General features: G+C 41.4%; 2 protein-coding genes across 3 annotated transcripts; both read right to left on the bottom strand.

The window, feature by feature from the left end:
• Nucleotides 1–15,707: 15,707 nt before the first annotated feature.
• Nucleotides 15,708–22,851, bottom strand: LOC144425253 (uncharacterized). 2 transcript variants are annotated; one of them, XM_078114800.1, is made up of 2 exons: nucleotides 21,073–22,851; nucleotides 15,708–19,335 (listed from the first exon to the last, which is right to left on the bottom strand). In XM_078114800.1, the coding sequence occupies exons 1-2, from the start codon at nucleotides 21,278–21,280 to the stop codon at nucleotides 17,831–17,833; spliced, it is 1,713 nt and encodes a 570-aa protein (XP_077970926.1). In that variant the 5' UTR covers nucleotides 21,281–22,851; the 3' UTR covers nucleotides 15,708–17,830. The 2 variants fall into 2 exon arrangements, with proteins under 2 accessions (XP_077970926.1, XP_077970925.1); XM_078114799.1 differs by having other exon boundaries at nucleotides 20,284–22,845.
• Nucleotides 22,852–28,651: 5,800 nt separating this feature from the next.
• LOC144425141 (uncharacterized) lies at nucleotides 28,652–34,223 on the bottom strand. Its single transcript, XM_078114516.1, has 2 exons — nucleotides 33,364–34,223; nucleotides 28,652–32,414 (listed from the first exon to the last, which is right to left on the bottom strand). Exons 1-2 carry the CDS (start codon nucleotides 33,674–33,676, stop codon nucleotides 30,910–30,912), a joined length of 1,818 nt encoding a protein of 605 aa, XP_077970642.1. The 5' UTR covers nucleotides 33,677–34,223; the 3' UTR covers nucleotides 28,652–30,909.
• Nucleotides 34,224–72,089: the final 37,866 nt, after the last annotated feature.

Here is a 72,089-nt window from a genome sequence, read left to right as displayed (position 1 = left end):
ACGTACAAGAAAGCAAAAATGGGAACACACGCGAGTCACATAGGTTCCAATTAAAATTTTGGCCATTCATTCGCCAAACCAATAAAACAAAATTTATATATATAATCAAGACACAAATACCTTCGGTATATTACTGAGTGGCGACGATGCGAACTTTTTGGGTCATTGGAGTATGTTGCCACCCAACCCAATCAAATGAGGTATAAAATATAAAACCGGCTCAGTACCAATTCCATCAACACATCCACTCTTGTTCGTTCATTATATATATATCATATCTTGTCTGGTTTCTTCTTTTTTTTCAATTTGGGATATTTGAAATTACTGTTTCATGGTGAAAGGTGCTATTCTGAGTTATGCTATCTAATTCATTCACTTTCTGTATTTGTATTGCATACAATTATGCAGATCATAGAAAGGTTCGGGACCAAATGGGTTAGCATGCAGATACATATTATTCTAAAAATTTGCATATCTGGGAATGCAACAAGTGAAAGTGCACAAGTAAAAACATGTAATTCAAGGCGGTTATCACATTCCAGTTTAGTATCGATAACGCAAAATATTTTGCAAAGTCATAAATCTTCTTCAATTTGGGACCATTCATTGTTAAATTGATGGTGGGTGAATATTTGTTTTTGTTATCACGGTGATAATTAAATATCATAGTGTGAGAATTTTTCTGGATTTGTCGGTAATTTGTAGGATTTCATTCTTTCTCTGGTATTTTGGAAATTACGTATATCTTTGCTGGAAAAGTTGAGTAAGTACATCAGAAGGTATTGAGTTTTTTTTATATGTATCATCGGCGAAGAGTTTTACAAAAAGCCGAGGTACAATTTGCCACGTCATTGCTTTACACTAGAAACGGGGTTCGGGCCGAAAACCCGTTGAGGATCTGATGTTTTGGAAGGAAAGTAGATAAATAACTCGACTTTGACCATCCCGATAGCAGAAATGGGTTCAAGTTTGCTGATGAATAATATTTTTGGCAGCCCACCAATCAAATATCTAAGACTTCAAAATAAAATCTCTTGAGTTTGCGTGCTTTGCGATACCATGAACATGATGAGAGCTGTTACGCCTCCAAGTAGAATTTTGTCGACCCGGCTTTCAAATTCTTGTAAAGCCTGAATGATCCGACTCGCAGAATTGAATGGACGTGTACTCTTCTGTTAATTTCATAATTCTCTACATAATACTATCGTGAAATATAAAAGTGATAAGATCGCATACGGTTCACGAACCAACTGCCGACCGTCACACACAAAGGCAGATGGATAGATGCGCGAACCAACCTAATATGTTCGACAGGGCTGTGACAAAACATTAAACTCGACAGTGTTTGAGTTGGTGGCACTGAAAAGTGCCGTTTATGTGATTTAATGTGGCGATCCGACTTAAGAACTCTTCGACGTCTTTTTTGGCAAAAGCACGGCCTGGATGTTGGGTAACACACCACCTTGGGCGATTGTGACTCCGCCCAGTAGCTTGTTCAGTTCTTCGTCGTTCCTAATAGCCAATTGCAGATGGCGAGGAATGATCCTGCTTTTCTTGTTGTCACGGGCAGCATTGCCTGCCAACTCGAGAACTTCAGCGCTCAAATATTCCAGAACTGCAGCGAGGTACACGGGTGCCCCTGCTCCAACACGCTGTGCGTAGTTTCCTTTGCGGAGCAGTCGGTGTACTCTGCCGACTGGAAATTGCAGCCCAGCGCGGGACGACCGGGTCTTAGACTTCGCCTTCGATTTGCCGCCTTTACCTCTTCCAGACATGTCTTTCGTTTTTTGTGCGTACGGTATTGAATGACGAGAGATCGCGCTCAAAGCGATATTTATACCTCGACAACGGTTCAGCGGTGAACAAAAAACAAACTAACATCGATCTTCTTCTCGAAACGCGACTCTCTCGCAGCCTCATTTACATACGCGCTTGTATATATAATTTTGTGAGACTCGATCACCTCATTCCGACAAAAAAGCAACATGCCGGCCACTAAAGGTAGCAAGAAAATGTCAAGCAAGAAACAGACGCCGAAGGGCGACAAAAAGAAGCGCAGAGCGAAGAGAAAAGAAAGCTTCAGCATCTACATTTACAAAGTACTGAAGCAGGTACACCCCGACACTGGAATTTCCAGCAAGGCAATGAGCATCATGAACTCGTTCGTCAACGATGTATTCGAAAGAATTGCCAGCGAATCGTCTCGATTGGCACACTACAACAAACGCTCAACCATCAGCAGTAGGGAAATCCAGACTGCTGTCCGTTTGCTTCTGCCAGGCGAACTCGCGAAACACGCTGTTTCCGAGGGAACAAAAGCCGTCACCAAATACACCAGCTCCAAGTAAGTCGTTTTCGCGGCTAACGAAACAAAAAACGGTCCTTATCAGGACCACCCACACTATATTGTACGAGAGTTATATAATATAAATAATGCGTCGCAAATTTTCACCCCTATGCGAACGAAGTATGTTCGCATACGACAGACATCGGGACTTTTGAGACCGGTACGCGTTTCACAGTCTTCCGGGAGAAAGACGTCGCGAACGGCGGCGTTTCTTGTGTAAAGAAGAAGTAATTTCGAGTCGACACAGTAGCCAGTATTGGAAACGCAAACTCACTATTATTATCTGTTGGTATTAGCGCGAGTACAAACTCAAACTTCCAAAAAAACGTGGTGGCTCTAAAAAGAACCGCTGTCAGCAACACGCCCCTGATGCGTCGCAGTTTCGAGGCAACGACTCATATCTTCGTCTTAACTCAAATTAGTTCAATAATGTGGTGGCTCTGAAAAGAGCCGTTTGGTAATTAGTCGGTGACGCCTAAGCACGTTCGCCTCTGATGCGTCGTGCCAGTTGAATGTCCTTGGGCATGATGGTGACACGCTTTGCGTGGATTGCGCACAGGTTAGTGTCTTCGAAGAGACCGACCAAGTAAGCTTCGCTCGCCTCTTGCAGCGCCATTACGGAGCTGCTTTGGAAGCGCAAGTCCGTTTTGAAGTCCTGAGCAATTTCCCGAACCAATCTCTGGAAAGGAAGCTTACGTATGAGCAACTCGGTCGATTTTTGGTATCGGCGAATTTCTCTCAAAGCGACTGTGCCTGGCCTGTATCGGTGAGGCTTCTTGACGCCGCCGGTCGCAGGTGCGCTCTTTCTCGCAGCCTTTGTGGCAAGCTGCTTGCGGGGAGCCTTACCCCCGGTGCTCTTTCGTGCGGTCTGCTTGATTTTTATTTTATTTCGATAATGCATATACAGGCACAGTTAAATCAAATATTGAACAAAAAATAATATTGACCATCGTGCTCTACGTTAGAGTGCAATTAGTCAGATAACCCTAGTGGGACAACACTACGGGTCTGCCTTGGATTTTAACACGTATTTATTGCTCAATGTTCAAGTATTAGGGGAATGGATGGTGCCAGGTAAGTGGAAGCTGGGTTCGTACTTTCCAACTACCATACGGTGGTTGCGAAGATGGGTGCCAGGTATATTGGAGCGGGGTCGGTATTTCAACTACTATATAGTGTTCGAGAGGATTGGGTCAGATAGGTTGTAGCGGGGTCGGTATTTTTACTTATTAAGTGGGATCATTTAGTTGACCGATGGAATCAACTAGAGGGAATTATTTATTGCTTATGGTATATTACGATGTCAGTGACTTATTTGGAACCTTATTTTACTTATGGTATATAACTCATATTTACTATAGCTAACGGGGGTCATTAACTTATTGTTATATTACAATATTAGTAGCATAGGCCTTTATACTATTATCTGATATTTATACTATTAGCAGGATGGGTTCCATTATATACTATCCAAAATGGCCTAAACTACCACTTGGGGTGGCTGAGAATATCGGATCAGGTAAGTTGAATTTGCCTAACAAAGGTAATATAGCACAATTTTTGAATCTACATACACAACAAAAAATAACACTAAAAAATTTTACACATAATATGCCTAAGAAAAGTAATATAGCATATTTATATACATCTATACACGCAAAAGAAGTTAACCCTATCTATCTTAAAACATAACGTGCTTGGCAGGGTGCTTCAATCAAAACTTTATGGGTTTCTATACATGTGCATGCATTACAAGCGCAATGTATCACAATTTTGGAATAAAGGCGGGGATAGTTCAGTTAAAGTCGGCTTAGGTTGCGTCTACGTGGGCTATTTCCGTAATAGGGTTGTGCAACGTTTAAGGGATTCATAGCTGGTTTCGTATAAGTGGTTTCTTTATATGCTTGTTGGGGATCTTATAATCTCCATATTTAGTTACTCAGCATACTTAATATAGTACACTGTTGGGGACCTCCATATTTAGCTGCTCAGTATACTTAATATAGTGAACTATCATACCGGTGTTGGATAGAGAGGATGGTGCCAGGTAAGTATAATCAAGGAGAATGATTTATAGCGTATAGTATATTACGATATTAGTAAGTTATTAGGAACACTATTTCACTTATGTTGTATAAGAACATAAGATTCATCTTATACGAGTGTTGGGAAGAGAGGATGGTGCCAGGTAAGTATAATCAAGGCGAATAATTTATAGCGTATAGTATATTACAATATTAGTAAGTTATTAAGAACACTATTTCACTCATGGTGTATAAGATTCATATTTAGTATATATAACGGGAATCATTCATAACTTACTGTTATGTTACAACATTAGTAGCTGTATTCGTATAGGTGGCTTATTGGGCATTTGTATCATAATCCTACAGACACATTGGCCTTTATACAATCATGTGATATTCATATTAGTATTAGGGTAGGTTCCATTATATACTATCCATAATGTCCTAAACTACCATTTGTGGTGGTTTGGCATATTGGGCGAGGTAGGTTGGATTTACCATAAGCAAAAGTGATATAGCACAATTTTCTACATCTATCCATACAGAAAACAAAAATAAAATTTACACTAGATACATTAAAACATAACATGCCTTATAAAGGCAATATATCACAATTAACATGACATGCTTGATGGATGAAGTGTGGGGTGCTTCAGTCAGAACTGCATGGGGTTCTATATATGTGCATGTATTATAATCGCTAGCATTTTGAATAAGGCAATTAGTTGGGATATTTCAGTTTAATACAGCGTAAATCTTGTCTATGGGGGTTATTTCCGAAATAGGGTTATGCGGCGTTTAAGTGATTTAAAAAGAGAAATACGTAAATACGTAAATTAAAGTCGAAAGACATAGTTACAATTGGGTTTTGACATGAGCGGTGGCTTTTTCAATGTCGCCAATGCGTAAGGTTAACTTAAATTTTATAGTTACGAATAGGCGAATAAAGTTACTACAGGGATTTCACGTTATTCCCACATCATTTTGATATTTTTCAACCATATTGTTGGCTATTTGTCTTAGAGTTAGGAGCTCTTTGTTGTGCTCAGAGCTTTTTGCATAATTCATCAATTTGATTTTGTAGTTTATTCCAGCAGTTATTTTTGCTAACATTGTTTTAATTGACGGCGGTTGTTTCGTTTGGATTATTTTATTTCTTTCAGTCCAGATGCTCCTTTTAATAGCTGTTGTGAGGTAGATTAAAGTTGTTTTGGCCGGAATGTTTGTCTCTATGTTATCGTGAAATTTTAAGTGTATCATCACTGCCTCTGTCGGCTTTATCCGGCCTTGACTAAATTCTCTTGCCCAGATATTAAGGGCTTCAGACGATATTTTACACGTGATTTTGCATTTCGTGAATAGGTGCATTTCTGTTTCAATCTCAGATTTACAAAATGTACATCTCTTTGATTTACTGGTGAAGTATATCCTTGGTTTATTGTTGGATGGTAAGATCTTGTGGGCAATCTTCCAATTTAGGGTTCTGTCGTTTTCATCTAATATATTGCTGTGTATATTATTCCAATTGTGATTGGCGAAATATGTTGTTTTCCATTTGTTTCTGTTGTTAACTATTCGTTGATATATTTCCTTATTTGAGCAGGTCTGTATTTCTTGTTTTGTCATACTGTTTTCCTTTATAATTTGCACTACTATTGCCCAATGTTGTTCCGGATTCCATGTATGTGGTCGATTTAATGTTAGCTTTATGTCGGCGAATTTTTTCAGTTGGTATCCCAATTGGAAATTTATCGTTTTGTTGATTGGGTGACATTGATGGTCTTCTGGATTTCTGCAGTATTTCAGTACTGTTGCTATGTACATGATATCAACGAATGTTGGAATATCTATTATATTATAACCACCATTGTTCTTTTGGCGCACTAGGAGTTCGTAGTCAATATTTTCTTTGCCTTCAAAGCAGAATTTCATTATTTGTTTCTTTATTTCCGACTTTACCGTTTTTGTCATATGTCGGAGAGTGCTTTTGTACAAGAATATTGGCAGCATTTTACTGTTTACTATTATCCTTTTTTGTTCCATTGTTAGGCGTCGAGGTTGATATTTTAAGGTGGTTTGCCGCAGTAGTTTTATTTCGTTTATCCATTGGTCTTTCGCGTTAATATATCCATGCTGGTGGCCAAGTATGTTTATGGATTGTTTCCATATAATTTCGGGGATTTTTTTCATCTTTCCGAATTGTATGCCTTGAGTTTTTTGAGGGTTTATTTGTAGACCTGATATCCTTCCAAAATTTTCAATTGTCTGGATCGCTTTGTATATGGAGTATTCCGTTTTTACTGTGAGCGTCAGGTCGTCAGCATAAGATGGTGTTTTGAATTCTTGCGCTGTCGCTTTGAGTTTTATTGGTACTATGTCCGTGTCTTTTGTTATTTGCTGCAGTAGAGGGTCAATCGCAATTGTAAATAGTATCATCGATAGATTGTCTCCTTGTCTGACGCCTCTTTCTAAAGAAAAATCATGTGTTAAATTTCCATTAACAAGGATTACTGCGTTAGCTGATTTATATACCCTTTTTATATAAGATATAAACGTATTATCAAAACATTTAGCCGTCAAGACTTCAATTAGGTATTCGTGGTCTATTGAGTCGAAGGCCTTTTTAAAATCGATTGATATTATTGCTCCCGTTCTGGATCTTTTCATCTGGTTTGTAATTTCTCTCAGAATCAGGTTGAGATCAGCTATTTTATTTGGCGGGTTAAGGAATTGATGTCGATGGGTTATTTTTGGAAGTATTAATTTGATTCTATTTGCCAGTACTTTGTTCAAGATTTTGAAGTCCACGTTTAATAAGGTGATTGGTCTGTAATTGTCTATGTTTTCTTTGGGCCCTTTTTTATGTATTATATTAATTATTCCTTTCGATAAGATTTGGGGTATTCTGGGGGTTGTAAATAGTTCGTTTATTATAGTACTGAGTTCAAACTTAATAGTGTTCCAAAATATTTGATAAAATTCGATGCTAATGCCATCTATTCCGGGAGTCTTATTTCTCTTCATATCAAAGACTGCCTTTTTGAGCTCATCTTCTGTTATGAAGTTGCTTTTTCCTTTGCGTGTTCCATTAGGGTGTTTTTTATCTTGGATTTTATCAGGATCCACCATTCTAAGTGAGTGGTTGCGTATAGTTCTTTAAGAGTAATCCATTTAATCCATTTTTGTTTGAAACAGGTCGAAAACTCCATGTTATTGTATATTGATGAGTTATTTTTCCATGTGCCGCGGCCAATTAAATCAGATTTGTTAAGTTTTATTTCCGTTTGAACAGCCTCGTGGTCGGTCATCAGGCAGGGTATTTGAGTTACTTTAGTTACTGGTATGTCTAGTGATACATAAATTCGGTCTAATCGTGAGCCTCCGTTAAGATAAATATGGGTATAGTCTCTTTTAGTTGGAAATAATTTTCGAAAGGAATCAGTTAAATTTAACTTTTTTGTGGCAGAAATTAGAGCTTCAGCTACTGGTTTACTCGGGTTGTACTGTTGTACGGGTGTCCTGTCTAAATTTGGATTTTCTACCACGTTGAAGTCACCTCCCAATACTACAGTCAGATTGTTTTTTATCAGATTTGGCAGGGATTCGAAAAGTCCTATCCGTTTTTTATTTTCATGCCCGGATTTGACATATCCATATATATTAATTAAGTTTATAAATTGTCCTTTTATTTTGGTTTTTGTTGCGATAATGCGCCCGTTTGAGCCCATGTAAGTGTCGGATAATTCTACATCCTTCAATTTGGGATTAAATAGTATTGCCGTACCTGATGATTTTGAATTAAGCAAGTTCCAGATTGATAGCCCTTTCCATTTGCTTTGCCATTTAATTTCTTCTTTTATCGAGGTATGCGTTTCCTGTAGAAATATGATGTCACTATTGATCTTTTCCAAAAAGTTGTATATGTATAATCCACGGTTTTTTGTGCTTATTCCGTTTATGTTTAATGTAGTTATTCTAATTATTTGCTCCATAATTTAGCTGAAAAGAAAGAAGGTTATTCGGGATAGGGTGGGGGGGGGGCATTTTTTCAATGAAGGTCTTGCATTGTCGAATGGGTTTCCTGTATAGGCCGTTTGATTTAATTGAAAATATTTTGAGGTTTTTCAATTTATCCATTTTGGTTAGTAAATTGAAGAGGCCTAGTTTGTCTTATATATTGGTTTCGGATATGGCTCTTTGCAGCGGGGACAAGCCCGTTTATGTGACTTTATGTCCGTTTTGGCAATTAGGGAGTAGCAACACTTTACTGGGACTGCCTCTTTGCTACATTGAGGGCATTCCGTCTCCTCCCAGAATGCCATTTGATCTTTTTCGGGCATTACCAGGGTTTTTGGGGCACAGCAGGATTGCAGGAGGTGGAAATCCGTGTCGCAGTTCACACAATAAGCATCTCGTTGGTCGCTTACCAGGGCGATCGTTTCCGCGCACCTGGGGCACATTAGGATGTGTGTGGGCTCAGTTACGCTTGCGTACTTTCTACCACGACCTTGTAGCTCTGCGGTACTTCCTGTCGACTCCCTTTCTCTTTTTAGGTCGTTTATATTGTCATCTGTGACATTAATTTCAATTGAATCTTCGTAACTACTTCTTTCTTGGCTGCTCGTTGTAGTTTCGGTTTGTTTTGGTTTGGTTTTGTTTATGTCTAGGCTAGTTTCTTGATTGTGTGAACTGTCGCTCTGATTAGTGTTGTTTTGGTTATTCTCGGGTGGTGTCTGGCGGCCTGATGTTGCTTCCTTATAAGGCGTTGTAGCCGTTTCAGGGTTGGTTGCGTTTAGCTCTGTGTCTTTGGGCGTTTTCGCAATTTGCTGTCTTCGGGTCGGGCACGTTGATCTTTGATGGCCCGCCTCACCGCAATGGAAGCATGTATGTGTAATTCCATGATGTTTTACATATATTGTGCAGTTTTGAATTCTGATATAACTTTTGGTGGGGTTTTGTTGCATATCCTTTTTATTTATTATTACTCTCCTGGTTCCGGTTTTAATCCCATCATCAAGTATGTAGTTCACCGATGTAACGATCCCATGATTTCTTTCAAAATATTCTTGAATAACTTCATTTTTCATTTTAACTGGAACGTAATTTAAGTATACCGGTATTTTATCTGAGACATAGAGCCTATGCGCGGGCAATCTCTTGCCCTTGCTTTTTAATTCCCATATTTTTCGGTCAGTTTGAATTGCTTTGAGCCTATTAATACAGCTGATATCAACTGCTCCGTTCGGGTAGATGACATAGCCGTCTAAATCTTCCCTTGTCACTGTAATTTCCTGAAGAAAAATTTTCAATTCCTCTTTGGTTATGACGCTTTGAAATTTAAAGCTTATGTCGCAGCTTCTGTCTGGTCCATCATTTCTATTTTGGACAACTACATTTGAGTATGATCTCTGAGGGGTGGCTGAAGTGTCTGCCTTGGCGTCCATTTTTCGTTACACGGGGTGGCGATAGACTCAATCTGGAAAGTCACTAAAACTGAGTGCTCTTTCGTGCGGTCTGCTTGGTTCTGGCCATTTTTTTTGTTCAACGATAGATACTCTCGCGTAACTGATTTAGAGCTCGAGCCTCAAGCGACTATATGTACCGACCGGGTAACGTCTTCTAATTGGCTAGACATCTTTTGCGCGCCATTTTTTCTCTCCTTTTCGACGACGGCCGCCCCGCGAGAGGTTATAGCTCGATAGCGCGTTTGGCAATTATCATTGTCAAAAAACGCAACTCGTAAACAATGTCTGGACGAGGTAAAGGAGGAAAAGGTTTGGGAAAGGGGGGAGCAAAGCGTCATCGCAAAGTGTTGCGTGACAACATCCAGGGAATCACAAAGCCCGCAATCAGACGTTTGGCACGCAGAGGAGGTGTCAAACGTATATCGGGACTCATCTACGAGGAAACTAGAGGAGTTCTCAAAGTATTCTTGGAAAATGTTATCCGTGACGCCGTGACATACACCGAGCATGCCAAGAGAAAGACTGTTACAGCCTTGGACGTCGTGTACGCTCTGAAAAGACAAGGACGAACTCTCTACGGGTTCGGCGGTTAGATAGCTCATCCAACGAACGTTTCAACAACGGCTCTTTTTAGAGCCACCCATGCCATTGTCAGAACTGGGGTTGTTTCATTAATTTTGAAGTTTCACACTTGACCATTATATTTAGATATATATCGCCTACTTTTGTCGACTTGCTCGTGGACAATTTTACGCCTTGCTTGCTATCGCTTCGAGAGCGTCCGCCCCACATTTCCCGCTCTTTCGTAACGCGCGTTTTCTTGCTCGTGGACTAGAGGCATTTTGACGCCTTGCTTGCTATCGCTTCGAGAGCGTCCGCTCACATTTCTTTATCGTGGACCGGCGCAATTTTACGCTTTGCTATCGCTTCGAGAGCGTCCGCTCACATTTTTCCCGCCCTTTGACTCATTTATTGTTCGTTCGTTAATCGGTCCGCGCGAAATATATTTCCCGCCATTTTGTTAATGCACGTGGCAGAGGGATCGAGGGCGTGTAGTTAGTCAATTGAATCTCGTAAAAGATCAGAGGTTTCGAGTGACGAACTCTTTGTGTATGATATGTTCGGGTGGCTCTAAAAAGAGCCGTTTTATATCTCTGGCGATCCCACCTATGTCTGACTACTTCTTTTTGGCGGCGGTCTTTTTCACAGTCTTCTTTTTGGGGGCCGACTTTTTGGGAGTCTTTTTTGTCGCCTTCTTTGCGGCGGGCTTCTTCGCAACCTTTTTTACGGTGGCCTTTTTGGTTCCCGTAGCGGTTTTCTTAGCCTTGGGCTTCTTTGCGGCTGCCTTCTTCACGGGTGCAGTCTTCGGCTTCTTGGCTGCTGGCTTTTTCTTCTGTGCCGACGCAGTCTTATTTTTCTTTGGCGGTTCCTTTTTGGTAAGTCTGTAGCTTCTGGGTGCTTTTGGCAAATCCGTTTTAAGCGCGCCTTCGTCGACCAGACTTTTGAGGGCCCTCTTAAGGTGGATTTTCGCCTGATCTGATTTCACGCTGTAATTTGCTTCGACGTATTTCTTTATGGCGGCTCGCGAGGATCCATTTTTAGTGTGAGTAGCTTTCACGGCGGCCATTGCCATTTCCTTGTAGGATGGATGCGCTGCAGGCGCCCGCTTCTGAACGGTTTTCTTTGCGGCAGTAGACATGTTGCGATACGATTGTTCTGACCAGGTTATGTCGATTAAAATGTAACTCGTCGCCACCAGACGCTCTATGTTTAAGGACCTCGCGAGTCCAAGAGCGGACGCGCTCGAAACGCTATGCAACGTCGCGTCACCGAATAGCGTAACTTTTGAACAAATTTGTGCTTGTCTACTCGCACCAAAAGTAGTTTTGAGATCGAAGCTCGATGTTTTCCAGCAATACAATGGTGATGGAGTAAAGAACGCATATATACGCTTTATCCAGCACTTGTTCCTCGAATTCGGAAAGCGTCACAAACGTGATAACCGCTAAATAAAGTGAATTACGACACATCTTCGATTTCCTCGTTTTTGGCAATTGTACATACAACAAGACGGATTTTGTACTATTACCTGGCGATATCGCTTCAACTATTAAATATATTGTTGGCAACTGAAAGATACATGACAACAACATTATTGGGGCATTCCATGGACGCAAATTCACGAAAGCAAGAGCTTTTATCAGACATCTACTTCGCGGGAAAAAAAACTGACGCATTTTTTTTATACAATTTCTTCGGTATCTTTCCCCAAATCGAATATCGGTTATAGGTTCCTGACTTTTTATCCGCTCTACATATATACATATATAGAGAGAGAACAGTTGTAAGTATTTGGCATGCTCGTGAAGATTTCAAGTACGAGTGTTATTTACGCTCGGATTATAAGTCACACACAAACAATATAGCAAGAGTTTAATTTTATTTCCACAAAAATAGAAACTAAGCCAGAAGATTAACAAAATAATGGTTTTTCGTGACATCAGAAAGGCTAAAATAACAAAACAATGATATTTTTGGCAGCGTTTGTTGCCAGAAGCGCAACCATTGCAGAAAGTTTTTCCGCACTTTATCATATGGCAACATTCACAAAGCTCGGCAGAGAAATTCAATCGAATACCTGGAATTTCCACGATGCCACGTACAAGAAAGCAAAAATGGGAACACACGCGAGTCACATAGGTTCCAATTAAAATTTTGGCCATTCATTCGCCAAACCAATAAAACAAAATTTATATATATAATCAAGACACAAATACCTTCGGTATATTACTGAGTGGCGACGATGCGAACTTTTTGGGTCATTGGAGTATGTTGCCACCCAACCCAATCAAATGAGGTATAAAATATAAAACCGGCTCAGTACCAATTCCATCAACACATCCACTCTTGTTCGTTCATTATATATATATCATATCTTGTCTGGTTTCTTCTTTTTTTTCAATTTGGGATATTTGAAATTACTGTTTCATGGTGAAAGGTGCTATTCTGAGTTATGCTATCTAATTCATTCACTTTCTGTATTTGTATTGCATACAATTATGCAGATCATAGAAAGGTTCGGGACCAAATGGGTTAGCATGCAGATACATATTATTCTAAAAATTTGCATATCTGGGAATGCAACAAGTGAAAGTGCACAAGTAAAAACATGTAATTCAAGGCGGTTATCACATTCCAGTTTAGTATCGATAACGCAAAATATTTTGCAAAGTCATAAATCTTCTTCAATTTGGGACCATTCATTGTTAAATTGATGGTGGGTGAATATTTGTTTTTGTTATCACGGTGATAATTAAATATCATAGTGTGAGAATTTTTCTGGATTTGTCGGTAATTTGTAGGATTTCATTCTTTCTCTGGTATTTTGGAAATTACGTATATCTTTGCTGGAAAAGTTGAGTAAGTACATCAGAAGGTATTGAGTTTTTTTTATATGTATCATCGGCGAAGAGTTTTACAAAAAGCCGAGGTACAATTTGCCACGTCATTGCTTTACACTAGAAACGGGGTTCGGGCCGAAAACCCGTTGAGGATCTGATGTTTTGGAAGGAAAGTAGATAAATAACTCGACTTTGACCATCCCGATAGCAGAAATGGGTTCAAGTTTGCTGATGAATAATATTTTTGGCAGCCCACCAATCAAATATCTAAGACTTCAAAATAAAATCTCTTGAGTTTGCGTGCTTTGCGATACCATGAACATGAGAGCTGTTACGCCTCCAAGTAGAATTTTGTCGACCCGGCTTTCAAATTCTTGTAAAGCCTGAATGATCCGACTCGCAGAATTGAATGGACGTGTACTCTTCTGTTAATTTCATAATTCTCTACATAATACTATCGTGAAATATAAAAGTGATAAGATCGCATACGGTTCACGAACCAACTGCCGACCGTCACACACAAAGGCAGATGGATAGATGCGCGAACCAACCTAATATGTTCGACAGGGCTGTGACAAAACATTAAACTCGACAGTGTTTGAGTTGGTGGCACTGAAAAGTGCCGTTTATGTGATTTAATGTGGCGATCCGACTTAAGAACTCTTCGACGTCTTTTTTGGCAAAAGCACGGCCTGGATGTTGGGTAACACACCACCTTGGGCGATTGTGACTCCGCCCAGTAGCTTGTTCAGTTCTTCGTCGTTCCTAATAGCCAATTGCAGATGGCGAGGAATGATCCTGCTTTTCTTGTTGTCACGGGCAGCATTGCCTGCCAACTCGAGAACTTCAGCGCTCAAATATTCCAGAACTGCAGCGAGGTACACGGGTGCCCCTGCTCCAACACGCTGTGCGTAGTTTCCTTTGCGGAGCAGTCGGTGTACTCTGCCGACTGGAAATTGCAGCCCAGCGCGGGACGACCGGGTCTTAGACTTCGCCTTCGATTTGCCGCCTTTACCTCTTCCAGACATGTCTTTCGTTTTTTGTGCGTACGGTATTGAATGACGAGAGATCGCGCTCAAAGCGATATTTATACCTCGACAACGGTTCAGCGGTGAACAAAAAACAAACTAACATCGATCTTCTTCTCGAAACGCGACTCTCTCGCAGCCTCATTTACATACGCGCTTGTATATATAATTTTGTGAGACTCGATCACCTCATTCCGACAAAAAAGCAACATGCCGGCCACTAAAGGTAGCAAGAAAATGTCAAGCAAGAAACAGACGCCGAAGGGCGACAAAAAGAAGCGCAGAGCGAAGAGAAAAGAAAGCTTCAGCATCTACATTTACAAAGTACTGAAGCAGGTACACCCCGACACTGGAATTTCCAGCAAGGCAATGAGCATCATGAACTCGTTCGTCAACGATGTATTCGAAAGAATTGCCAGCGAATCGTCTCGATTGGCACACTACAACAAACGCTCAACCATCAGCAGTAGGGAAATCCAGACTGCTGTCCGTTTGCTTCTGCCAGGCGAACTCGCGAAACACGCTGTTTCCGAGGGAACAAAAGCCGTCACCAAATACACCAGCTCCAAGTAAGTCGTTTTCGCGGCTAACGAAACAAAAAACGGTCCTTATCAGGACCACCCACACTATATTGTACGAGAGTTATATAATATAAATAATGCGTCGCAAATTTTCACCCCTATGCGAACGAAGTATGTTCGCATACGACAGACATCGGGACTTTTGAGACCGGTACGCGTTTCACAGTCTTCCGGGAGAAAGACGTCGCGAACGGCGGCGTTTCTTGTGTAAAGAAGAAGTAATTTCGAGTCGACACAGTAGCCAGTATTGGAAACGCAAACTCACTATTATTATCTGTTGGTATTAGCGCGAGTACAAACTCAAACTTCCAAAAAAACGTGGTGGCTCTAAAAAGAACCGCTGTCAGCAACACGCCCCTGATGCGTCGCAGTTTCGAGGCAACGACTCATATCTTCGTCTTAACTCAAATTAGTTCAATAATGTGGTGGCTCTGAAAAGAGCCGTTTGGTAATTAGTCGGTGACGCCTAAGCACGTTCGCCTCTGATGCGTCGTGCCAGTTGAATGTCCTTGGGCATGATGGTGACACGCTTTGCGTGGATTGCGCACAGGTTAGTGTCTTCGAAGAGACCGACCAAGTAAGCTTCGCTCGCCTCTTGCAGCGCCATTACGGAGCTGCTTTGGAAGCGCAAGTCCGTTTTGAAGTCCTGAGCAATTTCCCGAACCAATCTCTGGAAAGGAAGCTTACGTATGAGCAACTCGGTCGATTTTTGGTATCGGCGAATTTCTCTCAAAGCGACTGTGCCTGGCCTGTATCGGTGAGGCTTCTTGACGCCGCCGGTCGCAGGTGCGCTCTTTCTCGCAGCCTTTGTGGCAAGCTGCTTGCGGGGAGCCTTACCCCCGGTGCTCTTTCGTGCGGTCTGCTTGATTTTTATTTTATTTCGATAATGCATATACAGGCACAGTTAAATCAAATATTGAACAAAAAATAATATTGACCATCGTGCTCTACGTTAGAGTGCAATTAGTCAGATAACCCTAGTGGGACAACACTACGGGTCTGCCTTGGATTTTAACACGTATTTATTGCTCAATGTTCAAGTATTAGGGGAATGGATGGTGCCAGGTAAGTGGAAGCTGGGTTCGTACTTTCCAACTACCATACGGTGGTTGCGAAGATGGGTGCCAGGTATATTGGAGCGGGGTCGGTATTTCAACTACTATATAGTGTTCGAGAGGATTGGGTCAGATAGGTTGTAGCGGGGTCGGTATTTTTACTTATTAAGTGGGATCATTTAGTTGACCGATGGAATCAACTAGAGGGAATTATTTATTGCTTATGGTATATTACGATGTCAGTGACTTATTTGGAACCTTATTTTACTTATGGTATATAACTCATATTTACTATAGCTAACGGGGGTCATTAACTTATTGTTATATTACAATATTAGTAGCATAGGCCTTTATACTATTATCTGATATTTATACTATTAGCAGGATGGGTTCCATTATATACTATCCAAAATGGCCTAAACTACCACTTGGGGTGGCTGAGAATATCGGATCAGGTAAGTTGAATTTGCCTAACAAAGGTAATATAGCACAATTTTTGAATCTACATACACAACAAAAAATAACACTAAAAAATTTTACACATAATATGCCTAAGAAAAGTAATATAGCATATTTATATACATCTATACACGCAAAAGAAGTTAACCCTATCTATCTTAAAACATAACGTGCTTGGCAGGGTGCTTCAATCAAAACTTTATGGGTTTCTATACATGTGCATGCATTACAAGCGCAATGTATCACAATTTTGGAATAAAGGCGGGGATAGTTCAGTTAAAGTCGGCTTAGGTTGCGTCTACGTGGGCTATTTCCGTAATAGGGTTGTGCAACGTTTAAGGGATTCATAGCTGGTTTCGTATAAGTGGTTTCTTTATATGCTTGTTGGGGATCTTATAATCTCCATATTTAGTTACTCAGCATACTTAATATAGTACACTGTTGGGGACCTCCATATTTAGCTGCTCAGTATACTTAATATAGTGAACTATCATACCGGTGTTGGATAGAGAGGATGGTGCCAGGTAAGTATAATCAAGGAGAATGATTTATAGCGTATAGTATATTACGATATTAGTAAGTTATTAGGAACACTATTTCACTTATGTTGTATAAGAACATAAGATTCATCTTATACGAGTGTTGGGGAGAGAGGATGGTGCCAGGTAAGTATAATCAAGGCGAATAATTTATAGCGTATAGTATATTACAATATTAGTAAGTTATTAAGAACACTATTTCACTCATGGTGTATAAGATTCATATTTAGTATATATAACGGGAATCATTCATAACTTACTGTTATGTTACAACATTAGTAGCTGTATTCGTATAGGTGGCTTATTGGGCATTTGTATCATAATCCTACAGACACATTGGCCTTTATTCAATCATGTGATATTCATATTAGTATTAGGGTAGGTTCCATTATATACTATCCATAATGTCCTAAACTACCATTTGTGGTGGTTTGGCATATTGGGCGAGGTAGGTTGGATTTACCATAAGCAAAAGTGATATAGCACAATTTTCTACATCTATCCATACAGAAAACAAAAATAAAATTTACACTAGATACATTAAAACATAACATGCCTTATAAAGGCAATATATCACAATTAACATGACATGCTTGATGGATGAAGTGTGGGGTGCTTCAGTCAGAACTGCATGGGGTTCTATATATGTGCATGTATTATAATCGCTAGCATTTTGAATAAGGCAATTAGTTGGGATATTTCAGTTTAATACAGCGTAAATCTTGTCTATGGGGGTTATTTCCGAAATAGGGTTATGCGGCGTTTAAGTGATTTAAAAAGAGAAATACGTAAATACGTAAATTAAAGTCGAAAGACATAGTTACAATTGGGTTTTGACATGAGCGGTGGCTTTTTCAATGTCGCCAATGCGTAAGGTTAACTTAAATTTTATAGTTACGAATAGGCGAATAAAGTTACTACAGGGATTTCACGTTATTCCCACATCATTTTGATATTTTTCAACCATATTGTTGGCTATTTGTCTTAGAGTTAGGAGCTCTTTGTTGTGCTCAGAGCTTTTTGCATAATTCATCAATTTGATTTTGTAGTTTATTCCAGCAGTTATTTTTGCTAACATTGTTTTAATTGACGGCGGTTGTTTCGTTTGGATTATTTTATTTCTTTCAGTCCAGATGCTCCTTTTAATAGCTGTTGTGAGGTAGATTAAAGTTGTTTTGGCCGGAATGTTTGTCTCTATGTTATCGTGAAATTTTAAGTGTATCATCACTGCCTCTGTCGGCTTTATCCGGCCTTGACTAAATTCTCTTGCCCAGATATTAAGGGCTTCAGACGATATTTTACACGTGATTTTGCATTTCGTGAATAGGTGCATTTCTGTTTCAATCTCAGATTTACAAAATGTACATCTCTTTGATTTACTGGTGAAGTATATCCTTGGTTTATTGTTGGATGGTAAGATCTTGTGGGCAATCTTCCAATTTAGGGTTCTGTCGTTTTCATCTAATATATTGCTGTGTATATTATTCCAATTGTGATTGGCGAAATATGTTGTTTTCCATTTGTTTCTGTTGTTAACTATTCGTTGATATATTTCCTTATTTGAGCAGGTCTGTATTTCTTGTTTTGTCATACTGTTTTCCTTTATAATTTGCACTACTATTGCCCAATGTTGTTCCGGATTCCATGTATGTGGTCGATTTAATGTTAGCTTTATGTCGGCGAATTTTTTCAGTTGGTATCCCAATTGGAAATTTATCGTTTTGTTGATTGGGTGACATTGATGGTCTTCTGGATTTCTGCAGTATTTCAGTACTGTTGCTATGTACATGATATCAACGAATGTTGGAATATCTATTATATTATAACCACCATTGTTCTTTTGGCGCACTAGGAGTTCGTAGTCAATATTTTCTTTGCCTTCAAAGCAGAATTTCATTATTTGTTTCTTTATTTCCGACTTTACCGTTTTTGTCATATGTCGGAGAGTGCTTTTGTACAAGAATATTGGCAGCATTTTACTGTTTACTATTATCCTTTTTTGTTCCATTGTTAGGCGTCGAGGTTGATATTTTAAGGTGGTTTGCCGCAGTAGTTTTATTTCGTTTATCCATTGGTCTTTCGCGTTAATATATCCATGCTGGTGGCCAAGTATGTTTATGGATTGTTTCCATATAATTTCGGGGATTTTTTTCATCTTTCCGAATTGTATGCCTTGAGTTTTTTGAGGGTTTATTTGTAGACCTGATATCCTTCCAAAATTTTCAATTGTCTGGATCGCTTTGTATATGGAGTATTCCGTTTTTACTGTGAGCGTCAGGTCGTCAGCATAAGATGGTGTTTTGAATTCTTGCGCTGTCGCTTTGAGTTTTATTGGTACTATGTCCGTGTCTTTTGTTATTTGCTGCAGTAGAGGGTCAATCGCAATTGTAAATAGTATCATCGATAGATTGTCTCCTTGTCTGACGCCTCTTTCTAAAGAAAAATCATGTGTTAAATTTCCATTAACAAGGATTACTGCGTTAGCTGATTTATATACCCTTTTTATATAAGATATAAACGTATTATCAAAACATTTAGCCGTCAAGACTTCAATTAGGTATTCGTGGTCTATTGAGTCGAAGGCCTTTTTAAAATCGATTGATATTATTGCTCCCGTTCTGGATCTTTTCATCTGGTTTGTAATTTCTCTCAGAATCAGGTTGAGATCAGCTATTTTATTTGGCGGGTTAAGGAATTGATGTCGATGGGTTATTTTTGGAAGTATTAATTTGATTCTATTTGCCAGTACTTTGTTCAAGATTTTGAAGTCCACGTTTAATAAGGTGATTGGTCTGTAATTGTCTATGTTTTCTTTGGGCCCTTTTTTATGTATTATATTAATTATTCCTTTCGATAAGATTTGGGGTATTCTGGGGGTTGTAAATAGTTCGTTTATTATAGTACTGAGTTCAAACTTAATAGTGTTCCAAAATATTTGATAAAATTCGATGCTAATGCCATCTATTCCGGGAGTCTTATTTCTCTTCATATCAAAGACTGCCTTTTTGAGCTCATCTTCTGTTATGAAGTTGCTCACTTCACAGGCGTCCCATGGTGGACAAGACGCAAATTTCTGTAGAAAATTTTGCATAATATTTTGGTGGACCGAGACATCTTTTGAGAATAGTTTTTTATAATATTGGTATACAATTTCTTGTTTTTCTGATTCCTTTTCTCTAATTTGGCCTTGTTTATCTACTAATTTTTCGATTCTTGATTTTACACTTCGTTCCCGAATTTCTTGCAAAAAATATTTTGAGTTACCGTTATTTATTTCGAATTCTTCAAGTCTTGATTCCATTTTTATGGTTTCCAGGCTTGTTTGGTTATTTTTCAATATTCTTTTCTTTACACGCAGATATAATTGAAAAATTTTCTCACCTTTTGTAATCCGTTTCCTAATTACCTCCAATTGGTGCCTTAGGTCTTTTTCCTTGATTTTTTCTTTTCTACGTTTTTCCTTTGCGTGTTCCATTAGGGTGTTTTTTATCTTGGATTTTATCAGGATCCACCATTCTAAGTGAGTGGTTGCGTATAGTTCTTTAAGAGTAATCCATTTAATCCATTTTTGTTTGAAACAGGTCGAAAACTCCATGTTATTGTATATTGATGAGTTATTTTTCCATGTGCCGCGGCCAATTAAATCAGATTTGTTAAGTTTTATTTCCGTTTGAACAGCCTCGTGGTCGGTCATCAGGCAGGGTATTTGAGTTACTTTAGTTACTGGTATGTCTAGTGATACATAAATTCGGTCTAATCGTGAGCCTCCGTTAAGATAAATATGGGTATAGTCTCTTTTAGTTGGAAATAATTTTCGAAAGGAATCAGTTAAATTTAACTTTTTTGTGGCAGAAATTAGAGCTTCAGCTACTGGTTTACTCGGGTTGTACTGTTGTACGGGTGTCCTGTCTAAATTTGGATTTTCTACCACGTTGAAGTCACCTCCCAATACTACAGTCAGATTGTTTTTTATCAGATTTGGCAGGGATTCGAAAAGTCCTATCCGTTTTTTATTTTCATGCCCGGATTTGACATATCCATATATATTAATTAAGTTTATAAATTGTCCTTTTATTTTGGTTTTTGTTGCGATAATGCGCCCGTTTGAGCCCATGTAAGTGTCGGATAATTCTACATCCTTCAATTTGGGATTAAATAGTATTGCCGTACCTGATGATTTTGAATTAAGCGAGTTCCAGATTGATAGCCCTTTCCATTTGCTTTGCCATTTAATTTCTTCTTTTATCGAGGTATGCGTTTCCTGTAGAAATATGATGTCACTATTGATCTTTTCCAAAAAGTTGTATATGTATAATCCACGGTTTTTTGTGCTTATTCCGTTTATGTTTAATGTAGTTATTCTAATTATTTGCTCCATAATTTAGCTGAAAAGAAAGAAGGTTATTCGGGATAGGGTGGGGGGGGGGGCATTTTTTCAATGAAGGTCTTGCATTGTCGAATGGGTTTCCTGTATAGGCCGTTTGATTTAATTGAAAATATTTTGAGGTTTTTCAATTTATCCATTTTGGTTAGTAAATTAAAGAGGCCTAGTTTGTCTTATATATTGGTTTCGGATATGGCTCTTTGCAGCGGGGACAAGCCCGTTTATGTGACTTTATGTCCGTTTTGGCAATTAGGGAGTAGCAACACTTTACTGGGACTGCCTCTTTGCTACATTGAGGGCATTCCGTCTCCTCCCAGAATGCCATTTGATCTTTTTCGGGCATTACCAGGGTTTTTGGGGCACAGCAGGATTGCAGGAGGTGGAAATCCGTGTCGCAGTTCACACAATAAGCATCTCGTTGGTCGCTTACCAGGGCGATCGTTTCCGCGCACCTGGGGCACATTAGGATGTGTGTGGGCTCAGTTACGCTTGCGTACTTTCTACCACGACCTTGTAGCTCTGCGGTACTTCCTGTCGACTCCCTTTCTCTTTTTAGGTCGTTTATATTGTCATCTGTGACATTAATTTCAATTGAATCTTCGTAACTACTTCTTTCTTGGCTGCTCGTTGTAGTTTCGGTTTGTTTTGGTTTGGTTTTGTTTATGTCTAGGCTAGTTTCTTGATTGTGTGAACTGTCGCTCTGATTAGTGTTGTTTTGGTTATTCTCGGGTGGTGTCTGGCGGCCTGATGTTGCTTCCTTATAAGGCGTTGTTGCCGTTTCAGGGTTGGTTGCGTTTAGCTCTGTGTCTTTGGGCGTTTTCGCAATTTGCTGTCTTCGGGTCGGGCACGTTGATCTTTGATGGCCCGCCTCACCGCAATGGAAGCATGTATGTGTAATTCCATGATGTTTTACATATATTGTGCAGTTTTGAATTCTGATATAACTTTTGGTGGGGTTTTGTTGCATATCCTTTTTATTTATTATTACTCTCCTGGTTCCGGTTTTAATCCCATCATCAAGTATGTAGTTCACCGATGTAACGATCCCATGATTTCTTTCAAAATATTCTTGAATAACTTCATTTTTCATTTTAACTGGAACGTAATTTAAGTATACCGGTATTTTATCTGAGACATAGAGCCTATGCGCGGGCAATCTCTTGCCCTTGCTTTTTAATTCCCATATTTTTCGGTCAGTTTGAATTGCTTTGAGCCTATTAATACAGCTGATATCAACTGCTCCGTTCGGGTAGATGACATAGCCGTCTAAATCTTCCCTTGTCACTGTAATTTCCTGAAGAAAAATTTTCAATTCCTCTTTGGTTATGACGCTTTGAAATTTAAAGCTTATGTCGCAGCTTCTGTCTGGTCCATCATTTCTATTTTGGACAACTACATTTGAGTATGATCTCTGCGGGGTGGCTGAAGTGTCTGCCTTGGCGTCCATTTTTCGTTACACGGGGTGGCGATAGACTCAATCTGGAAAGTCACTAAAACTGAGTGCTCTTTCGTGCGGTCTGCTTGGTTCTGGCCATTTTTTTTGTTCAACGATAGATACTCTCGCGTAACTGATTTAGAGCTCGAGCCTCAAGCGACTATATGTACCGACCGGGTAACGTCTTCTAATTGGCTAGACATCTTTTGCGCGCCATTTTTTCTCTCCTTTTCGACGACGGCCGCCCCGCGAGAGGTTATAGCTCGATAGCGCGTTTGGCAATTATCATTGTCAAAAAACGCAACTCGTAAACAATGTCTGGACGAGGTAAAGGAGGAAAAGGTTTGGGAAAGGGGGGAGCAAAGCGTCATCGCAAAGTGTTGCGTGACAACATCCAGGGAATCACAAAGCCCGCAATCAGACGTTTGGCACGCAGAGGAGGTGTCAAACGTATATCGGGACTCATCTACGAGGAAACTAGAGGAGTTCTCAAAGTATTCTTGGAAAATGTTATCCGTGACGCCGTGACATACACCGAGCATGCCAAGAGAAAGACTGTTACAGCCTTGGACGTCGTGTACGCTCTGAAAAGACAAGGACGAACTCTCTACGGGTTCGGCGGTTAGATAGCTCATCCAACGAACGTTTCAACAACGGCTCTTTTTAGAGCCACCCATGCCATTGTCAGAACTGGGGTTGTTTCATTAATTTTGAAGTTTCACACTTGACCATTATATTTAGATATATATCGCCTACTTTTGTCGACTTGCTCGTGGACAATTTTACGCCTTGCTTGCTATCGCTTCGAGAGCGTCCGCCCCACATTTCCCGCTCTTTCGTAACGCGCGTTTTCTTGCTCGTGGACTAGAGGCATTTTGACGCCTTGCTTGCTATCGCTTCGAGAGCGTCCGCTCACATTTCTTTATCGTGGACCGGCGCAATTTTACGCTTTGCTATCGCTTCGAGAGCGTCCGCTCACATTTTTCCCGCCCTTTGACTCATTTATTGTTCGTTCGTTAATCGGTCCGCGCGAAATATATTTCCCGCCATTTTGTTAATGCACGTGGCAGAGGGATCGAGGGCGTGTAGTTAGTCAATTGAATCTCGTAAAAGATCAGAGGTTTCGAGTGACGAACTCTTTGTGTATGATATGTTCGGGTGGCTCTAAAAAGAGCCGTTTTATATCTCTGGCGATCCCACCTATGTCTGACTACTTCTTTTTGGCGGCGGTCTTTTTCACAGTCTTCTTTTTGGGGGCCGACTTTTTGGGAGTCTTTTTTGTCGCCTTCTTTGCGGCGGGCTTCTTCGCAACCTTTTTTACGGTGGCCTTTTTGGTTCCCGTAGCGGTTTTCTTAGCCTTGGGCTTCTTTGCGGCTGCCTTCTTCACGGGTGCAGTCTTCGGCTTCTTGGCTGCTGGCTTTTTCTTCTGTGCCGACGCAGTCTTATTTTTCTTTGGCGGTTCCTTTTTGGTAAGTCTGTAGCTTCTGGGTGCTTTTGGCAAATCCGTTTTAAGCGCGCCTTCGTCGACCAGACTTTTGAGGGCCCTCTTAAGGTGGATTTTCGCCTGATCTGATTTCACGCTGTAATTTGCTTCGACGTATTTCTTTATGGCGGCTCGCGAGGATCCATTTTTAGTGTGAGTAGCTTTCACGGCGGCCATTGCCATTTCCTTGTAGGATGGATGCGCTGCAGGCGCCCGCTTCTGAACGGTTTTCTTTGCGGCAGTAGACATGTTGCGATACGATTGTTCTGACCAGGTTATGTCGATTAAAATGTAACTCGTCGCCACCAGACGCTCTATGTTTAAGGACCTCGCGAGTCCAAGAGCGGACGCGCTCGAAACGCTATGCAACGTCGCGTCACCGAATAGCGTAACTTTTGAACAAATTTGTGCTTGTCTACTCGCACCAAAAGTAGTTTTGAGATCGAAGCTCGATGTTTTCCAGCAATACAATGGTGATGGAGTAAAGAACGCATATATACGCTTTATCCAGCACTTGTTCCTCGAATTCGGAAAGCGTCACAAACGTGATAACCGCTAAATAAAGTGAATTACGACACATCTTCGATTTCCTCGTTTTTGGCAATTGTACATACAACAAGACGGATTTTGTACTATTACCTGGCGATATCGCTTCAACTATTAAATATATTGTTGGCAACTGAAAGATACATGACAACAACATTATTGGGGCATTCCATGGACGCAAATTCACGAAAGCAAGAGCTTTTATCAGACATCTACTTCGCGGGAAAAAAAACTGACGCATTTTTTTTATACAATTTCTTCGGTATCTTTCCCCAAATCGAATATCGGTTATAGGTTCCTGACTTTTTATCCGCTCTACATATATACATATATAGAGAGAGAACAGTTGTAAGTATTTGGCATGCTCGTGAAGATTTCAAGTACGAGTGTTATTTACGCTCGGATTATAAGTCACACACAAACAATATAGCAAGAGTTTAATTTTATTTCCACAAAAATAGAAACTAAGCCAGAAGATTAACAAAATAATGGTTTTTCGTGACATCAGAAAGGCTAAAATAACAAAACAATGATATTTTTGGCAGCGTTTGTTGCCAGAAGCGCAACCATTGCAGAAAGTTTTTCCGCACTTTATCATATGGCAACATTCACAAAGCTCGGCAGAGAAATTCAATCGAATACCTGGAATTTCCACGATGCCACGTACAAGAAAGCAAAAATGGGAACACACGCGAGTCACATAGGTTCCAATTAAAATTTTGGCCATTCATTCGCCAAACCAATAAAACAAAATTTATATATATAATCAAGACACAAATACCTTCGGTATATTACTGAGTGGCGACGATGCGAACTTTTTGGGTCATTGGAGTATGTTGCCACCCAACCCAATCAAATGAGGTATAAAATATAAAACCGGCTCAGTACCAATTCCATCAACACATCCACTCTTGTTCGTTCATTATATATATATCATATCTTGTCTGGTTTCTTCTTTTTTTTCAATTTGGGATATTTGAAATTACTGTTTCATGGTGAAAGGTGCTATTCTGAGTTATGCTATCTAATTCATTCACTTTCTGTATTTGTATTGCATACAATTATGCAGATCATAGAAAGGTTCGGGACCAAATGGGTTAGCATGCAGATACATATTATTCTAAAAATTTGCATATCTGGGAATGCAACAAGTGAAAGTGCACAAGTAAAAACATGTAATTCAAGGCGGTTATCACATTCCAGTTTAGTATCGATAACGCAAAATATTTTGCAAAGTCATAAATCTTCTTCAATTTGGGACCATTCATTGTTAAATTGATGGTGGGTGAATATTTGTTTTTGTTATCACGGTGATAATTAAATATCATAGTGTGAGAATTTTTCTGGATTTGTCGGTAATTTGTAGGATTTCATTCTTTCTCTGGTATTTTGGAAATTACGTATATCTTTGCTGGAAAAGTTGAGTAAGTACATCAGAAGGTATTGAGTTTTTTTTATATGTATCATCGGCGAAGAGTTTTACAAAAAGCCGAGGTACAATTTGCCACGTCATTGCTTTACACTAGAAACGGGGTTCGGGCCGAAAACCCGTTGAGGATCTGATGTTTTGGAAGGAAAGTAGATAAATAACTCGACTTTGACCATCCCGATAGCAGAAATGGGTTCAAGTTTGCTGATGAATAATATTTTTGGCAGCCCACCAATCAAATATCTAAGACTTCAAAATAAAATCTCTTGAGTTTGCGTGCTTTGCGATACCATGAACATGAGAGCTGTTACGCCTCCAAGTAGAATTTTGTCGACCCGGCTTTCAAATTCTTGTAAAGCCTGAATGATCCGACTCGCAGAATTGAATGGACGTGTACTCTTCTGTTAATTTCATAATTCTCTACATAATACTATCGTGAAATATAAAAGTGATAAGATCGCATACGGTTCACGAACCAACTGCCGACCGTCACACACAAAGGCAGATGGATAGATGCGCGAACCAACCTAATATGTTCGACAGGGCTGTGACAAAACATTAAACTCGACAGTGTTTGAGTTGGTGGCACTGAAAAGTGCCGTTTATGTGATTTAATGTGGCGATCCGACTTAAGAACTCTTCGACGTCTTTTTTGGCAAAAGCACGGCCTGGATGTTGGGTAACACACCACCTTGGGCGATTGTGACTCCGCCCAGTAGCTTGTTCAGTTCTTCGTCGTTCCTAATAGCCAATTGCAGATGGCGAGGAATGATCCTGCTTTTCTTGTTGTCACGGGCAGCATTGCCTGCCAACTCGAGAACTTCAGCGCTCAAATATTCCAGAACTGCAGCGAGGTACACGGGTGCCCCTGCTCCAACACGCTGTGCGTAGTTTCCTTTGCGGAGCAGTCGGTGTACTCTGCCGACTGGAAATTGCAGCCCAGCGCGGGACGACCGGGTCTTAGACTTCGCCTTCGATTTGCCGCCTTTACCTCTTCCAGACATGTCTTTCGTTTTTTGTGCGTACGGTATTGAATGACGAGAGATCGCGCTCAAAGCGATATTTATACCTCGACAACGGTTCAGCGGTGAACAAAAAACAAACTAACATCGATCTTCTTCTCGAAACGCGACTCTCTCGCAGCCTCATTTACATACGCGCTTGTATATATAATTTTGTGAGACTCGATCACCTCATTCCGACAAAAAAGCAACATGCCGGCCACTAAAGGTAGCAAGAAAATGTCAAGCAAGAAACAGACGCCGAAGGGCGACAAAAAGAAGCGCAGAGCGAAGAGAAAAGAAAGCTTCAGCATCTACATTTACAAAGTACTGAAGCAGGTACACCCCGACACTGGAATTTCCAGCAAGGCAATGAGCATCATGAACTCGTTCGTCAACGATGTATTCGAAAGAATTGCCAGCGAATCGTCTCGATTGGCACACTACAACAAACGCTCAACCATCAGCAGTAGGGAAATCCAGACTGCTGTCCGTTTGCTTCTGCCAGGCGAACTCGCGAAACACGCTGTTTCCGAGGGAACAAAAGCCGTCACCAAATACACCAGCTCCAAGTAAGTCGTTTTCGCGGCTAACGAAACAAAAAACGGTCCTTATCAGGACCACCCACACTATATTGTACGAGAGTTATATAATATAAATAATGCGTCGCAAATTTTCACCCCTATGCGAACGAAGTATGTTCGCATACGACAGACATCGGGACTTTTGAGACCGGTACGCGTTTCACAGTCTTCCGGGAGAAAGACGTCGCGAACGGCGGCGTTTCTTGTGTAAAGAAGAAGTAATTTCGAGTCGACACAGTAGCCAGTATTGGAAACGCAAACTCACTATTATTATCTGTTGGTATTAGCGCGAGTACAAACTCAAACTTCCAAAAAAACGTGGTGGCTCTAAAAAGAACCGCTGTCAGCAACACGCCCCTGATGCGTCGCAGTTTCGAGGCAACGACTCATATCTTCGTCTTAACTCAAATTAGTTCAATAATGTGGTGGCTCTGAAAAGAGCCGTTTGGTAATTAGTCGGTGACGCCTAAGCACGTTCGCCTCTGATGCGTCGTGCCAGTTGAATGTCCTTGGGCATGATGGTGACACGCTTTGCGTGGATTGCGCACAGGTTAGTGTCTTCGAAGAGACCGACCAAGTAAGCTTCGCTCGCCTCTTGCAGCGCCATTACGGAGCTGCTTTGGAAGCGCAAGTCCGTTTTGAAGTCCTGAGCAATTTCCCGAACCAATCTCTGGAAAGGAAGCTTACGTATGAGCAACTCGGTCGATTTTTGGTATCGGCGAATTTCTCTCAAAGCGACTGTGCCTGGCCTGTATCGGTGAGGCTTCTTGACGCCGCCGGTCGCAGGTGCGCTCTTTCTCGCAGCCTTTGTGGCAAGCTGCTTGCGGGGAGCCTTACCCCCGGTGCTCTTTCGTGCGGTCTGCTTGATTTTTATTTTATTTCGATAATGCATATACAGGCACAGTTAAATCAAATATTGAACAAAAAAAATAATATTGACCATCGTGCTCTACGTTAGAGTGCAATTAGTCAGATAACCCTAGTGGGACAACACTACGGGTCTGCCTTGGATTTTAACACGTATTTATTGCTCAATGTTCAAGTATTTGGGGAATGGATGGTGCCAGGTAAGTGGAAGCTGGGTTCGTACTTTCCAACTACCATACGGTGTTTGCGAAGATGGGTGCCAGGTATATTGGAGCGGGGTCGGTATTTCAACTACTATATAGTGTTCGAGAGGATTGGGTCAGATAGGTTGTAGCGGGGTCGGTATTTTTACTTATTAAGTGGGATCATTTAGTTGACCGATGGAATCAACTAGAGGGAATTATTTATTGCTTATGTTATATTACGATGTCAGTGACTTATTTGGAACCTTATTTCACTTATGGTATATAACTCATATTTACTATAGCTAACGGGGGTCATTAACTTATTGTTATATTACAATATTAGTAGCATAGGCCTTTATACTATTATCTGATATTTATACTATTAGCAGGATGGGTTCCATTATATACTATCCAAAATGGCCTAAACTACCACTTGGGGTGGCTGAGCATATCGGATCAGGTAAGTTGAATTTGCCTAACAAAGGTAATATAGCACAATTTTTAATCTACATACACAACAAAAAATAACACTAAAAAATTTTACACATAATATGCCTAAGAAAAGTAATATAGCATATTTATATACATCTATTCACGCAAGAGAAGTTAACCCTATCTATCTTAAAACATAACGTGCTTGGCAGGGTGCTTCAATCAAAACTTTATGGGTTTCTATACATGTGCATGCATTACAAGCGCAATGTGTCACAATTTTGGGATAAAGGCGGCGATAGTTCAGTTAAAGTCGGCAGGGTTGCGTCTACGTGGGCTATTTCCGTAATAGGGTTGTGCAACGTTTAAGGGATTCATAGCTGGTTTCGTATAAGTGGTTTCTTTATATGCTTGTTGGGGATCTTATAATCTCCATATTTAGTTACTCAGCATACTTAATATAGTACACTGTTGGGGACCTCCATATTTAGCTGCTCAGTATACTTAATATAGTGAACTAATAGGGTTGTGCAACGTTTAAGGGATTCATAGCTGGTTTCGTATAAGTGGTTTCTTTATATGCTTGTTGGGGATCTTATAATCTCCATATTTAGTTACTCAGCATACTTAATATAGTACACTGTTGGGGACCTCCATATTTAGCTGCTCAGTATACTTAATATAGTGAACTATCATACCGGTGTTGGATAGAGAGGATGGTGCCAGGTAAGTATAATCAAGGAGAATGATTTATAGCGTATAGTATATTACGATATTAGTAAGTTATTAGGAACACTATTTCACTTATGTTGTATAAGATTCATCTTATACGAGTGTTGGGGAGAGAGGATGGTGCCAGGTAAGTATAATCAAGGAGAATAATTTATAGCGTATAGTATATTACAATATTAGTAAGTTATTAAGAACACTATTTCACTCATGGTGTATAAGATTCATATTTAGTATATATAACGGGAATCATTCATAACTTACTGTTATGTTACAACATTAGTAGATGTATTCGTATAGGTGGCTTATTGGGCATTTGTATCTTAATCCTACAGACACATGGGCCTTTATACTATCATGTGATATTCATATTAGTATTAGGGTAGGTTCCATTATATACTATCCATAATGTCCTAAACTACCATTTGTGGTGGTTTGGCATATTGGGCGAGGTAGGTTGGATTTACCATAAGCAAAAGTAATATAGCACAATTTTCTACATCTATCCATACAGAAAACAAAAATAAAATTTACACTAGATACATTAAAACATAACATGCCTTATAAAGGCAATATATCACAATTAACATGACATGCTTGATGGATGAAGTGTGGGGTGCTTCAGTCAGAACTGCATGGGGTTCTATATATGTGCATGTATTATAATCGCTAGCATTTTGAATAAGGCAATTAGTTGGGATATTTCAGTTTAATACAGCGTAAATCTTGTCTATGGGGGTTATTTCCGAAATAGGGTTATGCGGCGTTTAAGTGATTTAAAAGGAGAAATACGTAAATACGTAAATTAAAGTCGAAAGACATAGTTACAATTGGGTTTTGACATGAGCGGTGGCTTTTGCAATGTCGCCAATGCGTAAGGTTAACTTAAATTTTATAGTTACGAATAGGCGAATAAAGTTACTACAGGGATTTCACGTTATTCCCACATCATTTTGATATTTTTCAACCATATTGTTGGCTATTTGTCTTAGAGTTAAGAGCTCTTTGTTGTGCTCAGATCTTTTTGCATAACTCATCAATTTGGTTTTGTAGTTTATTCCAGCAGTTATTTTTGCTAACATTGTTTTAATTGACGGCGGTTGTTTCGTTTGGATTATTTTATTTCTTTCAGTCCAGATGCTCCTTTTAATAGCTGTTGTGAGGTAGATTAAAGTTGTTTTGGCCGGAATGTTTGTCTCTATGTTATCGTGAAATTTTAGGTGTATCATCACTGCCTCTGTCGGCTTTATCCGGCCTTGACTATATTCTCTTGCCCAGATATTAAGGGCTTCAGACGATATTTTACACGTGATTTTGCATTTCGTGAATAAGTGCATTTCTGTTTCAATCTCAGATTTACAAAATGTACATCTCTTTGATTTACTGGTGAAGTATATCCTTGGTTTATTGTTGGATGGTAAGATCTTGTGGGCAATCTTCCAATTTAGGGTTCTGTCGTTTTCATCTAATATATTGCTGTGTATATTATTCCAATTGTGATTGGCGAAATATGTTGTTTTCCATTTGTTTCTGTTTTTAACTATTCGTTGATATATTTCCTTATTTGAGCAGGTCTGTATTTCTTGTTTTGTCATACTGTTTTCCTTTATAATTTGCACTACTATTGCCCAATGTTGTTCCGGATTCCATGTATGTGGTCGATTTAATGTTAGCTTTATGTCGGCGAATTTTTTCAGTTGGTATCCCAATTGGAAATTTATCGTTTTGTTGATTGGGTGACATTGATGGTCTTCTGGATTTCTGCAGTATTTCAGTACTGTTGCTATGTACATGATATCAACGAATGTTGGAATATCTATTATATTATAACCACCATTGTTCTTTTGGCGCACTAGGAGTTCGTAGTCAATATTTTCTTTGCCTTCAAAGCAGAATTTCATTATTTGCTTCTTTATTTCCGACTTTACCGTTTTTGTCATATGTCGGAGAGTGCTTTTGTACAAGAATATTGGCAGCATTTTACTGTTTACTATTATCCTTTTTTGTTCCATTGTTAGGCGTCGAGGTTGATATTTTAAGGTGGTTTGCCGCAGTAGTTTTATTTCGTTTATCCATTGGTCTTTCGCGTTAATATATCCATGCTGGTGGCCAAGTATGTTTATGGATTGTTTCCATATAATTTCGGGGATTTTTTTCATCTTTCCGAATTGTATGCCTTGAGTTTTTTGAGGGTTTATTTGTAGACCTGATATCCTTCCAAAATTTTCAATTGTCTGGATCGCTTTGTATATGGAATATTCCGTTTTTACTGTGAGCGTCAGGTCGTCAGCATAAGATGGTGTTTTGAATTCTTGCGCTGTCGCTTTGAGTTTTATTGGTACTATGTCCGTGTCTTTTGTTATTTGCTGCAGTAGAGGGTCAATCGCAATTGTAAATAGTATCATCGATAGATTGTCTCCTTGTCTGACGCCTCTTTCTAAAGAAAAATCATGTGTTAAATTTCCATTAACAAGGATTACTGCGTTAGCTGATTTATATACCCTTTTTATATAAGATATGAACGTATTATCAAAACATTTAGCCGTCAAGACTTCAATTAGGTATTCGTGGTCTATTGAGTCGAAGGCCTTTTTAAAATCGATTGATATTATTGCTCCCGTTCTTGATCTTTTCATCTGGTTTGTAATTTCTCTCAGAATCAGGTTGAGATCAGCTATTTTATTTGGCGGGTTAAGGAATTGCTGTCGATGGGTTATTTTTGGAAGTATTAATTTGATTCTATTTGCCAGTACTTTGTTCAAGATTTTGAAGTCCACGTTTAATAAGGTGATTGGTCTGTAATTGTCTATGTTTTCTTTGGGCCCTTTTTTATGTATTATATTAATTATTCCTTTCGATAAGATTTGGGGTATTCTGGGGGTTGTAAATAGTTCGTTTATTATAGTAGTGAGTTCAAACTTAATAGTGTTCCAAAATATTTGATAAAATTCGATGCTAATGCCATCTATTCCGGGAGTCTTATTTCTCTTCATATCAAAGACTGCCTTTTTGAGCTCATCTTCTGTTATGAAGTTGCTCACTTCACAGGCGTCCCATGGTGGACAAGACGCAAATTTCTGTAGAAAATTTTGCATAATATTTTGGTGGACCGAGACATCTTTTGAGAATAATTTTTTTATAATATTGGTATACAATTTCTTGTTTTTCTGATTCCTTTTCTCTAATTTGGCCTTGTTTATCTACTAATTTTTCGATTCTTGATTTTACACTTCGTTCCCGAATTTCTTGCAAAAAATATTTTGAGTTACCGTTATTTATTTCGAATTCTTCAAGTCTTGATTCCATTTTTATGGTTTCCAGGCTTGTTTGGTTATTTTTCAATATTCTTTTCTTTACACGCAGATATAATTGAAAAATTTTCTCACCTTTTGTAATCCGTTTCCTAATTACCTCCAATTGGTGCCTTAGGTCTTTTTCCTTGATTTTTTCTTTTCTACGTTTTTCCTTTGCGTGTTCCATTAGGGTGTTTTTTATCTTGGATTTTATCAGGATCCACCATTCTAAGTGAGTGGTTGCGTACAGTTCTTTAAGAGTAATCCATTTAATCCATTTTTGTTTGAAACAGGTCGAAAACTCCATGTTATTGTATATTGATGAGTTATTTTTCCATGTGCCGCGGCCAATTAAATCAGATTTGTTAAGTTTTATTTCCGTTTGAACAGCCTCGTGGTCGGTCATCAGGCAGGGTATTTGAGTTACTTTAGTTACTGGTATGTCTAGTGATACATAAATTCGGTCTAATCGTGAGCCTCCGTTAAGATAAATATGGGTATAGTCTCTTTTAGTTGGAAATAATTTTCGAAAGGAATCAGTTAAATTTAACTTTTTTTGTGGCAGAAATTAGAGCTTCAGCTACTGGTTTACTCGGGTTGTACTGTTGTACGGGTGTCCTGTCTAAATTTGGATTTTCTACCACGTTGAAGTCACCTCCCAATACTACAGTCAGATTGTTTTTTATCAGATTTGGCAGGGATTCGAAAAGTCCTATCCGTTTTTTATTTTCATGCCCGGATTTGACATATCCATATATATTAATTAAGTTTATGAATTGTCCTTTTATTTTGGTTTTTGTTGCGATAATGCGCCCGTTTGAGCCCATGTAAGTGTCGGATAATTCTACATCCTTCAATTTGGAATTAAATAGTATTGCCGTACCTGATGATTTTGAATTAAGCGAGTTCCAGATTGATAGCCCTTTCCATTTGCCTTGCCATTTAATTTCTTCTTTTATCGAGGTATGCGTTTCCTGTAGAAATATGATGTCACTATTGATCTTTTCCAAAAAGTTGTATATGTATAATCCACGGTTTTTTGTGCTTATTCCGTTTATGTTTAATGTAGTTATTCTAATTATTTGCTCCATAATTTAGCTGAAAAGAAAGAGGGTTATTCGGGATAGGGTGGGGGGGGGGGGGGGGTGAGGGTGGTGGGGAGGGGGGGGATATAGTTTTTTGGGGGGGGGCATTTTTTCGATGAAGGTCTTGCATTGTCGAATGGGTTTCCTGTATAGGCCGTTTGATTTAATTGAAAATATTTTGAGGTTTTTCAATTTATCCATTTTGGTTAGTAAATTAAAGAGGCCTAGTTCGTCTTATATATTGGTTTCGGATATGGCTCTTTGCAGCGGGGACAAGCCCGTTTATGTGACTTTATGTCCGTTTTGGCAATTAGGGAGTAGCAACACTTTACTGGGACTGCCTCTTTGCTACATTGAGGGCATTCCGTCTCCTCCCAGAATGCCATTTGATCTTTTTCGGGCATTACCAGGGTTTTTGGGGCACAGCAGGATTGCAGGAGGTGGAAATCCGTGTCGCAGTTCACACAATAAGCATCTCGTTGGTCGCTTACCAGGGCGATCGTTTCCGCGCACCTGGGGCACATTAGGATGTGTGTGGGCTCAGTTACGCTTGCGTACTTTCTACCACGACCTTGTAGCTCTGCGGTGCTTCCTGTCGACTCCCTTTCTCTTTTTAGGTCGTTTATATTGTCATCTGTGACATTAATTTCAATCGAATCTTCGTAACTACTTCTTTCTTGGCTGCTCGTTGTAGTTTCGGTTTGTTTTGGTTTGGTTTTGTTTATGTCTAGGCTAGTTTCTTGATTGTGTGAACTGTCGCTCTGATTAGTGTTGTTTTGGTTATTCTCGGGTGGTGTCTGGCGGCCTGATGTTGCTTCCTTATAAGGCGTTGTTGCCGTTTCAGGGTTGGTTGCGTTTAGCTCTGTGTCTTTGGGCGTTTTCGCAATTTGCTGTCTTCGGGTCGGGCACGTTGATCTTTGATGGCCCGCCTCACCGCAATGGAAGCATGTATGTGTAATTCCATGATGTTTTACATATATTGTGCAGTTTTGAATTCTGATATAACTTTTGGTGGGGTTTTGTTGCATATCCTTTTTATTTATTATTACTCTCCTGGTTCCGGTTTTAATCCCATCATCAAGTATGTAGTTCACCGATGTAACGATCCCATGATTTCTTTCAAAATATTCTTGAATAACTTCATTTTTCATTTTAACTGGAACGTAATTTAAGTATACCGGTATTTTATCTGAGACATAGAGCCTATGCGCGGGCAATCTCTTGCCCTTGCTTTTTAATTCCCATATTTTTCGGTCAGTTTGAATTGCTTTGAGCCTATTAATACAGCTGATATCAACTGCTCCGTTCGGGTAGATGACATAGCCGTCTAAATCTTCCCTTGTCACTGTAATTTCCTGAAGAAAAATTTTCAATTCCTCTTTGGTTATGACGCTTTGAAATTTAAAGCTTATGTCGCAGCTTCTGTCTGGTCCATCATTTCTATTTTGGACAACTACATTTGAGTATGATCTCTGAGGGGTGGCTGAAGTGTCTGCCTTGGCGTCCATTTTTTGTTACACGAGGTGGCGATAGACTCAATCTGGAAAGTCACTAAAACTGAGTGCTCTTTCGTGCGGTCTGCTTGGTTCTGGCCATTTTTTTTCGTTCAACAGATAGATACTCTCGCGTAACTGATTTAGAGCTCGAGCCTCAAGCGACTATATGTACCGACCGGGTAACGTCTTCTAATTGGCTAGACATCTTTTGCGCGCCATTTTTTCTCTCCTTTTCGACGACGGCCGCCCCGCGAGAGGTTATAGCTCGATAGCGCGTTTGGCAATTATCATTGTCAAAAAACGCAACTCGTAAACAATGTCTGGACGAGGTAAAGGAGGAAAAGGTTTGGGAAAGGGGGGAGCAAAGCGTCATCGCAAAGTGTTGCGTGACAACATCCAGGGAATCACAAAGCCCGCAATCAGACGTTTGGCACGCAGAGGAGGTGTCAAACGTATATCGGGACTCATCTACGAGGAAACTAGAGGAGTTCTCAAAGTATTCTTGGAAAATGTTATCCGTGACGCCGTGACATACACCGAGCATGCCAAGAGAAAGACTGTTACAGCCTTGGACGTCGTGTACGCTCTGAAAAGACAAGGACGAACTCTCTACGGGTTCGGCGGTTAGATAGCTCATCCAACGAACGTTTCAACAACGGCTCTTTTTAGAGCCACCCATGCCATTGTCAGAACTGGGGTTGTTTCATTAATTTTGAAGTTTCACACTTGACCATTATATTTAGATATATATCGCCTACTTTTGTCGACTTGCTCGTGGACAATTTTACGCCTTGCTTGCTATCGCTTCGAGAGCGTCCGCCCCACATTTCCCGCTCTTTCGTAACGCGCGTTTTCTTGCTCGTGGACTAGAGGCATTTTGACGCCTTGCTTGCTATCGCTTCGAGAGCGTCCGCTCACATTTCTTTATCGTGGACCGGCGCAATTTTACGCTTTGCTATCGCTTCGAGAGCGTCCGCTCACATTTTTCCCGCCCTTTGACTCATTTATTGTTCGTTCGTTAATCGGTCCGCGCGAAATATATTTCCCGCCATTTTGTTAATGCACGTGGCAGAGGGATCGAGGGCGTGTAGTTAGTCAATTGAATCTCGTAAAAGATCAGAGGTTTCGAGTGACGAACTCTTTGTGTATGATATGTTCGGGTGGCTCTAAAAAGAGCCGTTTTATATCTCTGGCGATCCCACCTATGTCTGACTACTTCTTTTTGGCGGCGGTCTTTTTCACAGTCTTCTTTTTGGGGGCCGACTTTTTGGGAGTCTTTTTTGTCGCCTTCTTTGCGGCGGGCTTCTTCGCAACCTTTTTTACGGTGGCCTTTTTGGTTCCCGTAGCGGTTTTCTTAGCCTTGGGCTTCTTTGCGGCTGCCTTCTTCACGGGTGCAGTCTTCGGCTTCTTGGCTGCTGGCTTTTTCTTCTGTGCCGACGCAGTCTTATTTTTCTTTGGCGGTTCCTTTTTGGTAAGTCTGTAGCTTCTGGGTGCTTTTGGCAAATCCGTTTTAAGCGCGCCTTCGTCGACCAGACTTTTGAGGGCCCTCTTAAGGTGGATTTTCGCCTGATCTGATTTCACGCTGTAATTTGCTTCGACGTATTTCTTTATGGCGGCTCGCGAGGATCCATTTTTAGTGTGAGTAGCTTTCACGGCGGCCATTGCCATTTCCTTGTAGGATGGATGCGCTGCAGGCGCCCGCTTCTGAACGGTTTTCTTTGCGGCAGTAGACATGTTGCGATACGATTGTTCTGACCAGGTTATGTCGATTAAAATGTAACTCGTCGCCACCAGACGCTCTATGTTTAAGGACCTCGCGAGTCCAAGAGCGGACGCGCTCGAAACGCTATGCAACGTCGCGTCACCGAATAGCGTAACTTTTGAACAAATTTGTGCTTGTCTACTCGCACCAAAAGTAGTTTTGAGATCGAAGCTCGATGTTTTCCAGCAATACAATGGTGATGGAGTAAAGAACGCATATATACGCTTTATCCAGCACTTGTTCCTCGAATTCGGAAAGCGTCACAAACGTGATAACCGCTAAATAAAGTGAATTACGACACATCTTCGATTTCCTCGTTTTTGGCAATTGTACATACAACAAGACGGATTTTGTACTATTACCTGGCGATATCGCTTCAACTATTAAATATATTGTTGGCAACTGAAAGATACATGACAACAACATTATTGGGGCATTCCATGGACGCAAATTCACGAAAGCAAGAGCTTTTATCAGACATCTACTTCGCGGGAAAAAAAACTGACGCATTTTTTTTATACAATTTCTTCGGTATCTTTCCCCAAATCGAATATCGGTTATAGGTTCCTGACTTTTTATCCGCTCTACATATATACATATATAGAGAGAGAACAGTTGTAAGTATTTGGCATGCTCGTGAAGATTTCAAGTACGAGTGTTATTTACGCTCGGATTATAAGTCACACACAAACAATATAGCAAGAGTTTAATTTTATTTCCACAAAAATAGAAACTAAGCCAGAAGATTAACAAAATAATGGTTTTTCGTGACATCAGAAAGGCTAAAATAACAAAACAATGATATTTTTGGCAGCGTTTGTTGCCAGAAGCGCAACCATTGCAGAAAGTTTTTCCGCACTTATCATATGGCAACATTCACAAAGCTCGGCAGAGAAATTCAATCGAATACCTGGAATTTCCACGATGCCACGTACAAGAAAGCAAAAATGGGAACACACGCGAGTCACATAGGTTCCAATTAAAATTTTGGCCATTCATTCGCCAAACCAATAAAACAAAATTTATATATATAATCAAGACACAAATACCTTCGGTATATTACTGAGTGGCGACGATGCGAACTTTTTGGGTCATTGGAGTATGTTGCCACCCAACCCAATCAAATGAGGTATAAAATATAAAACCGGCTCAGTACCAATTCCATCAACACATCCACTCTTGTTCGTTCATTATATATATATCATATCTTGTCTGGTTTCTTCTTTTTTTTCAATTTGGGATATTTGAAATTACTGTTTCATGGTGAAAGGTGCTATTCTGAGTTATGCTATCTAATTCATTCACTTTCTGTATTTGTATTGCATACAATTATGCAGATCATAAAAAGGTTCGGGACCAAATGGGTTAGCATGCAGATACATATTATTCTAAAAATTTGCATATCTGGGAATGCAACAAGTGAAAGTGCACAAGTAAAAACATGTAATTCAAGGCGGTTATCACATTCCAGTTTAGCATCGATAACGCAAAATATTTTGCAAAGTCATAAATCTTCTTCAATTTGGGACCATTCATTGTTAAATTGATGGTGGGTGAATATTTGTTTTTGTTATCACGGTGATAATTAAATATCATAGTGTGAGAATTTTTCTGGATTTGTCGGTAATTTGTAGGATTTCATTCTTTCTCTGGTATTTTGGAAATTACGTATATCTTTGCTGGAAAAGTTGAGTAAGTACATCAGAAGGTATTGAGTTTTTTTTATATGTATCATCGGCGAAGAGTTTTACAAAAAGCCGAGGTACAATTTGCCACGTCATTGCTTTACACTAGAAACGGGGTTCGGGCCGAAAACCCGTTGAGGATCTGATGTTTTGGAAGGAAAGTAGATAAATAACTCGACTTTGACCATCCCGATAGCAGAAATGGGTTCAAGTTTGCTGATGAATAATATTTTTGGCAGCCCACCAATCAAATATCTAAGACTTCAAAATAAAATCTCTTGAGTTTGCGTGCTTTGCGATACCATGAACATGAGAGCTGTTACGCCTCCAAGTAGAATTTTGTCGACCCGGCTTTCAAATTCTTGTAAAGCCTGAATGATCCGACTCGCAGAATTGAATGGACGTGTACTCTTCTGTTAATTTCATAATTCTCTACATAATACTATCGTGAAATATAAAAGTGATAAGATCGCATACGGTTCACGAACCAACTGCCGACCGTCACACACAAAGGCAGATGGATAGATGCGCGAACCAACCTAATATGTTCGACAGGGCTGTGACAAAACATTAAACTCGACAGTGTTTGAGTTGGTGGCACTGAAAAGTGCCGTTTATGTGATTTAATGTGGCGATCCGACTTAAGAACTCTTCGACGTCTTTTTTGGCAAAAGCACGGCCTGGATGTTGGGTAACACACCACCTTGGGCGATTGTGACTCCGCCCAGTAGCTTGTTCAGTTCTTCGTCGTTCCTAATAGCCAATTGCAGATGGCGAGGAATGATCCTGCTTTTCTTGTTGTCACGGGCAGCATTGCCTGCCAACTCGAGAACTTCAGCGCTCAAATATTCCAGAACTGCAGCGAGGTACACGGGTGCCCCTGCTCCAACACGCTGTGCGTAGTTTCCTTTGCGGAGCAGTCGGTGTACTCTGCCGACTGGAAATTGCAGCCCAGCGCGGGACGACCGGGTCTTAGACTTCGCCTTCGATTTGCCGCCTTTACCTCTTCCAGACATGTCTTTCGTTTTTTGTGCGTACGGTATTGAATGACGAGAGATCGCGCTCAAAGCGATATTTATACCTCGACAACGGTTCAGCGGTGAACAAAAAACAAACTAACATCGATCTTCTTCTCGAAACGCGACTCTCTCGCAGCCTCATTTACATACGCGCTTGTATATATAATTTTGTGAGACTCGATCACCTCATTCCGACAAAAAAGCAACATGCCGGCCACTAAAGGTAGCAAGAAAATGTCAAGCAAGAAACAGACGCCGAAGGGCGACAAAAAGAAGCGCAGAGCGAAGAGAAAAGAAAGCTTCAGCATCTACATTTACAAAGTACTGAAGCAGGTACACCCCGACACTGGAATTTCCAGCAAGGCAATGAGCATCATGAACTCGTTCGTCAACGATGTATTCGAAAGAATTGCCAGCGAATCGTCTCGATTGGCACACTACAACAAACGCTCAACCATCAGCAGTAGGGAAATCCAGACTGCTGTCCGTTTGCTTCTGCCAGGCGAACTCGCGAAACACGCTGTTTCCGAGGGAACAAAAGCCGTCACCAAATACACCAGCTCCAAGTAAGTCGTTTTCGCGGCTAACGAAACAAAAAACGGTCCTTATCAGGACCACCCACACTATATTGTACGAGAGTTATATAATATAAATAATGCGTCGCAAATTTTCACCCCTATGCGAACGAAGTATGTTCGCATACGACAGACATCGGGACTTTTGAGACCGGTACGCGTTTCACAGTCTTCCGGGAGAAAGACGTCGCGAACGGCGGCGTTTCTTGTGTAAAGAAGAAGTAATTTCGAGTCGACACAGTAGCCAGTATTGGAAACGCAAACTCACTATTATTATCTGTTGGTATTAGCGCGAGTACAAACTCAAACTTCCAAAAAAACGTGGTGGCTCTAAAAAGAACCGCTGTCAGCAACACGCCCCTGATGCGTCGCAGTTTCGAGGCAACGACTCATATCTTCGTCTTAACTCAAATTAGTTCAATAATGTGGTGGCTCTGAAAAGAGCCGTTTGGTAATTAGTCGGTGACGCCTAAGCACGTTCGCCTCTGATGCGTCGTGCCAGTTGAATGTCCTTGGGCATGATGGTGACACGCTTTGCGTGGATTGCGCACAGGTTAGTGTCTTCGAAGAGACCGACCAAGTAAGCTTCGCTCGCCTCTTGCAGCGCCATTACGGAGCTGCTTTGGAAGCGCAAGTCCGTTTTGAAGTCCTGAGCAATTTCCCGAACCAATCTCTGGAAAGGAAGCTTACGTATGAGCAACTCGGTCGATTTTTGGTATCGGCGAATTTCTCTCAAAGCGACTGTGCCTGGCCTGTATCGGTGAGGCTTCTTGACGCCGCCGGTCGCAGGTGCGCTCTTTCTCGCAGCCTTTGTGGCAAGCTGCTTGCGGGGAGCCTTACCCCCGGTGCTCTTTCGTGCGGTCTGCTTGGTTCTGGATATTTATTGGTTTTACAAACAGAGTATATACATGAAAAACAAAGAAAAAGAACTTATAAATGATTACACTGAGTATTAACTCTACGTTAGAGTGTGCTTCTTAACTGGGTTCGTCGAACATCTCAGAGGTCGTATTTGTCTTGGGTGTATATTCTGGAGCCTGGTTGCAAGTCATACAACCAGGTGTTATAGTTACAACTGTAGGCTTTCGCTTTTTTGTGTATCAGTGGTGTATTCGTGTTAACAGTAATACGCAGTAATTATCTGTTAGACAGTCTGCGATTCTGGTTACAAGTCGTTTAATACGTCGTTCGTGCCAGCCGGGTTATATGGCTGTTACTTGCACATAGTTCATTTCAGCATTTTTGGGCATTTATGGTTAATTCGGGACAGTTTTCAGAATTTAAGCTTTAGGGATTAATATGTATGAATCGATTACGGGTTGCAACTCTTGGTTGGACTCATGTTAGGTGAATATACATGATATACTTTGGGGCGGGGTTGATGTTTATAATATTCATCAATGGTTATGTCAAGGTTGAGGATAGTTTTTACTATTTCTACTACGTGATTTTTTGGTTACTTATATGAGCCGAATTGTATGCACGATCCATTCGAAGTAGTATTATGTCATTTGGACTTATATACCAGCGCGTTTTTCTATTCTACCGTTTGTGGTATATTTCGAAATCTCATGTGATTTTCGCACATGTATAAGGAAGGGCATGGGATTCTCTTTTGGTTCTGGGGTTTGTTTCATGCACTCATATATCCATACAATATACAATATCTACGTATCTACACGGGAGGCCTCTTTGTAGTTTGGTAATACTACCGCATAGAGAAAGGAGAAGAAAAACATATATAAAATACTAGACCAAAAACAGTTGGGATTTCGGTTGTCGACATTGCATGGGGAATCATTTTAAAATTACAGTTTAGATCCACGCACACATGTCTCTATGCTAACCACAATGTATACGTATCTATACTCCGAGCCTAGTTGTAGCTCGGTAATACTACGGTATGGGAAAAATATATAGACACTGGGATCAATTATATACGATATCAGTGTGCAGACTACGTTATGTTGTTTGAATGGGGTGCTTGCGAGTTTGTTTACAGCACGTAAAACGTTTAAATACTATTCTACAAGTTACATCGTCGTCTGCTATGACTATCAAAGTTTCTGCAATTCTATAGTATGAGAAAAAGTACCGATTCATGGGGAATACGTCACGTTGATTAACAGTAACATTTTTTAGTTCACTTTGGTAACTTTTTCGTTTTTTTTACATTTTTGACATACGTATTTTCAAATCGAATTCGGGTTTTTAATACATCTTGTGCGGTATCGTCTCCGTTACGTTATTCCCAAGTCTCGTAGTTGTTTTTCCCCGAGTAGTTCAATTGTCCTCATTATTCTTTCGAGCTTGAGGTCATTACCCCCCTTTCGCCTCTGTTGTTCAACTTTATATCGCCATATTATCTGTCTTTTAAAGCTGTTGAATGTTTGCTTGGAGCTTAGTTTGTGGTTGCCGAATATTTTCCTGTTTCTTGCTTGCCATATAGCTTGTTTCATTGTTGTCAATGAAAAGATTAATATGTTCGCTTCGTCCTTTTCTATACTTTGTCCAAATCTATAATTTATTGTTATATCTTTTGTAGCAGGTAGTGTTTTATTTGGGCTTTTGTGTGACCATGTCGTGCGGTCTGCTTGGTTCTGGCCATTTTTTTTGTTCAACGATAGATACTCTCGCGTAACTGATTTAGAGCTCGAGCCTCAAGCGACTATATGTACCGACCGGGTAACGTCTTCTAATTGGCTAGACATCTTTTGCGCGCCATTTTTTCTCTCCTTTTCGACGACGGCCGCCCCGCGAGAGGTTATAGCTCGATAGCGCGTTTGGCAATTATCATTGTCAAAAAACGCAACTCGTAAACAATGTCTGGACGAGGTAAAGGAGGAAAAGGTTTGGGAAAGGGGGGAGCAAAGCGTCATCGCAAAGTGTTGCGTGACAACATCCAGGGAATCACAAAGCCCGCAATCAGACGTTTGGCACGCAGAGGAGGTGTCAAACGTATATCGGGACTCATCTACGAGGAAACTAGAGGAGTTCTCAAAGTATTCTTGGAAAATGTTATCCGTGACGCCGTGACATACACCGAGCATGCCAAGAGAAAGACTGTTACAGCCTTGGACGTCGTGTACGCTCTGAAAAGACAAGGACGAACTCTCTACGGGTTCGGCGGTTAGATAGCTCATCCAACGAACGTTTCAACAACGGCTCTTTTTAGAGCCACCCATGCCATTGTCAGAACTGGGGTTGTTTCATTAATTTTGAAGTTTCACACTTGACCATTATATTTAGATATATATCGCCTACTTTTGTCGACTTGCTCGTGGACAATTTTACGCCTTGCTTGCTATCGCTTCGAGAGCGTCCGCCCCACATTTCCCGCTCTTTCGTAACGCGCGTTTTCTTGCTCGTGGACTAGAGGCATTTTGACGCCTTGCTTGCTATCGCTTCGAGAGCGTCCGCTCACATTTCTTTATCGTGGACCGGCGCAATTTTACGCTTTGCTATCGCTTCGAGAGCGTCCGCTCACATTTTTCCCGCCCTTTGACTCATTTATTGTTCGTTCGTTAATCGGTCCGCGCGAAATATATTTCCCGCCATTTTGTTAATGCACGTGGCAGAGGGATCGAGGGCGTGTAGTTAGTCAATTGAATCTCGTAAAAGATCAGAGGTTTCGAGTGACGAACTCTTTGTGTATGATATGTTCGGGTGGCTCTAAAAAGAGCCGTTTTATATCTCTGGCGATCCCACCTATGTCTGACTACTTCTTTTTGGCGGCGGTCTTTTTCACAGTCTTCTTTTTGGGGGCCGACTTTTTGGGAGTCTTTTTTGTCGCCTTCTTTGCGGCGGGCTTCTTCGCAACCTTTTTTACGGTGGCCTTTTTGGTTCCCGTAGCGGTTTTCTTAGCCTTGGGCTTCTTTGCGGCTGCCTTCTTCACGGGTGCAGTCTTCGGCTTCTTGGCTGCTGGCTTTTTCTTCTGTGCCGACGCAGTCTTATTTTTCTTTGGCGGTTCCTTTTTGGTAAGTCTGTAGCTTCTGGGTGCTTTTGGCAAATCCGTTTTAAGCGCGCCTTCGTCGACCAGACTTTTGAGGGCCCTCTTAAGGTGGATTTTCGCCTGATCTGATTTCACGCTGTAATTTGCTTCGACGTATTTCTTTATGGCGGCTCGCGAGGATCCATTTTTAGTGTGAGTAGCTTTCACGGCGGCCATTGCCATTTCCTTGTAGGATGGATGCGCTGCAGGCGCCCGCTTCTGAACGGTTTTCTTTGCGGCAGTAGACATGTTGCGATACGATTGTTCTGACCAGGTTATGTCGATTAAAATGTAACTCGTCGCCACCAGACGCTCTATGTTTAAGGACCTCGCGAGTCCAAGAGCGGACGCGCTCGAAACGCTATGCAACGTCGCGTCACCGAATAGCGTAACTTTTGAACAAATTTGTGCTTGTCTACTCGCACCAAAAGTAGTTTTGAGATCGAAGCTCGATGTTTTCCAGCAATACAATGGTGATGGAGTAAAGAACGCATATATACGCTTTATCCAGCACTTGTTCCTCGAATTCGGAAAGCGTCACAAACGTGATAACCGCTAAATAAAGTGAATTACGACACATCTTCGATTTCCTCGTTTTTGGCAATTGTACATACAACAAGACGGATTTTGTACTATTACCTGGCGATATCGCTTCAACTATTAAATATATTGTTGGCAACTGAAAGATACATGACAACAACATTATTGGGGCATTCCATGGACGCAAATTCACGAAAGCAAGAGCTTTTATCAGACATCTACTTCGCGGGAAAAAAAACTGACGCATTTTTTTTATACAATTTCTTCGGTATCTTTCCCCAAATCGAATATCGGTTATAGGTTCCTGACTTTTTATCCGCTCTACATATATACATATATAGAGAGAGAACAGTTGTAAGTATTTGGCATGCTCGTGAAGATTTCAAGTACGAGTGTTATTTACGCTCGGATTATAAGTCACACACAAACAATATAGCAAGAGTTTAATTTTATTTCCACAAAAATAGAAACTAAGCCAGAAGATTAACAAAATAATGGTTTTTCGTGACATCAGAAAGGCTAAAATAACAAAACAATGATATTTTTGGCAGCGTTTGTTGCCAGAAGCGCAACCATTGCAGAAAGTTTTTCCGCACTTTATCATATGGCAACATTCACAAAGCTCGGCAGAGAAATTCAATCGAATACCTGGAATTTCCACGATGCCACGTACAAGAAAGCAAAAATGGGAACACACGCGAGTCACATAGGTTCCAATTAAAATTTTGGCCATTCATTCGCCAAACCAATAAAACAAAATTTATATATATAATCAAGACACAAATACCTTCGGTATATTACTGAGTGGCGACGATGCGAACTTTTTGGGTCATTGGAGTATGTTGCCACCCAACCCAATCAAATGAGGTATAAAATATAAAACCGGCTCAGTACCAATTCCATCAACACATCCACTCTTGTTCGTTCATTATATATATATCATATCTTGTCTGGTTTCTTCTTTTTTTTCAATTTGGGATATTTGAAATTACTGTTTCATGGTGAAAGGTGCTATTCTGAGTTATGCTATCTAATTCATTCACTTTCTGTATTTGTATTGCATACAATTATGCAGATCATAGAAAGGTTCGGGACCAAATGGGTTAGCATGCAGATACATATTATTCTAAAAATTTGCATATCTGGGAATGCAACAAGTGAAAGTGCACAAGTAAAAACATGTAATTCAAGGCGGTTATCACATTCCAGTTTAGTATCGATAACGCAAAATATTTTGCAAAGTCATAAATCTTCTTCAATTTGGGACCATTCATTGTTAAATTGATGGTGGGTGAATATTTGTTTTTGTTATCACGGTGATAATTAAATATCATAGTGTGAGAATTTTTCTGGATTTGTCGGTAATTTGTAGGATTTCATTCTTTCTCTGGTATTTTGGAAATTACGTATATCTTTGCTGGAAAAGTTGAGTAAGTACATCAGAAGGTATTGAGTTTTTTTTATATGTATCATCGGCGAAGAGTTTTACAAAAAGCCGAGGTACAATTTGCCACGTCATTGCTTTACACTAGAAACGGGGTTCGGGCCGAAAACCCGTTGAGGATCTGATGTTTTGGAAGGAAAGTAGATAAATAACTCGACTTTGACCATCCCGATAGCAGAAATGGGTTCAAGTTTGCTGATGAATAATATTTTTGGCAGCCCACCAATCAAATATCTAAGACTTCAAAATAAAATCTCTTGAGTTTGCGTGCTTTGCGATACCATGAACATGAGAGCTGTTACGCCTCCAAGTAGAATTTTGTCGACCCGGCTTTCAAATTCTTGTAAAGCCTGAATGATCCGACTCGCAGAATTGAATGGACGTGTACTCTTCTGTTAATTTCATAATTCTCTACATAATACTATCGTGAAATATAAAAGTGATAAGATCGCATACGGTTCACGAACCAACTGCCGACCGTCACACACAAAGGCAGATGGATAGATGCGCGAACCAACCTAATATGTTCGACAGGGCTGTGACAAAACATTAAACTCGACAGTGTTTGAGTTGGTGGCACTGAAAAGTGCCGTTTATGTGATTTAATGTGGCGATCCGACTTAAGAACTCTTCGACGTCTTTTTTGGCAAAAGCACGGCCTGGATGTTGGGTAACACACCACCTTGGGCGATTGTGACTCCGCCCAGTAGCTTGTTCAGTTCTTCGTCGTTCCTAATAGCCAATTGCAGATGGCGAGGAATGATCCTGCTTTTCTTGTTGTCACGGGCAGCATTGCCTGCCAACTCGAGAACTTCAGCGCTCAAATATTCCAGAACTGCAGCGAGGTACACGGGTGCCCCTGCTCCAACACGCTGTGCGTAGTTTCCTTTGCGGAGCAGTCGGTGTACTCTGCCGACTGGAAATTGCAGCCCAGCGCGGGACGACCGGGTCTTAGACTTCGCCTTCGATTTGCCGCCTTTACCTCTTCCAGACATGTCTTTCGTTTTTTGTGCGTACGGTATTGAATGACGAGAGATCGCGCTCAAAGCGATATTTATACCTCGACAACGGTTCAGCGGTGAACAAAAAACAAACTAACATCGATCTTCTTCTCGAAACGCGACTCTCTCGCAGCCTCATTTACATACGCGCTTGTATATATAATTTTGTGAGACTCGATCACCTCATTCCGACAAAAAAGCAACATGCCGGCCACTAAAGGTAGCAAGAAAATGTCAAGCAAGAAACAGACGCCGAAGGGCGACAAAAAGAAGCGCAGAGCGAAGAGAAAAGAAAGCTTCAGCATCTACATTTACAAAGTACTGAAGCAGGTACACCCCGACACTGGAATTTCCAGCAAGGCAATGAGCATCATGAACTCGTTCGTCAACGATGTATTCGAAAGAATTGCCAGCGAATCGTCTCGATTGGCACACTACAACAAACGCTCAACCATCAGCAGTAGGGAAATCCAGACTGCTGTCCGTTTGCTTCTGCCAGGCGAACTCGCGAAACACGCTGTTTCCGAGGGAACAAAAGCCGTCACCAAATACACCAGCTCCAAGTAAGTCGTTTTCGCGGCTAACGAAACAAAAAACGGTCCTTATCAGGACCACCCACACTATATTGTACGAGAGTTATATAATATAAATAATGCGTCGCAAATTTTCACCCCTATGCGAACGAAGTATGTTCGCATACGACAGACATCGGGACTTTTGAGACCGGTACGCGTTTCACAGTCTTCCGGGAGAAAGACGTCGCGAACGGCGGCGTTTCTTGTGTAAAGAAGAAGTAATTTCGAGTCGACACAGTAGCCAGTATTGGAAACGCAAACTCACTATTATTATCTGTTGGTATTAGCGCGAGTACAAACTCAAACTTCCAAAAAAACGTGGTGGCTCTAAAAAGAACCGCTGTCAGCAACACGCCCCTGATGCGTCGCAGTTTCGAGGCAACGACTCATATCTTCGTCTTAACTCAAATTAGTTCAATAATGTGGTGGCTCTGAAAAGAGCCGTTTGGTAATTAGTCGGTGACGCCTAAGCACGTTCGCCTCTGATGCGTCGTGCCAGTTGAATGTCCTTGGGCATGATGGTGACACGCTTTGCGTGGATTGCGCACAGGTTAGTGTCTTCGAAGAGACCGACCAAGTAAGCTTCGCTCGCCTCTTGCAGCGCCATTACGGAGCTGCTTTGGAAGCGCAAGTCCGTTTTGAAGTCCTGAGCAATTTCCCGAACCAATCTCTGGAAAGGAAGCTTACGTATGAGCAACTCGGTCGATTTTTGGTATCGGCGAATTTCTCTCAAAGCGACTGTGCCTGGCCTGTATCGGTGAGGCTTCTTGACGCCGCCGGTCGCAGGTGCGCTCTTTCTCGCAGCCTTTGTGGCAAGCTGCTTGCGGGGAGCCTTACCCCCGGTGCTCTTTCGTGCGGTCTGCTTGGTTCTGGCCATTTTTTTTGTTCAACGATAGATACTCTCGCGTAACTGATTTAGAGCTCGAGCCTCAAGCGACTATATGTACCGACCGGGTAACGTCTTCTAATTGGCTAGACATCTTTTGCGCGCCATTTTTTCTCTCCTTTTCGACGACGGCCGCCCCGCGAGAGGTTATAGCTCGATAGCGCGTTTGGCAATTATCATTGTCAAAAAACGCAACTCGTAAACAATGTCTGGACGAGGTAAAGGAGGAAAAGGTTTGGGAAAGGGGGGAGCAAAGCGTCATCGCAAAGTGTTGCGTGACAACATCCAGGGAATCACAAAGCCCGCAATCAGACGTTTGGCACGCAGAGGAGGTGTCAAACGTATATCGGGACTCATCTACGAGGAAACTAGAGGAGTTCTCAAAGTATTCTTGGAAAATGTTATCCGTGACGCCGTGACATACACCGAGCATGCCAAGAGAAAGACTGTTACAGCCTTGGACGTCGTGTACGCTCTGAAAAGACAAGGACGAACTCTCTACGGGTTCGGCGGTTAGATAGCTCATCCAACGAACGTTTCAACAACGGCTCTTTTTAGAGCCACCCATGCCATTGTCAGAACTGGGGTTGTTTCATTAATTTTGAAGTTTCACACTTGACCATTATATTTAGATATATATCGCCTACTTTTGTCGACTTGCTCGTGGACAATTTTACGCCTTGCTTGCTATCGCTTCGAGAGCGTCCGCCCCACATTTCCCGCTCTTTCGTAACGCGCGTTTTCTTGCTCGTGGACTAGAGGCATTTTGACGCCTTGCTTGCTATCGCTTCGAGAGCGTCCGCTCACATTTCTTTATCGTGGACCGGCGCAATTTTACGCTTTGCTATCGCTTCGAGAGCGTCCGCTCACATTTTTCCCGCCCTTTGACTCATTTATTGTTCGTTCGTTAATCGGTCCGCGCGAAATATATTTCCCGCCATTTTGTTAATGCACGTGGCAGAGGGATCGAGGGCGTGTAGTTAGTCAATTGAATCTCGTAAAAGATCAGAGGTTTCGAGTGACGAACTCTTTGTGTATGATATGTTCGGGTGGCTCTAAAAAGAGCCGTTTTATATCTCTGGCGATCCCACCTATGTCTGACTACTTCTTTTTGGCGGCGGTCTTTTTCACAGTCTTCTTTTTGGGGGCCGACTTTTTGGGAGTCTTTTTTGTCGCCTTCTTTGCGGCGGGCTTCTTCGCAACCTTTTTTACGGTGGCCTTTTTGGTTCCCGTAGCGGTTTTCTTAGCCTTGGGCTTCTTTGCGGCTGCCTTCTTCACGGGTGCAGTCTTCGGCTTCTTGGCTGCTGGCTTTTTCTTCTGTGCCGACGCAGTCTTATTTTTCTTTGGCGGTTCCTTTTTGGTAAGTCTGTAGCTTCTGGGTGCTTTTGGCAAATCCGTTTTAAGCGCGCCTTCGTCGACCAGACTTTTGAGGGCCCTCTTAAGGTGGATTTTCGCCTGATCTGATTTCACGCTGTAATTTGCTTCGACGTATTTCTTTATGGCGGCTCGCGAGGATCCATTTTTAGTGTGAGTAGCTTTCACGGCGGCCATTGCCATTTCCTTGTAGGATGGATGCGCTGCAGGCGCCCGCTTCTGAACGGTTTTCTTTGCGGCAGTAGACATGTTGCGATACGATTGTTCTGACCAGGTTATGTCGATTAAAATGTAACTCGTCGCCACCAGACGCTCTATGTTTAAGGACCTCGCGAGTCCAAGAGCGGACGCGCTCGAAACGCTATGCAACGTCGCGTCACCGAATAGCGTAACTTTTGAACAAATTTGTGCTTGTCTACTCGCACCAAAAGTAGTTTTGAGATCGAAGCTCGATGTTTTCCAGCAATACAATGGTGATGGAGTAAAGAACGCATATATACGCTTTATCCAGCACTTGTTCCTCGAATTCGGAAAGCGTCACAAACGTGATAACCGCTAAATAAAGTGAATTACGACACATCTTCGATTTCCTCGTTTTTGGCAATTGTACATACAACAAGACGGATTTTGTACTATTACCTGGCGATATCGCTTCAACTATTAAATATATTGTTGGCAACTGAAAGATACATGACAACAACATTATTGGGGCATTCCATGGACGCAAATTCACGAAAGCAAGAGCTTTTATCAGACATCTACTTCGCGGGAAAAAAAACTGACGCATTTTTTTTATACAATTTCTTCGGTATCTTTCCCCAAATCGAATATCGGTTATAGGTTCCTGACTTTTTATCCGCTCTACATATATACATATATAGAGAGAGAACAGTTGTAAGTATTTGGCATGCTCGTGAAGATTTCAAGTACGAGTGTTATTTACGCTCGGATTATAAGTCACACACAAACAATATAGCAAGAGTTTAATTTTATTTCCACAAAAATAGAAACTAAGCCAGAAGATTAACAAAATAATGGTTTTTCGTGACATCAGAAAGGCTAAAATAACAAAACAATGATATTTTTGGCAGCGTTTGTTGCCAGAAGCGCAACCATTGCAGAAAGTTTTTCCGCACTTTATCATATGGCAACATTCACAAAGCTCGGCAGAGAAATTCAATCGAATACCTGGAATTTCCACGATGCCACGTACAAGAAAGCAAAAATGGGAACACACGCGAGTCACATAGGTTCCAATTAAAATTTTGGCCATTCATTCGCCAAACCAATAAAACAAAATTTATATATATAATCAAGACACAAATACCTTCGGTATATTACTGAGTGGCGACGATGCGAACTTTTTGGGTCATTGGAGTATGTTGCCACCCAACCCAATCAAATGAGGTATAAAATATAAAACCGGCTCAGTACCAATTCCATCAACACATCCACTCTTGTTCGTTCATTATATATATATCATATCTTATCTGGTTTCTTCTTTTTTTTCAATTTGGGATATTTGAAATTACTGTTTCATGGTGAAAGGTGCTATTCTGAGTTATGCTATCTAATTCATTCACTTTCTGTATTTGTATTGCATACAATTATGCAGATCATAGAAAGGTTCGGGACCAAATGGGTTAGCATGCAGATACATATTATTCTAAAAATTTGCATATCTGGGAATGCAACAAGTGAAAGTGCACAAGTAAAAACATGTAATTCAAGGCGGTTATCACATTCCAGTTTAGTATCGATAACGCAAAATATTTTGCAAAGTCATAAATCTTCTTCAATTTGGGACCATTCATTGTTAAATTGATGGTGGGTGAATATTTGTTTTTGTTATCACGGTGATAATTAAATATCATAGTGTGAGAATTTTTCTGGATTTGTCGGTAATTTGTAGGATTTCATTCTTTCTCTGGTATTTTGGAAATTACGTATATCTTTGCTGGAAAAGTTGAGTAAGTACATCAGAAGGTATTGAGTTTTTTTTATATGTATCATCGGCGAAGAGTTTTACAAAAAGCCGAGGTACAATTTGCCACGTCATTGCTTTACACTAGAAACGGGGTTCGGGCCGAAAACCCGTTGAGGATCTGATGTTTTGGAAGGAAAGTAGATAAATAACTCGACTTTGACCATCCCGATAGCAGAAATGGGTTCAAGTTTGCTGATGAATAATATTTTTGGCAGCCCACCAATCAAATATCTAAGACTTCAAAATAAAATCTCTTGAGTTTGCGTGCTTTGCGATACCATGAACATGATGAGAGCTGTTACGCCTCCAAGTAGAATTTTGTCGACCCGGCTTTCAAATTCTTGTAAAGCCTGAATGATCCGACTCGCAGAATTGAATGGACGTGTACTCTTCTGTTAATTTCATAATTCTCTACATAATACTATCGTGAAATATAAAAGTGATAAGATCGCATACGGTTCACGAACCAACTGCCGACCGTCACACACAAAGGCAGATGGATAGATGCGCGAACCAACCTAATATGTTCGACTCGGCTGTGACAAAACATTAAACTCGACAGTGTTTGAGTTGGTGGCACTGAAAAGTGCCGTTTATGTGATTTAATGTGGCGATCCGACTTAAGAACTCTTCGACGTCTTTTTTGGCAAAAGCACGGCCTGGATGTTGGGTAACACACCACCTTGGGCGATTGTGACTCCGCCCAGTAGCTTGTTCAGTTCTTCGTCGTTCCTAATAGCCAATTGCAGATGGCGAGGAATGATCCTGCTTTTCTTGTTGTCACGGGCAGCATTGCCTGCCAACTCGAGAACTTCAGCGCTCAAATATTCCAGAACTGCAGCGAGGTACACGGGTGCCCCTGCTCCAACACGCTGTGCGTAGTTTCCTTTGCGGAGCAGTCGGTGTACTCTGCCGACTGGAAATTGCAGCCCAGCGCGGGACGACCGGGTCTTAGACTTCGCCTTCGATTTGCCGCCTTTACCTCTTCCAGACATGTCTTTCGTTTTTTGTGCGTACGGTATTGAATGACGAGAGATCGCGCTCAAAGCGATATTTATACCTCGACAACGGTTCAGCGGTGAACAAAAAACAAACTAACATCGATCTTCTTCTCGAAACGCGACTCTCTCGCAGCCTCATTTACATACGCGCTTGTATATATAATTTTGTGAGACTCGATCACCTCATTCCGACAAAAAAGCAACATGCCGGCCACTAAAGGTAGCAAGAAAATGTCAAGCAAGAAACAGACGCCGAAGGGCGACAAAAAGAAGCGCAGAGCGAAGAGAAAAGAAAGCTTCAGCATCTACATTTACAAAGTACTGAAGCAGGTACACCCCGACACTGGAATTTCCAGCAAGGCAATGAGCATCATGAACTCGTTCGTCAACGATGTATTCGAAAGAATTGCCAGCGAATCGTCTCGATTGGCACACTACAACAAACGCTCAACCATCAGCAGTAGGGAAATCCAGACTGCTGTCCGTTTGCTTCTGCCAGGCGAACTCGCGAAACACGCTGTTTCCGAGGGAACAAAAGCCGTCACCAAATACACCAGCTCCAAGTAAGTCGTTTTCGCGGCTAACGAAACAAAAAACGGTCCTTATCAGGACCACCCACACTATATTGTACGAGAGTTATATAATATAAATAATGCGTCGCAAATTTTCACCCCTATGCGAACGAAGTATGTTCGCATACGACAGACATCGGGACTTTTGAGACCGGTACGCGTTTCACAGTCTTCCGGGAGAAAGACGTCGCGAACGGCGGCGTTTCTTGTGTAAAGAAGAAGTAATTTCGAGTCGACACAGTAGCCAGTATTGGAAACGCAAACTCACTATTATTATCTGTTGGTATTAGCGCGAGTACAAACTCAAACTTCCAAAAAAACGTGGTGGCTCTAAAAAGAACCGCTGTCAGCAACACGCCCCTGATGCGTCGCAGTTTCGAGGCAACGACTCATATCTTCGTCTTAACTCAAATTAGTTCAATAATGTGGTGGCTCTGAAAAGAGCCGTTTGGTAATTAGTCGGTGACGCCTAAGCACGTTCGCCTCTGATGCGTCGTGCCAGTTGAATGTCCTTGGGCATGATGGTGACACGCTTTGCGTGGATTGCGCACAGGTTAGTGTCTTCGAAGAGACCGACCAAGTAAGCTTCGCTCGCCTCTTGCAGCGCCATTACGGAGCTGCTTTGGAAGCGCAAGTCCGTTTTGAAGTCCTGAGCAATTTCCCGAACCAATCTCTGGAAAGGAAGCTTACGTATGAGCAACTCGGTCGATTTTTGGTATCGGCGAATTTCTCTCAAAGCGACTGTGCCTGGCCTGTATCGGTGAGGCTTCTTGACGCCGCCGGTCGCAGGTGCGCTCTTTCTCGCAGCCTTTGTGGCAAGCTGCTTGCGGGGAGCCTTACCCCCGGTGCTCTTTCGTGCGGTCTGCTTGGTTCTGGCCATTTTTTTTGTTCATTTTTTTTTTTTTTTTTTTTTTTTTTTTTTTTTTTTTTTTTTTTACGGATCAGAGTTTTTCCAGTCTCGGATCAGTGTCTTAAAGGCACGTCATATCCGAGTCATATCGGTATAATGCTTCATAAGCATGTCACTGCATAAGCAGCGGTCATATTGTTAAGGCGGCTTCCGTATCGCTATGCTTTGCAGGGCAAAGATTTCGGCCCCGAGCTTCCGTAAATGCTATGTGCCAAATAGCATGACATCTGCTCAGGGCTTCCGTCGATGCTATGCATTCCACAGCTCAACTTCCGCCGCCCCGGTTTCAGTACATACTGTGTGACGACCTTTAGACGCGCACACCCAGCATAACATCAACCGTGAAGCTTCCGATTCATCATTTCCGTGGGGTCGTTCGATGGTCTTGCTCATAAGTATGCTACCATTTATGGTTAGCGGGTTTAAAAACACATTTTCTTGTTCAGTGGCTAAATGGATTCTATATAGCCGCTCAGGATTTCTTTCCAATTCGGCTTTATGTTAAGATGCGTTAGATGTCCAAATTTGGTGTTTTCCAATATTAGAAATCTGTGAAAATGCCTGAAGGATTTTTGTAGGGCCAAATTTCTTTCCCGTTGATTTATGGTTTTATTGGCTATGTCCAGACTAATTTTTTGGGTTACTATTTGGCTTTTCAATATGGCAAAGGCTTTTGAGTTTATTATTTGGTTTTCTCCTGTGTGCGTGTTGAAGTATATTTCTTCCTCGGTTGGGTTTTCTTTTTGCCCACTTAGATCCTCCAAAAAGGCTCGCATCCTTTCATAGTTTTCCTTGGTGTATGGGCATTTCGTGAAAATGTGTTTGGGGCTATCGATCATTGAAAAACAAAATTTGCAGTTTGTAATTTGTTGTTTGCCGAGGCTATCAGTGGTATAACCCAAATATTTTCTTTTAAGACCCCACATGTAGCCATTTTGGAGAATTCGCAGAGAAACGACCCTTTCTTTGTTTGTAATTTTGTCTCTTAGTTGTTTTGTTTTTAATTGGGCGAGCGTCCAATCAATGTCATCAGGAACTACATGTTTTGGAGCTCTAATTTCTTTGAGCCGGGTGTATATGTCCCGATGCTGTGCAGATTCCCATTTTTCCTTGGTCCAGTTTATTTCTTTATATATACTTATTAGTTTCTTCCATGTTGGGGGTATAAATGGTCTGTGTGGCATGGCGTTGGTGAAGAGTTTTGGGTTTAAGGTTTTTATTTGGGATCCGAGTGAATAAAGTGCTTCGTGGTGCCAAAATTGTGTCGGTTCATCCAGAAACATCAAGGTTTTTATCTTTTCCACAAGTACAGCATCTACTTTGGCGCTCAGGTCGATCATATTTATGCCCCCTTTTGCTATAGAACTTTTTAGGGTGGCACGCCTGATGCATTCAATATTCTCCGGGTACCATAAGAAGCTAAAAAGCCTACTCTCCATTTCCTTAAGTGTGGGGGTCGACGGTGGTCCTATGCCCCTAGTGGGGTATATTATAAGTGAGGCGACTAGAGAGTTAGCTACTATTTGTTTCCCATACCAAGTGAGGTCCCTGCTTTTGCACATATTTATTGTCTGATTAATTTTAGTTATGGTTCCTTCCCAAGTTTTTTTTTTATCGTTATGTCCATAATATACACCTAAGATTTTTGGGGTTTCCTGGAAGTATGGTACGAGTGTGGGGTCAATAAACTTTATTTTTGATCTCTTGTTTATGCGCCAGATACCGGTTTTTTCTATATTTATCCTTTGTCCTGTGGCTTCTTGGAATCTGTGAAGTTCGTCGAAGATCATAGTTGCTGACCTTTCGTCCACTACACAAAGGGTGAGATCGTCGGCGAATTGGTCAATTTTTTGCTCGAATTTTCCCAGTTTAAGTCCTTTGATGTGTTTGTTTAGGGTTACTGCCCTGGCCAGTGGCTCGATGTTAATGACGTATAGCAACATGCTAAGTGGACATCCTTGTCTTATGCCTCTTCTTATTTTGATGGGATTCAGCACTTTGCCATTGATTTCAACCTGGCTTTCTATGTTGTAGTACATATTTTGGATTACTGTTATGAGATTTTTTTTTAGGCCAATTTTTTTTAGTATTGCAAAGAGGAAATTGTGATTTACCATGTCGAAGGCTTTGAAATTGTCTATTGTTATGATGGTGCCGGGTTGGTTTTTTGCGTTACAGTAGTCTTTGATGGCATTCAGATTGTAGTGGATGTCATAAATTGACCTTCCTGGCACTGTGCTCTTTTGTGATGGGCTGATTATGGGTTCAAGTATTTTTTTTAGACGGTCACTAATTAGTTTTGCAATTATTTTATAGTCCACATTAAGATTGGATATAGGCCTCCAGTTTTTCAGGTCAAATTTGTCACCTTTTTTGTGAATCAAAATCACTCTGGCTAACTTGGAACTCTTAGGAAATTTCCCAAACGCTAATATGTTATTAGCAAGTTGTAAGAATTCATTTTCAATGGTCTTCCAAAAGGTTAAGTAAAATTCAATTGAAAGGCCATCCATTCCAGGAGATTTGTTTTTGGGCATTGACTTAATTATATTTAAGATTTCGTCTTTTGTTACCGGGTTGCCGATCAGTAAATTGTTTTGTTGGGAGATTGGGAAAGTCCCCATGAGGCCAAGGTAATATTTTTGGACATTTTCGTCTGTTTCTTCAACTTTCCCCCATAGATTGTGATAAAAGGTTTCCACCGCTCCTGAGACTTCATTGACATCTTCTAATATTTGCCCCTTACTGTTTTTTATTTTCGTTATTTGGGTCTGTACAGCACGTCTGTTTATGCTTTCATAGAAAGTTCGAGTCGGGGTCTCCCCTTCCTCGGTATTGATCATTACGGCCTTTATCTTATCAAATTCTTGTTTTTCGTATATTTCGTTTATTAGGCTCTTTTTGGCTTCTTCAATTAGAATGAGATTATTTGGGTTGCCCTCTTTTATGAGCGTTTCCAGCTTTTGTTTGTATAGTATGTTTTCACTTTGTTTTAGTTTAGCCCTAATGTACGAATAGGTTTTGGATGCTTTTTTTATTTTTTCTTTCAGCCGGTCCCACCATTCTTGAATCGACTGTGCGTGCTGTAGTTCAAATTTGGCTTGTTTATATATGTTTTCCATCATTTCTTTATAATCTTGGTTTTTATATGTGGAGATGTTATTTTTCCAAACTCCTTTGCCCCATCTGAATTTGGTAGGTTGTTTTATTTTTATAAAGGGCATTAGGGTGTGATCCGAAAGTATGTTTATTTCGTGGCCACAGTCTTCAATGGAGGCTTCTAGCATTTTGCTGTGGTAGATGCGGTCAAGTCTTCCAGCATGGTCCTTTCTTACATAGGTGTATATTATGTTTTGTGGGTGTTTACTTCTGAAAGTGTCTGAGATGTTGTTCTCTTTGAAGAAGCTTTCTAGGATTCTTTCACCTGCATTCGGGGCATAGCCCGCTTTCCTCCATACATCTTTGTCACTGAAGACACAGTTGAAGTCACCAATGATGATATATTTGTTGTTGTGGTCATAGTGACCTATAATTGTTGTCATTTCTCGAAAGAAGATTGTTTGGCCTTTTCCCTTTCGTGCGGGTGCGTATGTATTAAAGAGTCTTATGGTATCCTTTTCAAGTTGTATATCCAGGCTCTCTAGACGATAGGGTATATATATGTTGTGGTGGTTTGTCTGAAAGGAATCTTTTGCGAGTATGGCAGTGCCTTGTCGAAAACGAATTCTTGCTTGCAAACTCGCAGTATTGTCGATTGTATTAAAGAAAGTCTTGTAACCTAATTGCTTAGCCCATTTTTCTATTTTTAATTTGTTCAGGTGGTGCGTCTCTTGGAAACAAATGATATCAGGTTTTTGTTGGCGTAGCCAGTTTTCTAGTTTTGCGAGCTTGGATTCCAGACCATTTATGTTTATACTAAAAATGATGAAACTCATTTTTTATATGAAATTAAGGCTTACTCAGTTAACGTTTTTTTCTTTGCAGGTGTGTTTTCAGAAGAGGCAGATGAACTAGATAGGATGTTACGTTCTCTTTTTTGGGGGGTGTTTTTCGTTGATTGCTGTTGAGTAAGCGACGGAAAGTCGCGATCGGCATTTTCTAAAAAGGCTGGGGCAGATATCGTCTGTGGTGTTTCTTCAAACACGGATGAGGTAGTTAGGTCTCTCTGCTCATAATCGTGAACCATTACCTGCACGTAAGAGATTCCCGGTCTTGTGGGGCGAATAGGAGTATTACCAATCGTGGATGTTGCTTTCAACTTTGGCTTTTGTTTTTGTTTCGACCTAGGGGGCGGTGTATTGGGGGGAGATAGGCCACTGCTGTCTTTGGACAGTGACCAGTCTTTTATCTCGTCATCTAAAACGTTTATCTCCTCTGATTCTGAGAGGGTTGTTGATGAGTCGGGAGATTCGATTTGGGGTTTTTCTGATGTTTCGAGGTGGTTAGCATGTTGTTGTTGAGTTTCTATTACGCTCGAGGTTGAGTTTGGTATTTCGTTTGGAAGGTTCTGGTCATTATTTATTGTGGTGATTGTTTTACTGGGTTTGTTTGGGTTTTCTTTTCGGCTTTCCTCCAGGTTGTGCGACATTATGCTTTTGGGAGTGCGGCGTTTATTCGGGCAGGTTGCCTGGAGATGACCTTCCTCTTTACAGAGGCGGCATCTCGTCCGATTTTTGCATAATTTCGTGGTATGTCCCCCCTGGAAACAGTTTAGACAAGTTGGGATGGTTTCGAGTTTTGTGGGTTCTTTTTCTTTGTGGTTCTCTCCTTGTTTGGTTTTGGTTATTTGGCTGTATTCAAACCATGTTGTGTGGATTTTTTTATTTTCTTTAGTGTTTTCTGGACAGTTAGTTCTGTTATGGCCTTCCATCAGGCACAAACGGCACTTCTTGTCTGAGGTGCAATATCTTTGCGTATGGCCCTTTTGCAGGCAGTTTACGCAGGATGGCGTGTAAAGTTCGGATGGTAAGTAAGTTTTACAACGCTGGCCAAGTAATGTTATGTAGGGTGGGAATTTGTTTGAGTCGAAGTCTGATATCCACGCGGCTACGTAACCGTTAAAGAGCGATGTACCCCTATGATACTGCTTGGTTATATTTCGTAACTTTCCGCAATCACTCCTAATTAGTGCGTCCCACACTGTCTGTCGTCGCACCTCATCGGGCACGTTTTTTATGCTCACCCGGGTCGGGGGTTTTGAAGGTGGGAAGAAACGTATGTTCGCTTCGGGCGTGGACAACACCTCGCTGTTTCGTAGAAGAAATTCATCTCGCTTCGAGTCGTTTTCATTTTCAGGGTTGCGCCGTTTGAACGATAATACCCATTCCTTGGGCCGTATTTCGTACAAAGCCGACAAATGGTCAACATAGTCCTTCGTGGACACAGAATTTCTTAGAGCTGTTAAGAAGGTACTAAAATCAAGAGATTCGCTTACCTCAGCGAACACCGAGCGGGGTCGTGCATCCTGAACAAGGCCTTGGTTGGAAACTGCAGCTGTATAATCCATATCCTTTTGAGTATGTATCCAGAGATAATCCTGTTGTTTTATATCCGGGTATCCCAAGTATTTCCGTATGTATCGTCAGCTACAAAAGACTAGAGGGCTAAATCTACAGCCTGCTTGGTTCTGGCCATACTCTCTTTTTTTGTTCAACGATAGATACTCTCGCGTAACTGATTTAGAGCTCGAGCCTCAAGCGACTATATGTACCGACCGGGTAACGTCTTCTAATTGGCTAGACATCTTTTGCGCGCCATTTTTTCTCTCCTTTTCGACGACGGCCGCCCCGCGAGAGGTTATAGCTCGATAGCGCGTTTGGCAATTATCATTGTCAAAAAACGCAACTCGTAAACAATGTCTGGACGAGGTAAAGGAGGAAAAGGTTTGGGAAAGGGGGGAGCAAAGCGTCATCGCAAAGTGTTGCGTGACAACATCCAGGGAATCACAAAGCCCGCAATCAGACGTTTGGCACGCAGAGGAGGTGTCAAACGTATATCGGGACTCATCTACGAGGAAACTAGAGGAGTTCTCAAAGTATTCTTGGAAAATGTTATCCGTGACGCCGTGACATACACCGAGCATGCCAAGAGAAAGACTGTTACAGCCTTGGACGTCGTGTACGCTCTGAAAAGACAAGGACGAACTCTCTACGGGTTCGGCGGTTAGATAGCTCATCCAACGAACGTTTCAACAACGGCTCTTTTTAGAGCCACCCATGCCATTGTCAGAACTGGGGTTGTTTCATTAATTTTGAAGTTTCACACTTGACCATTATATTTAGATATATATCGCCTACTTTTGTCGACTTGCTCGTGGACAATTTTACGCCTTGCTTGCTATCGCTTCGAGAGCGTCCGCCCCACATTTCCCGCTCTTTCGTAACGCGCGTTTTCTTGCTCGTGGACTAGAGGCATTTTGACGCCTTGCTTGCTATCGCTTCGAGAGCGTCCGCTCACATTTCTTTATCGTGGACCGGTGCAATTTTACGCTTTGCTATCGCTTCGAGAGCGTCCGCTCACATTTTTCCCGCCCTTTGACTCATTTATTGTTCGTTCGTTAATCGGTCCGCGCGAAATATATTTCCCGCCATTTTGTTAATGCACGTGGCAGAGGGATCGAGGGCGTGTAGTTAGTCAATTGAATCTCGTAAAAGATCAGAGGTTTCGAGTGACGAACTCTTTGTGTATGATATGTTCGGGTGGCTCTAAAAAGAGCCGTTTTATATCTCTGGCGATCCCACCTATGTCTGACTACTTCTTTTTGGCGGCGGTCTTTTTCACAGTCTTCTTTTTGGGGGCCGACTTTTTGGGAGTCTTTTTTGTCGCCTTCTTTGCGGCGGGCTTCTTCGCAACCTTTTTTACGGTGGCCTTTTTGGTTCCCGTAGCGGTTTTCTTAGCCTTGGGCTTCTTTGCGGCTGCCTTCTTCACGGGTGCAGTCTTCGGCTTCTTGGCTGCTGGCTTTTTCTTCTGTGCCGACGCAGTCTTATTTTTCTTTGGCGGTTCCTTTTTGGTAAGTCTGTAGCTTCTGGGTGCTTTTGGCAAATCCGTTTTAAGCGCGCCTTCGTCGACCAGACTTTTGAGGGCCCTCTTAAGGTGGATTTTCGCCTGATCTGATTTCACGCTGTAATTTGCTTCGACGTATTTCTTTATGGCGGCTCGCGAGGATCCATTTTTAGTGTGAGTAGCTTTCACGGCGGCCATTGCCATTTCCTTGTAGGATGGATGCGCTGCAGGCGCCCGCTTCTGAACGGTTTTCTTTGCGGCAGTAGACATGTTGCGATACGATTGTTCTGACCAGGTTATGTCGATTAAAATGTAACTCGTCGCCACCAGACGCTCTATGTTTAAGGACCTCGCGAGTCCAAGAGCGGACGCGCTCGAAACGCTATGCAACGTCGCGTCACCGAATAGCGTAACTTTTGAACAAATTTGTGCTTGTCTACTCGCACCAAAAGTAGTTTTGAGATCGAAGCTCGATGTTTTCCAGCAATACAATGGTGATGGAGTAAAGAACGCATATATACGCTTTATCCAGCACTTGTTCCTCGAATTCGGAAAGCGTCACAAACGTGATAACCGCTAAATAAAGTGAATTACGACACATCTTCGATTTCCTCGTTTTTGGCAATTGTACATACAACAAGACGGATTTTGTACTATTACCTGGCGATATCGCTTCAACTATTAAATATATTGTTGGCAACTGAAAGATACATGACAACAACATTATTGGGGCATTCCATGGACGCAAATTCACGAAAGCAAGAGCTTTTATCAGACATCTACTTCGCGGGAAAAAAAACTGACGCATTTTTTTTATACAATTTCTTCGGTATCTTTCCCCAAATCGAATATCGGTTATAGGTTCCTGACTTTTTATCCGCTCTACATATATACATATATAGAGAGAGAACAGTTGTAAGTATTTGGCATGCTCGTGAAGATTTCAAGTACGAGTGTTATTTACGCTCGGATTATAAGTCACACACAAACAATATAGCAAGAGTTTAATTTTATTTCCACAAAAATAGAAACTAAGCCAGAAGATTAACAAAATAATGGTTTTTCGTGACATCAGAAAGGCTAAAATAACAAAACAATGATATTTTTGGCAGCGTTTGTTGCCAGAAGCGCAACCATTGCAGAAAGTTTTTCCGCACTTTATCATATGGCAACATTCACAAAGCTCGGCAGAGAAATTCAATCGAATACCTGGAATTTCCACGATGCCACGTACAAGAAAGCAAAAATGGGAACACACGCGAGTCACATAGGTTCCAATTAAAATTTTGGCCATTCATTCGCCAAACCAATAAAACAAAATTTATATATATAATCAAGACACAAATACCTTCGGTATATTACTGAGTGGCGACGATGCGAACTTTTTGGGTCATTGGAGTATGTTGCCACCCAACCCAATCAAATGAGGTATAAAATATAAAACCGGCTCAGTACCAATTCCATCAACACATCCACTCTTGTTCGTTCATTATATATATATCATATCTTGTCTGGTTTCTTCTTTTTTTTCAATTTGGGATATTTGAAATTACTGTTTCATGGTGAAAGGTGCTATTCTGAGTTATGCTATCTAATTCATTCACTTTCTGTATTTGTATTGCATACAATTATGCAGATCATAGAAAGGTTCGGGACCAAATGGGTTAGCATGCAGATACATATTATTCTAAAAATTTGCATATCTGGGAATGCAACAAGTGAAAGTGCACAAGTAAAAACATGTAATTCAAGGCGGTTATCACATTCCAGTTTAGTATCGATAACGCAAAATATTTTGCAAAGTCATAAATCTTCTTCAATTTGGGACCATTCATTGTTAAATTGATGGTGGGTGAATATTTGTTTTTGTTATCACGGTGATAATTAAATATCATAGTGTGAGAATTTTTCTGGATTTGTCGGTAATTTGTAGGATTTCATTCTTTCTCTGGTATTTTGGAAATTACGTATATCTTTGCTGGAAAAGTTGAGTAAGTACATCAGAAGGTATTGAGTTTTTTTTATATGTATCATCGGCGAAGAGTTTTACAAAAAGCCGAGGTACAATTTGCCACGTCATTGCTTTACACTAGAAACGGGGTTCGGGCCGAAAACCCGTTGAGGATCTGATGTTTTGGAAGGAAAGTAGATAAATAACTCGACTTTGACCATCCCGATAGCAGAAATGGGTTCAAGTTTGCTGATGAATAATATTTTTGGCAGCCCACCAATCAAATATCTAAGACTTCAAAATAAAATCTCTTGAGTTTGCGTGCTTTGCGATACCATGAACATGAGAGCTGTTACGCCTCCAAGTAGAATTTTGTCGACCCGGCTTTCAAATTCTTGTAAAGCCTGAATGATCCGACTCGCAGAATTGAATGGACGTGTACTCTTCTGTTAATTTCATAATTCTCTACATAATACTATCGTGAAATATAAAAGTGATAAGATCGCATACGGTTCACGAACCAACTGCCGACCGTCACACACAAAGGCAGATGGATAGATGCGCGAACCAACCTAATATGTTCGACAGGGCTGTGACAAAACATTAAACTCGACAGTGTTTGAGTTGGTGGCACTGAAAAGTGCCGTTTATGTGATTTAATGTGGCGATCCGACTTAAGAACTCTTCGACGTCTTTTTTGGCAAAAGCACGGCCTGGATGTTGGGTAACACACCACCTTGGGCGATTGTGACTCCGCCCAGTAGCTTGTTCAGTTCTTCGTCGTTCCTAATAGCCAATTGCAGATGGCGAGGAATGATCCTGCTTTTCTTGTTGTCACGGGCAGCATTGCCTGCCAACTCGAGAACTTCAGCGCTCAAATATTCCAGAACTGCAGCGAGGTACACGGGTGCCCCTGCTCCAACACGCTGTGCGTAGTTTCCTTTGCGGAGCAGTCGGTGTACTCTGCCGACTGGAAATTGCAGCCCAGCGCGGGACGACCGGGTCTTAGACTTCGCCTTCGATTTGCCGCCTTTACCTCTTCCAGACATGTCTTTCGTTTTTTGTGCGTACGGTATTGAATGACGAGAGATCGCGCTCAAAGCGATATTTATACCTCGACAACGGTTCAGCGGTGAACAAAAAACAAACTAACATCGATCTTCTTCTCGAAACGCGACTCTCTCGCAGCCTCATTTACATACGCGCTTGTATATATAATTTTGTGAGACTCGATCACCTCATTCCGACAAAAAAGCAACATGCCGGCCACTAAAGGTAGCAAGAAAATGTCAAGCAAGAAACAGACGCCGAAGGGCGACAAAAAGAAGCGCAGAGCGAAGAGAAAAGAAAGCTTCAGCATCTACATTTACAAAGTACTGAAGCAGGTACACCCCGACACTGGAATTTCCAGCAAGGCAATGAGCATCATGAACTCGTTCGTCAACGATGTATTCGAAAGAATTGCCAGCGAATCGTCTCGATTGGCACACTACAACAAACGCTCAACCATCAGCAGTAGGGAAATCCAGACTGCTGTCCGTTTGCTTCTGCCAGGCGAACTCGCGAAACACGCTGTTTCCGAGGGAACAAAAGCCGTCACCAAATACACCAGCTCCAAGTAAGTCGTTTTCGCGGCTAACGAAACAAAAAACGGTCCTTATCAGGACCACCCACACTATATTGTACGAGAGTTATATAATATAAATAATGCGTCGCAAATTTTCACCCCTATGCGAACGAAGTATGTTCGCATACGACAGACATCGGGACTTTTGAGACCGGTACGCGTTTCACAGTCTTCCGGGAGAAAGACGTCGCGAACGGCGGCGTTTCTTGTGTAAAGAAGAAGTAATTTCGAGTCGACACAGTAGCCAGTATTGGAAACGCAAACTCACTATTATTATCTGTTGGTATTAGCGCGAGTACAAACTCAAACTTCCAAAAAAACGTGGTGGCTCTAAAAAGAACCGCTGTCAGCAACACGCCCCTGATGCGTCGCAGTTTCGAGGCAACGACTCATATCTTCGTCTTAACTCAAATTAGTTCAATAATGTGGTGGCTCTGAAAAGAGCCGTTTGGTAATTAGTCGGTGACGCCTAAGCACGTTCGCCTCTGATGCGTCGTGCCAGTTGAATGTCCTTGGGCATGATGGTGACACGCTTTGCGTGGATTGCGCACAGGTTAGTGTCTTCGAAGAGACCGACCAAGTAAGCTTCGCTCGCCTCTTGCAGCGCCATTACGGAGCTGCTTTGGAAGCGCAAGTCCGTTTTGAAGTCCTGAGCAATTTCCCGAACCAATCTCTGGAAAGGAAGCTTACGTATGAGCAACTCGGTCGATTTTTGGTATCGGCGAATTTCTCTCAAAGCGACTGTGCCTGGCCTGTATCGGTGAGGCTTCTTGACGCCGCCGGTCGCAGGTGCGCTCTTTCTCGCAGCCTTTGTGGCAAGCTGCTTGCGGGGAGCCTTACCCCCGGTGCTCTTTCGTGCGGTCTGCTTGGTTCTGGCCATTTTTTTTGTTCAACGATAGATACTCTCGCGTAACTGATTTAGAGCTCGAGCCTCAAGCGACTATATGTACCGACCGGGTAACGTCTTCTAATTGGCTAGACATCTTTTGCGCGCCATTTTTTCTCTCCTTTTCGACGACGGCCGCCCCGCGAGAGGTTATAGCTCGATAGCGCGTTTGGCAATTATCATTGTCAAAAAACGCAACTCGTAAACAATGTCTGGACGAGGTAAAGGAGGAAAAGGTTTGGGAAAGGGGGGAGCAAAGCGTCATCGCAAAGTGTTGCGTGACAACATCCAGGGAATCACAAAGCCCGCAATCAGACGTTTGGCACGCAGAGGAGGTGTCAAACGTATATCGGGACTCATCTACGAGGAAACTAGAGGAGTTCTCAAAGTATTCTTGGAAAATGTTATCCGTGACGCCGTGACATACACCGAGCATGCCAAGAGAAAGACTGTTACAGCCTTGGACGTCGTGTACGCTCTGAAAAGACAAGGACGAACTCTCTACGGGTTCGGCGGTTAGATAGCTCATCCAACGAACGTTTCAACAACGGCTCTTTTTAGAGCCACCCATGCCATTGTCAGAACTGGGGTTGTTTCATTAATTTTGAAGTTTCACACTTGACCATTATATTTAGATATATATCGCCTACTTTTGTCGACTTGCTCGTGGACAATTTTACGCCTTGCTTGCTATCGCTTCGAGAGCGTCCGCCCCACATTTCCCGCTCTTTCGTAACGCGCGTTTTCTTGCTCGTGGACTAGAGGCATTTTGACGCCTTGCTTGCTATCGCTTCGAGAGCGTCCGCTCACATTTCTTTATCGTGGACCGGCGCAATTTTACGCTTTGCTATCGCTTCGAGAGCGTCCGCTCACATTTTTCCCGCCCTTTGACTCATTTATTGTTCGTTCGTTAATCGGTCCGCGCGAAATATATTTCCCGCCATTTTGTTAATGCACGTGGCAGAGGGATCGAGGGCGTGTAGTTAGTCAATTGAATCTCGTAAAAGATCAGAGGTTTCGAGTGACGAACTCTTTGTGTATGATATGTTCGGGTGGCTCTAAAAAGAGCCGTTTTATATCTCTGGCGATCCCACCTATGTCTGACTACTTCTTTTTGGCGGCGGTCTTTTTCACAGTCTTCTTTTTGGGGGCCGACTTTTTGGGAGTCTTTTTTGTCGCCTTCTTTGCGGCGGGCTTCTTCGCAACCTTTTTTACGGTGGCCTTTTTGGTTCCCGTAGCGGTTTTCTTAGCCTTGGGCTTCTTTGCGGCTGCCTTCTTCACGGGTGCAGTCTTCGGCTTCTTGGCTGCTGGCTTTTTCTTCTGTGCCGACGCAGTCTTATTTTTCTTTGGCGGTTCCTTTTTGGTAAGTCTGTAGCTTCTGGGTGCTTTTGGCAAATCCGTTTTAAGCGCGCCTTCGTCGACCAGACTTTTGAGGGCCCTCTTAAGGTGGATTTTCGCCTGATCTGATTTCACGCTGTAATTTGCTTCGACGTATTTCTTTATGGCGGCTCGCGAGGATCCATTTTTAGTGTGAGTAGCTTTCACGGCGGCCATTGCCATTTCCTTGTAGGATGGATGCGCTGCAGGCGCCCGCTTCTGAACGGTTTTCTTTGCGGCAGTAGACATGTTGCGATACGATTGTTCTGACCAGGTTATGTCGATTAAAATGTAACTCGTCGCCACCAGACGCTCTATGTTTAAGGACCTCGCGAGTCCAAGAGCGGACGCGCTCGAAACGCTATGCAACGTCGCGTCACCGAATAGCGTAACTTTTGAACAAATTTGTGCTTGTCTACTCGCACCAAAAGTAGTTTTGAGATCGAAGCTCGATGTTTTCCAGCAATACAATGGTGATGGAGTAAAGAACGCATATATACGCTTTATCCAGCACTTGTTCCTCGAATTCGGAAAGCGTCACAAACGTGATAACCGCTAAATAAAGTGAATTACGACACATCTTCGATTTCCTCGTTTTTGGCAATTGTACATACAACAAGACGGATTTTGTACTATTACCTGGCGATATCGCTTCAACTATTAAATATATTGTTGGCAACTGAAAGATACATGACAACAACATTATTGGGGCATTCCATGGACGCAAATTCACGAAAGCAAGAGCTTTTATCAGACATCTACTTCGCGGGAAAAAAAACTGACGCATTTTTTTATACAATTTCTTCGGTATCTTTCCCCAAATCGAATATCGGTTATAGGTTCCTGACTTTTTATCCGCTCTACATATATACATATATAGAGAGAGAACAGTTGTAAGTATTTGGCATGCTCGTGAAGATTTCAAGTACGAGTGTTATTTACGCTCGGATTATAAGTCACACACAAACAATATAGCAAGAGTTTAATTTTATTTCCACAAAAATAGAAACTAAGCCAGAAGATTAACAAAATAATGGTTTTTCGTGACATCAGAAAGGCTAAAATAACAAAACAATGATATTTTTGGCAGCGTTTGTTGCCAGAAGCGCAACCATTGCAGAAAGTTTTTCCGCACTTTATCATATGGCAACATTCACAAAGCTCGGCAGAGAAATTCAATCGAATACCTGGAATTTCCACGATGCCACGTACAAGAAAGCAAAAATGGGAACACACGCGAGTCACATAGGTTCCAATTAAAATTTTGGCCATTCATTCGCCAAACCAATAAAACAAAATTTATATATATAATCAAGACACAAATACCTTCGGTATATTACTGAGTGGCGACGATGCGAACTTTTTGGGTCATTGGAGTATGTTGCCACCCAACCCAATCAAATGAGGTATAAAATATAAAACCGGCTCAGTACCAATTCCATCAACACATCCACTCTTGTTCGTTCATTATATATATATCATATCTTGTCTGGTTTCTTCTTTTTTTTCAATTTGGGATATTTGAAATTACTGTTTCATGGTGAAAGGTGCTATTCTGAGTTATGCTATCTAATTCATTCACTTTCTGTATTTGTATTGCATACAATTATGCAGATCATAGAAAGGTTCGGGACCAAATGGGTTAGCATGCAGATACATATTATTCTAAAAATTTGCATATCTGGGAATGCAACAAGTGAAAGTGCACAAGTAAAAACATGTAATTCAAGGCGGTCATCACATTCCAGTTTAGTATCGATAACGCAAAATATTTTGCAAAGTCATAAATCTTCTTCAATTTGGGACCATTCATTGTTAAATTGATGGTGGGTGAATATTTGTTTTTGTTATCACGGTGATAATTAAATATCATAGTGTGAGAATTTTTCTGGATTTGTCGGTAATTTGTAGGATTTCATTCTTTCTCTGGTATTTTGGAAATTACGTATATCTTTGCTGGAAAAGTTGAGTAAGTACATCAGAAGGTATTGAGTTTTTTTTATATGTATCATCGGCGAAGAGTTTTACAAAAAGCCGAGGTACAATTTGCCACGTCATTGCTTTACACTAGAAACGGGGTTCGGGCCGAAAACCCGTTGAGGATCTGATGTTTTGGAAGGAAAGTAGATAAATAACTCGACTTTGACCATCCCGATAGCAGAAATGGGTTCAAGTTTGCTGATGAATAATATTTTTGGCAGCCCACCAATCAAATATCTAAGACTTCAAAATAAAATCTCTTGAGTTTGCGTGCTTTGCGATACCATGAACATGATGAGAGCTGTTACGCCTCCAAGTAGAATTTTGTCGACCCGGCTTTCAAATTCTTGTAAAGCCTGAATGATCCGACTCGCAGAATTGAATGGACGTGTACTCTTCTGTTAATTTCATAATTCTCTACATAATACTATCGTGAAATATAAAAGTGATAAGATCGCATACGGTTCACGAACCAACTGCCGACCGTCACACACAAAGGCAGATGGATAGATGCGCGAACCAACCTAATATGTTCGACAGGGCTGTGACAAAACATTAAACTCGACAGTGTTTGAGTTGGTGGCACTGAAAAGTGCCGTTTATGTGATTTAATGTGGCGATCCGACTTAAGAACTCTTCGACGTCTTTTTTGGCAAAAGCACGGCCTGGATGTTGGGTAACACACCACCTTGGGCGATTGTGACTCCGCCCAGTAGCTTGTTCAGTTCTTCGTCGTTCCTAATAGCCAATTGCAGATGGCGAGGAATGATCCTGCTTTTCTTGTTGTCACGGGCAGCATTGCCTGCCAACTCGAGAACTTCAGCGCTCAAATATTCCAGAACTGCAGCGAGGTACACGGGTGCCCCTGCTCCAACACGCTGTGCGTAGTTTCCTTTGCGGAGCAGTCGGTGTACTCTGCCGACTGGAAATTGCAGCCCAGCGCGGGACGACCGGGTCTTAGACTTCGCCTTCGATTTGCCGCCTTTACCTCTTCCAGACATGTCTTTCGTTTTTTGTGCGTACGGTATTGAATGACGAGAGATCGCGCTCAAAGCGATATTTATACCTCGACAACGGTTCAGCGGTGAACAAAAAACAAACTAACATCGATCTTCTTCTCGAAACGCGACTCTCTCGCAGCCTCATTTACATACGCGCTTGTATATATAATTTTGTGAGACTCGATCACCTCATTCCGACAAAAAAGCAACATGCCGGCCACTAAAGGTAGCAAGAAAATGTCAAGCAAGAAACAGACGCCGAAGGGCGACAAAAAGAAGCGCAGAGCGAAGAGAAAAGAAAGCTTCAGCATCTACATTTACAAAGTACTGAAGCAGGTACACCCCGACACTGGAATTTCCAGCAAGGCAATGAGCATCATGAACTCGTTCGTCAACGATGTATTCGAAAGAATTGCCAGCGAATCGTCTCGATTGGCACACTACAACAAACGCTCAACCATCAGCAGTAGGGAAATCCAGACTGCTGTCCGTTTGCTTCTGCCAGGCGAACTCGCGAAACACGCTGTTTCCGAGGGAACAAAAGCCGTCACCAAATACACCAGCTCCAAGTAAGTCGTTTTCGCGGCTAACGAAACAAAAAACGGTCCTTATCAGGACCACCCACACTATATTGTACGAGAGTTATATAATATAAATAATGCGTCGCAAATTTTCACCCCTATGCGAACGAAGTATGTTCGCATACGACAGACATCGGGACTTTTGAGACCGGTACGCGTTTCACAGTCTTCCGGGAGAAAGACGTCGCGAACGGCGGCGTTTCTTGTGTAAAGAAGAAGTAATTTCGAGTCGACACAGTAGCCAGTATTGGAAACGCAAACTCACTATTATTATCTGTTGGTATTAGCGCGAGTACAAACTCAAACTTCCAAAAAAACGTGGTGGCTCTAAAAAGAACCGCTGTCAGCAACACGCCCCTGATGCGTCGCAGTTTCGAGGCAACGACTCATATCTTCGTCTTAACTCAAATTAGTTCAATAATGTGGTGGCTCTGAAAAGAGCCGTTTGGTAATTAGTCGGTGACGCCTAAGCACGTTCGCCTCTGATGCGTCGTGCCAGTTGAATGTCCTT

The sequence above is a fragment of the Styela clava genome, chromosome 7, assembly GCF_964204865.1.
Source record: "Styela clava chromosome 7, kaStyClav1.hap1.2, whole genome shotgun sequence".
Lineage (NCBI taxonomy): Eukaryota > Metazoa > Chordata > Ascidiacea > Stolidobranchia > Styelidae > Styela > Styela clava.
Note: the sequence above shows the minus strand (reverse complement) of the source record. Positions and strands in the feature narration are given on the sequence as shown.

Coding starts and splice junctions, on each gene's coding strand:
- LOC144425141 (XM_078114516.1), bottom strand. CDS start 33,676: ATGACCGACCACGAGGCTGTTCAAACGGAAATAAAACTTAACAAATCT. Junction 32,415..33,363: donor TAGGAAACGGATTACAAAAG/GTGAGAAAATTT, acceptor ATTTTTCTTTAG/AAAGAGGCGTCAGACAAGGA.
- LOC144425253 (XM_078114799.1), bottom strand. CDS start 21,280: ATGGAGCAAATAATTAGAATAACTACATTAAACATAAACGGAATAAGC. Junction 19,336..20,283: donor TAGGAAACGGATTACAAAAG/GTGAGAAAATTT, acceptor ATTTTTCTTTAG/AAAGAGGCGTCAGACAAGGA.